This window comes from Panicum virgatum, chromosome 3N, assembly GCF_016808335.1.
Source record: "Panicum virgatum strain AP13 chromosome 3N, P.virgatum_v5, whole genome shotgun sequence".
Taxonomy (NCBI): domain Eukaryota; kingdom Viridiplantae; phylum Streptophyta; class Magnoliopsida; order Poales; family Poaceae; genus Panicum; species Panicum virgatum.
This window is the reverse complement of record NC_053147.1, coordinates 12,552,530-12,623,371: the sequence shown is the minus strand read 5'-3', so window position 1 is coordinate 12,623,371 and position 70,842 is coordinate 12,552,530. Positions and strand designations below refer to the sequence as shown.

The 70,842-nt window shown below is 49.5% G+C and overlaps 2 protein-coding genes and 1 long non-coding RNA gene across 6 annotated transcripts in view; all 3 read left to right on the top strand.

Moving 5' to 3' along the window:
* The first annotated feature begins 26,784 nt into the window (after positions 1 to 26,784).
* Positions 26,785 to 27,564, top strand: LOC120667361. The gene is made up of 2 exons (XR_005672167.1): positions 26,785 to 27,090; positions 27,289 to 27,564. It is a non-coding gene; the product is annotated as an uncharacterized LOC120667361 (long non-coding RNA).
* Positions 27,565 to 31,060: 3,496 nt separating this feature from the next.
* LOC120664352 (myosin-11-like) lies at positions 31,061 to 36,816 on the top strand. 4 transcript variants are annotated; one of them, XM_039943532.1, is made up of 6 exons: positions 31,061 to 31,377; positions 31,988 to 32,377; positions 32,867 to 33,450; positions 33,534 to 34,789; positions 35,061 to 35,267; positions 36,213 to 36,805. In XM_039943532.1, the coding sequence occupies exons 2-6, from the start codon at positions 32,034 to 32,036 to the stop codon at positions 36,525 to 36,527; spliced, it is 2,706 nt and encodes a 901-aa protein (XP_039799466.1). In that variant the 5' UTR covers positions 31,061 to 31,377; positions 31,988 to 32,033; the 3' UTR covers positions 36,528 to 36,805. The 4 variants fall into 4 exon arrangements, with proteins under 4 accessions (XP_039799466.1, XP_039799464.1, XP_039799463.1 ...); XM_039943530.1 differs by having other exon boundaries at positions 31,125 to 31,316; positions 36,213 to 36,797; XM_039943533.1 differs by lacking the exon at positions 31,061 to 31,377 and adding an exon at positions 31,384 to 31,721 and having other exon boundaries at positions 36,213 to 36,816.
* A 30,376-nt stretch (positions 36,817 to 67,192) lies between these two features.
* Positions 67,193 to 70,842, top strand: part of LOC120664351 (cingulin-like) — a 6,013-nt gene continuing 2,363 nt past the window's right edge. The window contains exons 1-4 of the mRNA XM_039943528.1: positions 67,193 to 67,593; positions 68,472 to 68,585; positions 68,732 to 68,820; positions 69,112 to 69,189. Of these exons, the coding sequence (XP_039799462.1) occupies positions 67,566 to 67,593; positions 68,472 to 68,585; positions 68,732 to 68,820; positions 69,112 to 69,189 (309 nt within the window). The 5' untranslated portion in view covers positions 67,193 to 67,565. The remainder of the gene's footprint in view (positions 67,594 to 68,471; positions 68,586 to 68,731; positions 68,821 to 69,111; positions 69,190 to 70,842) is intronic.

Below are 70,842 nucleotides of genomic sequence, written 5' to 3'. Positions count from 1 at the left end.
GCTGTGCTAGGTAGGGTACAGCAAGTCGAAAGGCATCGAATAATCATATTCAGGATGAATTGATGGGATGGCAATTTGGATCCTAGTTGCTCTCAAGCAAAGATGTGATTCTCGTATGGCATGGAGGGTTTTTGGTCCAATTGATCATATTTCCCTGTACTTTATCATAGTTGGGATCGATAGCATTATGTACATATTTTCCTGTATAAGTTGGATCCCACAAGACCTCTCACCCCCAAGATCCCCCCCCCCCCCCGGTTTTGTGTGCATGGACGTCTGATAGCCTGGCATGGTACAATTAAGACTTAACGGAGCTCTAGACACATCGACAATGTGCTGATAGTACGTTGATAAAGGAGTCCTAGATTCTCAGTTATTTGTATTTTTCATTTGATAATTAAGGAGCTTCCGCTGTGTTCGCTTGGATGTGGCTGATGGCTGCTGCTGATTTGTTAGGAGAGAACAGTACTGCTGACTGGCTGGTAGGTAGTGCTGATTTAATATGAGAGAATAGTACTGGTGGCTGGTTGACTGACAAGCCAAACGAACACAGCAGATGCATGCTGTGCAGAGAACTCTTACACAAAGTGGGCCGAACAAGTCATGAAGTCTCAAGACTCATCATCCCCTATATAAAGCCATGTTTTGTTGGGGTCGCTCTAGCTCCGAGGCAAAAAACTAGTAAAGAAGATAATACTATAATCCCCACAATTTGTGCTTCCCTAGAATTACCATGGCTAGTACCATGTTCATGGGCTTGTTAAAACAGACGTCTGATTTGGACAGGAGCAGTGCCTTGGAGTCGCGGTCGAGACTAGCACCGATTTGAATTATGTTGTGCAGCAATTTTACAATTTAAACCCCGTCTCTAAATAATTAACCAAGCGACGTTCTGTTTACCCACCAGTCATTTCGTATCATTCTCTGCAGCAATGTTCCACCTCCCAGCAATGCCGACGAGTAGGGTTGAAAATGGGACGGGAAAATCCCGTCCCGACCGGCTCCGTTTACCGTTTAAACCGACCGTAAACCGTTTCCGTGGAAAAAAATAGAAAAATGGGAAAACAAAACAGGAAAACGGGCGGGAACGGGAACGGGAACGGTTGGGGTGTTTTCCCGACCGTTTTCACGGTTCCCGTTTTCAGCCGGGAAAATTCCCGCGGGAATTCCCGTATTTGTCGTAGTCGGCTGTGTTACCTGTGTTGGAAACGTGAATTGTTGTTTGCATATGTTACAACGTGAATTGTGAATTCGTGATTCACTTTACCTGTGTTTCTTAGTTATACGAGTCTTGTTTCCATGTTATTTATGCATAGTTGTAATTATTTTATCGAGTTAAATGTTTGAAGTGGTTGTATGTATTTTTCCGTTTTGAGTTATCGATTCCCGATCGTAATCGGCATGCTCCCGACCGATTGATTTCGTTCTCGATATCCCGTAATACCGATTTCGTTTTCCCGTCCGATTTTTCCGTTCCCATTTTCATTCCGACAGTTCCCGACCGTTTTGACCAAGAGCAACGGCGATGGAGAAGAAAGACGGACGCGGGACCCGAGGTGGGGTCCAGACCACCACCACCACGACGCGTCGACGCCCCGTCGTCGTCCTGTGGGCTGTGGGCAGCGGCGGTAGCCGGCGACGTCACCGCGCTCCTGGCCGGCACGGCGGGCCCTCCGGAACGTGGCGGGTGACCCGTGCGGCAAGGGGACTGGGCGCTCGTGGGCGGGGCCCGCCGGCTGGGGAGGGGGGCCCGGTGCGGGCCACGTGGCGCGCGGGGCCTCCGTTGTCGTCGCTGTTCCGGGGCGCCCGGGCGCGCGCGTCACTCCCCACGGCGCGGCTGGATGCCGCGCGGCGCCGGCCAGGCGAGCGGCTCGGATCCCCTCCGCTGGCCGGTGCGCGTCGCCGGGGCATTTTTGGCTCCTAGTGTCGACGAGTCATCTGCCATAGTACTCGATCGTACCTGCCGCGCTCACGTACGCCGCCCGCGCTTTTTCCGAATTATGCTGCCCGGCCGGTGTCGTGCGCGTGTAGTATGCGAGTACACCATTATACATGTCGTCAACCAATTCTCAAAAAAAAATATCGTCAACCAAACTGCACGTCTGTTCCAGCGTATCCGTTGATAATTGCTTATTAGGCAGCAACTATCTATTTGCGAATGAACAAAAATATTTGGGTCTGTAAAGTTTCCAAAGAAATTGGCAACATATCAATTTGCGAATGAACAAAAAATATTTGGTGTGTATAGCACGCTAGAAGTTTCCAAAGAAATTGGCAAGATTGGGGAGGGTGTTTGGATTTCAGTGCTATTTTTTAGCCAGCTATGGATTAGCATCAGCTGATCCAAACATATGCTGCTAAAAGGTATGCTAAATTTTAGCAAATTCCCTTAGATTAGTCTCATAGAAATGTTATGATCATTAAATTTGCTGATATGAGAGTATTATTATGAAGAGAGAGCAGGAAGAGGAGGAATTTTATGGGTGGCTCGGCTAGTTTACAGTCTTGGTAACTATGTGATGACACTCCTCACTGAAATGGTCTTAGTAATTGTTAGCCTATTAGTTGATTGAGAGTGATTAGTTGTGCTAGTGATACATATGTTTGTAATTTGGAGTAAATTCTTTTTTTACTTTTCTATATTATTGAAAGTTGCGTCGTCATCCATAAAGCATGGGAATCTATCCCAGCTTCTATGATTGTTGATACCTCCAATTCTGATCCTTTATTCTAGCACAAATGTTCAACAAGTACTATGAAAATATTTGGCATTATTGCCGATTTGGGACCAATAATCTCAAGTTGTTCACAAACTCCACGCAACAAAACCTAAGCAAGCGCTCCAAAGTAACAACAGCATGGTACATGTTGCACTAGACACTAATGACTGATAATAATTTTTTTCCGTGCATGCTCCAAATAGTTTCTGCTTTTCTGCAGGCGTTGAGCCTTTTTCGACACTGCTAGCAAGATTTTGAATTGTTTCATCTCTATAAAACAACAACATAATTTATGCGGAGTTCCTTGCTTTCATACATGCAGCAGCAATCTGATGATGAGCCTAAATATCCCTGAACGAATTGAAGGTCCTTTTCGCCACGTCATCCATGCACGGCCCACACGACGTGAGTGATCGCTTTATTCCACCGGGAAAAAAAAGTGCTTGACACGGCGTGACACCTCAGCAACAGTACTATGCACAGCTCACTCAACTGAAACCTGCCCCATTCACTACTAGAAAACAGCCCAAAAATCCAGACCAAAGGAACCACTTGTTACTTGAACCGGTACTAATGTGAGACATCAGCACCGGCTGCATCAATAACCGGTACTCTTGGCCTGCGCCAAACGCTGGCAAGACGCGCCACGGCACAAACCGGTGCCAATGCACTGACAAAGACGCCGATTAAATCCATCAGCCGGTACCAAATTGGCCATGCATCAACGGCACCGGGTGGTGGCATGAACCGGTGCCTATGGAGCAGACATTAGCACCGGTGGAAAAAACCACCCGGTACCAATGCCTCTCGCGTCTCTAGATATTTGTAAGTGCTGGGCGCGCGTCCTCTCTCTCGTTCCGTCTCATTTCTCTAGATCTCATCTACTCTACCCCTCTCTCTCTCTCGCTCCGTCTCTCCCTCACCCCGGGCGAGCGCCGTGCGTGCGCTGCGCCGCCGTCTCGGCTCTCCCCATGCGCCGCGCCGCCCCGTGCGGGCGGGCGAGTGCCGCCGCCTCGGCTCTCCCCATGCGCCGCGCCGCCGCCTCGGCTCTACGGCCCGAGGTCCTCCCCTGCTTGAGTGATGGGCGGCCCGGCTTCTCCCTCGCGGGGCGCGGTGGCCCGGCTCGAGCTCTGTCGCGGCGGTGGATCTCCGGCCGGCCTCCTCCGCGCGGGGCCACAACGGCGGCCGCCGAATCTGCGCAGGAACTGCGGCGGCGGCGGTGGGCACGCGCGGCGAGAGGGGCCTCCAACGCCAGCCAGCGGAGCTCGTACGGGCGGCCTCGAGCTCCGCGGCGGAGTCCACGGCGGCAGCCCCTCCCTCCTCCCTCCCTTCTCCCTCCGGCCGGGTGCTCGCCCTCCTCCTCCATGGCAGACCTCAAGCTCGGCGGTGGCCCTGCTCGGCGGTGGTCCTGCCCGGCGGCGGCCTTTAGCTCCCTCGGCACGGCGATGTTGGGCGGCGAGGCGAGCAGGGGCTGCCGGCAGGTCGGATCCCGGCGGCCGCGCCGCCCCTTCCCCTGCTCCCTCCCTTGCCGGCCTCCTCCGTCTGCGCAGCGGCATCTGCACCGGAAATTTGCAGGCGAGCAACTCCTGGCCGGCGAGGGTCTCCGCGGCGGCGAGCGGCTCCACCCAGCCGTTGGTGATTTTTTCCTTTTTTTCTTATTTTTATGAAATAGAGATGGGTGTTGATTGTATTATCCTGTGATCGATTCTTTGAATGATAAATCTATATATGGGTTTTGTATATGTCGATCCAATATTTTGTGGTAGATCGATTCTTGAATGATTGGTGGAAGGTGAGAAGAGAACGGAAGAGGATACGAGGGAACGGGAGAGGATGCGATGGAACGGGGTGACCGTCTTTGGTACCGGTTGTTATTTTCAACCGGTGCCAAAGAATACTTTAGGCACCGGTTGATTTACCCGGTGACGAAGAGGGAGGCCATTGGTCGCGGTTTCGGGGTACTGGTTCAAAAACCGGTACCTATGCCTCTTTTCAACCGGTGCCTATGGCTGTTTTTCTAGTAGTGGTTGTTACTTACCTTAACAACGCAACCAAGGCGCCTAGAAAAAGCAGAAAAGCCAAAGCAAGCAAGACGCTTTGGTGTGTTGGAGATGATGACGGCAGCGTCCACTATACATACCACCCCGCTCTCTATCAAACCCTAATCAAGCCCGGACACCAATCGGAAGCAAAGCAACTTGCCACGACGTTCTAATTAGTTTGTTAAGCTTGATTTGACGCCAAAGCGGCACAGTTCACGGCGGCCCGTATCACTCTGGCTCTCTCTTTCTCCTCCCCTTAATCTCATACCGCTAGTAAACATAGACTGCATCTCTTAGTTTATTCGCCAAAAAATCAATGATGACTAACTAGTGTGCGTGGTGCATGATGCAGTTAGGAAAAGATCAACCAATTGGCGAGGCACACGACAGCAGCATATATGTTTCAGGTTTATGAAAAGTTGAAATATCTTCAAATCAAATTGTCCCTTTTTTTACAAAATTTATTCAGAAGGAGGCAAAAGGCGGTAGGATTCGAACTTATAGTAGTATCCGGGGACAACTCAAGACTTCCCTAGCTCACAGTCACAGCATATACTTGATCTATAGTCTTGTGCTTCCATGTCTTATATAGTTATATAGTATGCCTCAACTCTTGAAAGAGCTCGTTTTATGCTTCCGGTTCATGGAAGCATAATTTGAGCTCTTGCTTGTTCCTCTAGTATCTTCTAAAGGCTTTATTAATTACGCATTATATGGAACGAAGTGATGAGCAGGTGCTGTTTCCTTGGAGGAAATTAAACTAGCTAGTTGCCCTAAAGTTGTACATCTCTTTTTGATAGGTTGCAATAAAAGTTGAGTGAGTGTGGCTGCCTCCAACCATAGTGGGAGAGGGACAAAAACTGGTTGAAATCTTTTGCAACGTCCAATGGGCGGCTTGGTTGGCCCTCAAAACTAATGGCCGTAGTTTTCTTATCCGGGGGCGACGTCTGGTGGAAAGGAGCCACTTTTGCACTTAGTTGCCTCCATGGTGCCATGCTTTAATTCCGCATACGTGTCGTGTTGTTTAATCATGCCATCTGCCGGTGCTTTTTGTTGCTGTTGTCGTTGATGACAAGATCGGCGACATATATAAGCATCAGATTTATGGTGCCTTGTTTTAGACAGATTTTGTCCATATAATTTTGATTTACTAATTATGACATATATAAACATCATAACCATATGAAGCTTAAAAATTTGAATCTTTGTAACCCTTCATGACGGTATGAAGTTTTCAGTGATGTACTCTGTAATCCGCTGGTTACTGTTTCGTACGGAAAATAAAAAGAGAGGTAATATCATTGCACACGTAATAAAAAAGGGATAAAAATCATCAGATGACTCAAAGCTAGGAGTTGTGAGTAATTAAAGGGCTGTGAGTATTTTCTTACTGAAAATCCAAAGTTATCCATGCATGGACATAAATTATATGATTTTAATTTCTTTTTAGACATATACAAGACGATGCATGTATATATATACACACGTAGTTAGACAAGCCAGCTGCCTACTTTGTCTTGGATGTTTTTACTCAGCAGTTGGGTGCCTCCATCATCCCATCTCCTGTTGCCACCTTGCCGCCACGACAACACACGCCCATGACACAAGCTCACTTGTCACTCCCCACCACCATCCTCTCGATGCGTCGTTTCTTCTTGTGCTCGTGCCCAGCTCTTTCCGACCTCCAAATGAACCTATGGTTGGTGACAAGAGTGATGCCCCGTCGCACCGCCATCACCACAGTCAAAGGCCATCTCCAAACCTAAATCAAGTCTCCAAATCGAGATCTCATAGAAGCTTGCTAGCTATATATATGTAGTAAAAAACGGCTTAGCAAATAATAATAAATCACTCGGAGTAAGTCACAAGTAGCAGTAAAACCTGAACTTTCTTACTATTAAGAAAGCTCAATTGCTGCATGTGTCAACGTCGTTTCTTCTTCGAGCTAGAGTTGAAAGGAATACTGGAGCTTCCGTGACGAATACTATTATTTGAGCATATTCGAACCTTGTGCACGAAGCATGGTGCGTGCTCCTCTAAGCGATAAATGGCCGCTTTGTGTGATGTGGATGCATGGATACTTGTCATCTCCAACTCTAGATAGATGTCGAAAGCACATCACGGCCGGCTGGTAATCGAGTGTTATTGGATAAAACGATATCTATCTAGTTAACCCATCTTGTCATAATCACTAATAACTTAACTTGCTACTACTACTCTCTCTCTAGTTTGCCAACTTGCGATTAGTATAAAACAATTAAAACCTAGTTTACACGAACTGACTGAGGTCCAAGATCGAGGAAATCAGCACTACTATATATTACACACTTTATTATTTTACTTTGCACGGTGATCATTTCAGCACATACACCATTGCGTGTCTCTTTATTAAGTTGCTGGTGCCTCTCAACTCATCTCATCATAACCACTGATCTCTGGTCTTTATATATATCCATCCATCAATCATGCATATATGTCGTCATATTCCAAAGCCAAGCTATCTTGTGACTTGGTTTCCAGATGGGGTTGGGTCAGGAAGCACCATGCATGCACCACCACCACCACCATCGCCGTCACCATATCACGCCACCATTCGTCACCCTCTCTTTTTTTTTCCCCATCTTTCTTTTGCTTCCTTTCTTTCTGTGATGGGTGCATGAAATGCCGGGCCTAGCTACCTTAGCTTCTTGGATGTCGATGCAAGCATGATTATCAAGCCACTAACACGAACTAGAAGTTACACAATTGCGTCGGCGAAATGGCATATACTGTCGTACTAGGAAAATGGGATCTTGGAACAAAGTTGCAACAATAGTGGGATTTGGAAGTGTGAATAATCCAAGTGTTTTGTGAAGAATGGGCTTGCAGACCGGCCTGGCACACCAAATTGGAGTAAACGATTCTGTGTAGTAGGTCGCTAGCATCAGAATAAAGCTGCTAGTTAATAAAGCCACCACGCCAATCGACCTTGCTTGTCCGGATTCTGTGGAAAATCTATACCGTTTCAGATGCCGTTAACGTTATCGTCACAAGAAAGATAATTATTAGCTGCCAAGACGGAAGAAAAGAGTCTCCCTAATTCCTTGCACATGCATATTGTGACTCCAAGTAATAATTTTTTATTATTGCCATGTGTTGTTGAAATCCGATAGTGAAACTATTTTTGGTTTTTGGCACGCAGGGGCAGTGGCACAATCGTATTACTGCATGAAGCGTGCAGCAGTGACGGTAAGCCATTTCGAGTAGTACAGTGGTACTATGAGGGTTTTGTATCTATAAAACCTATATAGTTGGTCCCCACTAGAGATTTCTCTCAACATGCAAATTGTCCACCTCAGCAATGCACTATCACATGCAATTAAAACCCACTATGTTTTTTGTCGATTTTCTGTGAATGTTGCCATGCAATCACCTTAATGTTTCTACTTTCAAATTTCACCTTAAAATTTTGTTTAAGAAATCCCGCATCAACGAGCGGGGTATCACCTATTGGTATCATTTGTTTAATCATGAAGTATGTCTTGATAATAGTGTACTTATTTGGTACTACAAATGTTATAATATTTTCCTAGAAACTTGATCAAAGCTACAACAATTTGACTTTGGATAAAGTTATGAATTATGATTTATAACGGAGGGAGTAGCTTTGTGATTCACAACTCAACACATTGACAAGTGACAAGGAGCACCATGCTGTCAAATTCCTGATACCTTAAAATACATGGATGATCTCGAGATTTACTATTATATTTTTTTTATAAACCGGCAAGAGAGCTCTCACTTATCCATAGCGTTTTATTTAATGAATTATTATATTTTTATCATAATTTATCAAAAAGCTCTCTCAAATCCCGCAGCAACGCGCGGGGAGTCACCTAATTTTTAAGATGATTAAGAAGTCTTTCTAGTCATCAGCTACTCAATCCCTCCATCTCAAAACGAATGCAACTCTCGCTTCCTAAAGAGTCAAACAATTTTGAGTTTGACTAAATTTATACAAAATAGTATTAATATTTATGTTACAAAATAAATATTATTGGATACATATAATATATTTTCATGTATGCTAAACCTATTTGGAGATATAAATTTATATTAGTAATATATATATATGTATATATATAAAGTTAATGACCCTGCGGATCGGCAACTAATAATAGGAGTAGTAACACAAATATATGTGTGCCTGCCGTGCCGACATCCAAATTACAAGAAGAGGAACATGTGCATGCGGCAGCATATGTGGATATGCAAGCAAGTTAAGGTCGTGACAAAATGCAATACAAGGGACCTGGAAGAATCTCCATCCAGGCATCCACCACGTATAAACGTGAAACCACAAAATATGTTACTTAAAGTGGTAAAGCTAATAGCTTAGCCAGCTGCCCAGCTCGATCGATCGTCGATCCAGCTGAATGATGGGTCTCCCCTGCCGGTTGTTCAATCATTATATACAGTCTCTTATATATAGGCACGATACGCTCCGTCTCCTCCTATCCTTGTCGCTTCTATTTCATCTAGCTAGGACTAGATATCACTTTATTCGTTTGGCTTGTCATCCAACCAGTTAACAGTGTTTTTCTCTCTTATACTAAATCAGGACCAGCCACCAGTCAGCCAGCAGTATTTTTCTCTCATAACAAATCAACACCAGCCACCAGCAACAGCCAAACGAATAGAGCGCACATAATTAATTAAGGGCGTGCAGGAAGCTAATAAGGGTCGTTTGTACCTTCTCCGGCCGTATTGCATACGGACAGAATAGTACAAGCGACAATTAACTTGTCCAATAAATTTATTACAACTAACTAACGTAACTGTTTGTTTAACCCAACTGCTTTACATTATATTGAGCACTTCTGCTCAGCATACACCACACCCTCTCCAACTCCCAACTCCGACTTGAAAGGTATAGTATGCTACCACATTCCCTCTCTTCCGCTCGATATTATTAGCTATAGCCCTGGATGCTGCTACATACATGTAACTGATTTTATGACCCAAAAGTTAGAGTGCGCATGCATCATTGCATATCCTCATCTTGTAGCTGGTCGTGGATGTTGAGATAGGTAGATCCGGTAAGATTCTGAATTATATCACTCTCCTCTCTCCTGGTATGGTGGTCAGCACTATCATTGTGTGGCAAGCATAGGGATGGGAATTATGGTTTTGCCGGTTGTCCCCATGATAAGTTCTGTGAGCTAGCTTTGGGCACACTCACTAGCTCCATCGATGTAGGCATACTTTTGTTAACAAAAAACTTAAAGAAAGTATATAATGAATTCGAAATTTTCTTGCAGTATATTTTTGCTATAAAATCTGTTCATCTTAAAAATACTTCGAAAAAGAGTCCATTGATGCAACTTTTGTACATTTCACACATATAATTTGATTAATTGCTGGGTGAAATAAATTTACAAATTTTGATTTTCCAAATTAAACAAACATCTTACATTTGATGGAGGAAAGGAGTAAATGTTTTGTTTTTGTCCCATGTGCTCTGATAGGATATATAAAAACACAGAGTAAAACTAACTAATTAAGACCCTAGTAAAATAAATTGCGAAGATAAAAGAACCAATTCAAGAAATTCCGTAGCTAACATAGCTAGCTGTCACTAGTGGACTGGGCACATGATGCAGCTAGCTTTCTTCCTCGGCATTTTTTCCTCGAGTCTTCTGCTGCAAGAGGAGAGCTGAACAAGCAATCAGTCTCCCCATGCGCGCGTTCGTAAATGCCGCACTGTGGCCGTACTCAGGATTCCGTCGTGGCACGAGTAAACCGGCCGCGATGCACGGCCGCCTCACGTGCCTAGCTCCTGGATGCTACGTACGTGCACATGCGTCGTGCCGTGCGTGGGCAATAATAATGATCGAGCTGAGTAGGACGCGACGCGTACAGACAAACTGACGTAGAGTGCGGTTCATGGCAGAACCCACAGGGCCGGCCTTGCCAGCGAGCGACGGTGCACCTGCCCTCGATCGGCGCGGCAACGCCGCCGCCGCCGCCGCCGCCGCCGCCGCTAACGGTTTCGCGTCGGTGGCGCTTCCTTCCGGTCACCGGTCAAGGTTGTTATCAAAAGAATCTTACCAATTTGAAGTACTAAATGAAGTCTATTTATAAAATTTTTTACACAGATGAGTTGTAAATCGCGAGACGAATCTAATGATGCTAATTAATCTATAATTAATTAATAATTAGTGGATGGTTACTGTAGCATCAATGTTGCAAATCATAGTTTAAGTAGGCTCATTAGATTAGTCTCGCGATTTACAGCCCATCCATGCAAAAAGTTTTGTAAATAGACTTCATTTAGTATTTTAAATTAGCAAGATTCTTTTGCAAAATTTTGCGTTTTTGTATTTTTATGTTTACGGGTGGGAACTAAACAGGGCCTAATAACCTCAACGGCCAGCGATTTCATCAACCTTTCTTTTTCGAACGGAGGCGTTACCAGATTTAACAACCCTTTAAGGAGAATTCCCTGGCGCACGCATATAGGCTGCACGCATAGCCAAATTAAAGAAACAAGCTCAGAGAGGAATCGAGGCTAGCTGGAGGGCATGGTTTACAACTTTATATATCCTAACCTATCAACCACCTATCAACCATACCTGTGCTCTCGCACGCACTAGTTAAAATTAATATAAAAATAATATTTACAACCAATAATTATAATTATCTATTTCACATCATCTTTCATTTGTTAAATATAAATATTCTATAATATACTCTAAAATACATATTTATTACTCCCTCCATCCCAAAAAACAGGGCGTATAGAGTTTTGGATCCTATCCCAAAAAACAAGGCGTATTAGTTTTTCTCTCCTAATCTGGACGCATGTACCCTTCTCCTTGGTTTGGTATCCTATTAATGACCTGTATCCTGTTAATGACCGCATGCATGTTTCCTTCTTGATGCAATATTCAAACGGTCACTCCAGAATTTCCGACGAGGCAGATGGCATGACGATTCCTTCTATACATGCATGCTGTTTCCTTGTATGGCTGTTTGGAGACGTTCTTATAGCCTGTTCCACTATACGTCCACGGACACTCCACACCGTCCGGCATTCAGATCGTGCCAATGGAAGCTCCACGGCTGATGACTGAAGGTACGAAGACGGCGGCAGACCTCCAAATCGAAGTGGTAGCCGGTCTGCGCACGGCAGCAGACGGGCTCAATGCGGCAGCTGCAGAAGTTCTTCAAGCTGCGGTGGCCGATGGATTGCTCGCGGCGGCGGAATCCCTGGTTGAGATGGGGAACCGTCTGAAGGGTGAAGTGGCATCTGGGCTTCGCGTCGCAGGATATGGGCTGCGTCATGCAGCAAAATTCCTACGCGCGGCGATTTGTTCGCGTTGTGGACTGGTTCATAGTGACTACGACTCGATTGCTTGGGATGAGGGCCTCGACAAGTTTGATTGTCGTGTGCTTTTTCATGACGCGCAATCTCGTAACATGTGGCTTGAGAAGAATAATGTCGTGGTGGACTCGGAGGTTGATGATGACCTCCTTAGCTTTGTGCCAGACTCCCTCGCAGAGGATCCAAATTTCAGCACCGACGAGTCGGCAAAGTGATGTTAGTATCATGACCTCATCTAGTAGCGTTCTGTCTGCTACTCCTACCTTTGATGTCCTCATCTGCTCGATTTCTAGCTTCCTTGAAATAAGAGAAAACATGAGAAACATTGGGGTTTATTTATCGCCTTTATGTTTGCATTACTTGTTCGTATGGCAGGTTCATGGACATACATGTGCATTCCATCCCAAAATTAAAAGTACGTTCATGTGTATTTGATATATATTTGTCGGGTACCATGATTAGGGGCACCATAACCAGGAGACTAAATCACCCTTAAAACACAAAACACATGCCGGGCAATCGGGCCCGCAATGGCCTACAGCCTCCCTCCGATCCGAAGGAAAGAAAAGGACTCAAAGAAGCCCAATCCGCGGCCCAAGAATACAGTGCGGCCCAAGAATCGGGCACCACCCTCGAGCGCGGTCCGAGCCTTGACCAGATCAAGACCCCGACCTGCAGGACCCTCGGAATGCTGCCACGCCTGGGGGACGTACCCTCTACAGGAGCCACTATGCCGCCCGTTGGAGCTGCCAGAACGCCGGCGCGATCTCTGCAAGGCCAAGGACGACACCCAGGACGACTGCACGCCCGACGCCTCTCTCTCAAGTGCAACACAGTGTACTTTCCATAGTAGCCCGCCAGCGCACGCCCCCGATTCGGAGAAGAATGCCGACTTCTCCCTCCCTCCTGTACATGTACACCGCCCCTCCTTGTGTCTATAAAAGGGGGAGGCGGTCACTGTCTTCCCTATCTGGGTTGTTCTCCACACTTAGCACAACTCACAAGAGCACTCACGCTCTCCTGAGCCCCAATGTTGACACTCGCCTTAATCAACTTCTCCTCTAGTAGGGACTTGGGAGCTTCCCTCCCTCTCTCGCCTCGCTTGTATCCCCTACTACAGGCACCCTCGATGCAAGATAATACAGAGCCCTCGCACACCCCCTTGCTGGACGTACGGCCCCGCGGCCGAAACCAGGATAAAACCGTGCGTTCCTGTGTTGCCTCTTGCATCAACTATCCAGGAAGAGAGATCACGCAGCACTTTCCTAGTTGGTGCCGGACCGCCGGGTCAGGACACCGACAGTTGGCGCACCAGGTAGGGGACTACGCTGCGTGACTATTGTCTTCGTTCTCTTTTTGTTTCCTGGATGGCAGACGAGCCACGCCCACTCCTGGCGAGCACGGTGCTTCGGTTCGGGAGCCTTTACTTCGTCGCAACCGGAAACGGTTACGACATGGAGCTGCTCCCGGCCGGGGCCAACACCGACACTCCGGCTCCGCCGACCCGGCGCAACAGGCGCTCAGGCCAGCACGCGCGACTAGCGCGCATGGAGCGGTGCAGGACGGCACGCCTCAGCTCCCCCACCTGGGTCGAGGTTGGCATGTCACAGCTCAGCGTTGCGTCCGATGGAGTCGCTGCTTCATCACCACCTGCTCCGGCGCCATCTGCACCGGCACCACCACCGAATGCGGCCCCAGAGCCTCCCAAGGAGGGCGCAGTTGCGCCGTCGCTGTTTCCCTTCGGGATGCGCTCCAATGCCGCGACCTACGCTTCATCGGTCAGCACCAACATGAGCGTGTATGAGGAGCTGTCGGGTCACCACCTCTTCGCGATCCGCAACCTCATCGCGTCATCTCCTGACGACTCCTACCCCGAGATGGCGGGCTCGATCGCCGACGACATCAACTTCTTCATGGACAACTTCACGGCCGAGGAGGCCATGGACTACTCCGGGGTCCGTGACCCCGACGCCTTCCGGTCGTTTCAGCTCGCGGCGGCTTACTGCCTCACCTGCTCGGAAGACTCCAGCGAGGGGGATTACGATCCAACACGGGAATGCTTCATGGTCGAGCTGGCGGACGGAGCCGTCGAGGAAGCGTCAAGCGACAACGGGGACCGCAGGGAGCCCCCACCTGCGAACCAGGTGGTAGTACCCCCACCAGCGAACCAGGGGGCAGTGACCCTCCGAACCCCGCTGCTTCGTCAAGCTCAGTGTCGGTGTCCCGACCCGGGGGCCTGGATCCCAACTAGTAAATGCTGCGTGTTTCCTCGTCCCAGATAATGATGTAAGAGGCAACACAGTAACGCACGGTTTATCCTGGTTCCGGCCGCGGGGCCGTACGTCTAGCAAAGGCGGTGTGCGAGGGCACTGTATTATCTTGCACCCGAAGTGCTTGTAGTAGGGGGTACAAGCGAGGCGAGAGAGGGAGGAAGGCTCCCAGGTCTCTACTAGAAGAGGGGTTGAAGGTGGTGAGCAGGGATGGTGGGGCATAAGTGATGATGGACCTCGTCTGGGAGTGTCTGAGCGTCCTCCGAGAGAGAGAGAGAGTGTGTGTGTCTGAGCCTCTGAGCGTGAGAGCGAGAGTCCAAGAGCCCGTCTACCGGTAGCCCGCCTCCTCCTTTTATAGCCACAAGGAGGGGCGGCGCACATGAGTGGGCGTGGAAGCCGTCGTTTTCCCCCGAATCGCGGGGTATAGTGGACGGATACTGTAGAAAGTACACTATGGGGAATGGCGTTGGGCGTGCGTATCGTCCTTGGTCTTGCGGAGATCGCGCCGGCGTCCTGCCCGTCCTTGCGGGCGGCGTGGTCGTCGCTGGTGTATGGTCTTCTATATACGGCGCGGTGGCGTTCGGTGGGCCCTGCGAACTTGGGTCCTGCACGCACCAGCAGTTGCGATAGCGGGGTGCACGGTCCCGGACCCCCTGGTCGGAGCGCGGTCATGCGCACTAGAAGGTCCGGGGGACACGTGGAGGTCCCGGGCCCCTTGAGGGGGGAGGTCCGGGACTCCGCGCGTGTGTACTGAGCGCCCCTCTCTGAAGGGCACGTGACGTCGCCGGACCCCTTCCTCAGCGGGAGGCGGGTCCGGTTGGTCGGTGTAGGCAGAATAGTAATCGGGAGCAGTGCAGAGCCTGTCTTATCTCGCATCGCAGGTCCAACAGTGCTGCTACAGCATCCGGTATGGCGGGGCTGTGACTGAAGTCGGTGGATGAGACCCCGGTCACATCCACTGTGGGAATGGCGGCCCGACGCCGCCCGTCCTGGGAGCCGTGGAGGAGTGGCTGGCTTTTAATGCCTCCGTACGGCGAGTGGTTGAGCGGCGGGGCCGTTTGTCCCTTATGCCGAGATGTGGCCTCGAGCGAGGCGGAGATGAGTCACTTCCTCGAGGGTAGGTTCGCTACCCTCGAGCGAGGCAGAGATGTTTGCCCGCTCGAGGGTAGGTGCGCTACCCTCGAGTGAGTCGGAGATGCGGGGCGCAGTCGAGGGGTCTCGACGGGGACCCTCGAGCGAGGCGGAGATCATCCCGCAGGTTCGAGGGGGATGCGAATGGGCCACACGCTGGGCTTCTTTGAGTCCTTTCCTTCAGATTGGAAGGAGGCCGTGGGCCTTCGTGGGCCCAGTTGCCTCAGCATGTGTTTGCGTTTTAAGGCGATCTTAGTACCCCGATTAGGGTGTCCCTAATCGTGGTACCCGACAGTAGCCCCCGAGGCTTTGGTCGAGTCAGGGTATTAGGCCAAAGGGTGATTCGGTGACTTCCCCCTTGACGTGATCAGTCAAGGTCGTGCACCCGCCAGACGCGCCTGAGCGCCAGCCCGACGGATGTGACAACACGCCGGTCGGGGTAGTGCGCCCGTGGGAGGAGTACATCGAGGCGTGCGCCTCTTTGTTTGTTTGTTTCAAGGACAAGACGTGTCCGCGTGCTGAGGGGGGCCAGGGTGACGATGGCGTCCGCTGCTTGGCAGCTGGCGTTTCCATCGCACTGTCCTGCACTCAGGGCCTTGGCCCTGCCTTCCCTGGTTGCCTGGCGGCGCGCCGTTCGAGGGCGGTCGGCCTAGGCCGATGCTGCCCCGCTCAGCGTCCAGGGACTCAGCTCCGCTTTATTTCGTTTGGTCGCGTCTTGGCATGGTGACAGAAGGCATCTTTCTTTCGTGGAGTGCCGCGCCGTCACGGGCGATCCAAGCCTCCACCCTTCGATAGGTTTGAAGCTTGGTGCCCGGCGCAGCTATAAATAGGGGTCGTGGGGTTCCCTTTCCTCTCCAACTTCCCAGCTCTGTCTTCTAGCATTACCCAAGTCTTAATGTTTTCCTTTGCCTTTTGTGGCCGGCCCCCAGATGGGGTGGCCTGGCTTTTTTAGGCCTTGGCGCCAGAAGAATGCTTGCGAGCGGTAGGGGAAGACCGGAGAGGGCGTGCGCACCATCCCTCAGCTTCAGTGGGATCAGCAGAAGAGCATTGGGCCCGTGGGGTCCTGCTCCTGCGATGCCCCCTAGCCCGAAGGAGGATGGAAACGCCTGACCGTGGTGCCGGCGCCAGGTCCGGTGGCTGTTCTTCGCATCGTCCCCCCCGGCAACAAGGTTGCTCTCGGGGAGACGGCGCGGAGGGCGCTGTCGGCCAGCTCGACCCCCCGTGGAGTCTTCGGTGGAGGAGACGCTAGAAGAAAGCTTGCGAGGAAAGTATCCTGCTGGACCTGTGCGGCCTGGGGGCTGCTCCTCGCATCCCTAGCAGCCTGGCCGTTGCGTCAGCTAGGGGCTCGGTGCCATTCTTCGTCACTTGTTCCTCCCCAAGACAGGGAAAATTGCCACATAGGTGGCGATGTGTTTGTATCTTTTGATGGCTTCGCGCCGGTAACCCTTTGTAATCTTTATTTGCATTTGAGCAATAAAGTCCCCTTTCTCCTCTACGGGGAGGATGACCGAGGATATAGGGGAGTACAGAGAGTTACGACCCTCGAATATGTGTGAAGTCTCCTTCGCGGGGGTGCGTCAGCGCACCCGCGGGTGTAGCCCCCGAGGCCTTGGAGGAGAGTTTGTGCTCGTCCAAGGGCTATAAACGTTGTCCCACTGGGTTGCCTCACCGGGGTGGCTGTCCAGCGTCTTTTTCAGCCGGCATCGATACTCTTTCAGCCGGCCTCGGCATTCTTAGTGCTGGTGCAGCGGCCCAGCATTCAGCTTAACCATCAGGAGAGCGCACGTTAACAGCGGAGGGTTTGGTTAGACACGTGGAGCTCCACAATTGACGGTTGTCGACTTATTCGAGGGTGCGGTTTGAACCGTGGTACGCGAGGAGCCCCTGAGCCTAGGCCCGTGTGAAGGCGTTCAGGGGGACCCTCGACTTTGATTACGACCCTCGTCGCCCTTCCGTAGAGAAGAGGGGTGAAGTGCACCATGCTACCCATGCCCGGGCCGCGAGCTATGGCTGCTTCGGTGAGCTGTTAGCGGGTTGTTCAAGCAGACGTCCGTGCCCCGTTCGATAGGGGTCGGCTCGTGGTCCATAGACACATCACATAAAGCGCTTGCGAAGGTTCACTAGGTGGCGCTCGGACCCATTCGATAGGGTCCGAGGGCTCGATGCTCTCCCTCGATGGGATCCCCCTTCTAGGCACCCTCGACTGGCCTTGAACACTGCGCAGGATTTCTCGAACTCCGCGTTCGAGGGTGGCTTGTACGGCACATCCCGGCAGTCCCTGACTCTGGTGATCTGGGGTGCCTGTCGAACCCCCCGAGGGGCCAGGCTTCGAACCCCTGATCAGTAAGGCCTCGAAATGTGATTCCTTCGAGGGTAAAGGGACCCTGGAAGGAATATTCCGTCTCAACTCGAAAATGACACAGAGTCACGAGTCACGCGCGCGGGTCTTCCGCTGGTAGTGGGCGACGTGGCCCGATTCGTGCGGTGCGGGCGTGCCTTTTCAGGCGGCAGCGTCGGGCAGACGAAGCGGCGTGGGCGGCGGCTGACGGATGGGATAGCGCAACAGTCGCTCCGCGCCCGCCGGTTACCGTGCCGCAGTTATTGCTGCGTGCGCGTGTGGGAGACTCTGCGGTCGTGGTGCCCAGCCGTCAGTGATAGCGAAATCTACCACATTCAATGCGGTAGCTTCGGGCTGTGGCTGCGCCCGTCACGATGAATAAAAACGAAGAGAAAGGGGGTGTTTGGGCTCACCTGGCTGTTTGCCTTTGTCTCCCTTTGCCTCCTCTGCCTCCCCTGCATCCTGAGCCCACAGCCCAGAGCGAAAGGAGGAAGAAGGAGAGAGAGAGAGAGAGAGAGAGAGAGAGAGAGAGATAGAGAGAGAGCACACCTTAGCCACCCCGAAAACTTCACTCCCGCACCCCGCTCCCCCTCGACTCGCAGAGATGTCGGACATCCAGGAGCCATTGCCGTGGGGGAAGTCCTCCGCCACCGTGGCTGTTCTGGAGCAGCTGGTCGCCGACCGGTTGCTGCCGCGGATCCCCGACTCGGGGGCGCCGGCGTGGATTTCCCCGCACCCTAACGAGACCGAGCCGAAGCCCCCGCAAGGCTACGTCGTGAGCTTCGTGCGCCTCCACGAGCGAGGCTTCGGCGTCCACGTCAGCAGGTTTATGCGGGCGTTGTGCGACTATTACGGAGCGGAGCTGCACAACTTCAGCCCCAACGCCATCTCGCAGGCGGCGGTCTTCGTCGCCGTCTGTGGGGGTACCTTGGGATAGAGGTGCACTGGGATCTCTGGATCCACCTGTTCCGCGGCGAACTCTTCGTCGAGAGCGGGCGGGGCCAACCGAGGTGGTTCGCGCGCGCCGGCGGCCTGACGTTCCACGTGCGTCACTCCCAAAGGAACCTCTACATCCACAGCAAGATGACGACAAACAACGCCGGGTGGAGCCGAGGGTGGTTCTATCTTCGGAACTACAGCGGCGCACTCCCGGCGTTCACCAACAGGGTGCTCCGGGAGCGACCACCGAAGTGGGACTGGGGGGTGTCACCCCCGGCACAACAAGACAAGCTCGAAGTCCTCACCGACGCGCTGGCGCATCTGGCGAGGAAGGGGTTGACGGCAGCGGCCGTTATCGCAAATTTCCACCGGCAGAGGGTGATCCCTCTCGTGGAAAGGGTCCTGCCGATCTTCCAGCTCACCCCCGGGAGCCAGGTGGAGGGCTCGAGGACATCGTTCAAGCTATTCTCCCACACCGCCGCCACCCGAAGGGCAAAGTACGTGGTGGCGGAGTTCCCCCAAAATCCCGAGGATCTTTGGAGGATCAAGATGCGCCCCGAGCCGGGGCACATTTCTCTTGAAAGTTTTGACTTCGAATCCGGTGTGTGTTGTATGGCCCCCCTTTTCCTGACTCCATCTCGGACGTGCTATGCAGGGATTGAGGTGCGGTACCTCGAAGCCCTCGGTCCCAGAACAACGCCTGATCAACCGCCTCCATGCGGAGAAGATGAAAAGGCGGAAGGATGCGGCGGAGGCAAAGGTCGAGAGGAAGAGGAAAAGGAAAGCGAAGCACGACAAGGCATGCAAGCTTGCTCGCGCGGAGGGGAAGCCGCGGCCCGCCAACCCCGAGTCCTCGGAGGAAGACGAGGAGGAGGCCTCGGATGCCGAGGACCACGCTCTGGGGGGTGCGAGGCCCTCACCGACCTACCAGTGGGACGATGACGAGGGGGCGCCCGCTGCGCCAGAAGAGACAAGGGCCGTGGCGGAGTCATCGGCGAATCCCTCCCTCGAGGGTGCAGAGCGGGAGTCATCCCGGCCGGTAGCCGGTGAGCAGACGCCCGTGCCCCAGGTGCTGATCCGTGGCGACGAGGCTGCGGCGGGCGAGGAGTCGTCCGTGCTGGCAGCCTTGAGTCACCAGGCCGACATGAGGGGGGCGCCCTCGGGGCAGTCTTCGAGGGGCGGCACGGTGCCGCGGGCCCGAAGAAGCGCCACGAGGAAGCGGAGCATGAGTGCTTGATCTGGGTGAGTAAACTTGGGTTTCTTTTTTGTTGCGTATTCGGTCGATTTCTCGATCTTGTTGTCCTCAACTCGAGTTCCTCGATTTTCAGCCCCGGGGCCGTCGCCAAGGATGTGGTGCAGCTTGCCCCGGCTAAGGCCCTTAAGACCGGGGCACGCTGCACGCCGCATACGACGCCGCAACACCTGCCTGCCGTGGACCTCGAGGCGGCGGCCGCGAAGCTATGGGAGGCCATGGCTCGAGGGGGCCAGGCGGCACAGCAAGCCTGAGCGCAGGAGGAGGGCGACGCTGGCCAGAGCAGTGCCGAGGCAGCCGCTCAGGCTGCCGGCGGCGTGGATGGCGCCGTCCTGGCAGTCCGTGAAGTCGAGGCCGGTCAGGGCGACGCGGTTAGCGCCACCCTACCGGACACAGGAGGAGAGACTGGCGGGGGCGCGCAGGAGCGTCCCGCAGATCAAGCAGAGGAGGAGACCCTCGTCCTCGAGCCCCCGAGGGCCGAGGGCGAGGGCGTTGCAGAGGAGGAGACGGTGTTGAGGGCGCCGGGGGCAGAGGGAGCCCCCGTTTCGGAGCCCACCGAGGCCCGGGATGAGGGCAACGTCGCGGTGGTGCCCGCGCCAACGGCGCAAGGGAGCGCGGCGGTGGTGGTGGAGCTGCCCGACAGTAGCGAGGAGTACGGGGACTCGATGGACATCGACCCCGCTGCTGCGGCAAGCGCCGCCGTGCACATCGCCGAGTTCGCATCGGCCAGCGGTGGTGTGCTCGAGGCGGGGACGTCCGAGGGTCCCCATCACGGGGCGATCGTCCCGTCTGGGCCCCCCTCGGAGTTTCTCCGCAAGGAGCAAGAGGAGGAGGAGGCTTGGAATGCGCAGATGAGCGTTGGTCGCGAGATCTTGCAAGCCCTCGACCGCGCCTTCCAGCTCCATCAGAATGCAGATTACCAGGTCAGCCAGGTAAACATTCCCACGAAAATTGCTCGGATTCGGTTTATCTTTAATGTGTCTTCACCCACGTGTTTCGTCTTTCAGCGGATGAGGGAATTCTCGCGCGAGAAGAGCACTGAGATGACCCGGATGTACTCCCAGATGAGCCAGCTTGGGCAGCACAATGCCGAGCTAGTGCTCAAGAACATCGAAGCCAACACAAAAATGGCGGATCTGGGAGCGCGTCAGCAGGCGCTGGAGGAGGATCTGGCGCGGGTTGCCGATGAGTGGGACGTCCAGAGGGCGGCAGCGGAGCAGAAGGCCCGGGAGGCCGAGGCGCAAGCTGCCTAGCTGCAACGCCTCCGGACGGTGCTCGAGGAGAAGACTCGGGAAGCCGAGGCGTAGAGCGCCGAGCTACAGCGCCTCGGGGCATCGCTCGAGCAGCAAAAGATTAGGCCTCGGGGCATCGCTCGAGCGGAAGGGCGACGAGGGTCATAACAAAATCGAGGGTCCCCTGAACACCTTCACGCAGGCCAGGGCTCGAGGGCTCCTCGCGTACCACGGCTTAGGCCGCACCCTCGAATGAATCAGCAACCGTCAATTATGGAATTCCACGTGTTTCATCAACCTCCTGCGCTTAACTCGCGCCTGCCGAATTGCTCAGTCGAGTCACGGGCCGCTGCACCAGCATGAAAAATGCCGAGGCCGGCTGAAAGGAACGCTGTAGCCGGCTGAAAAAGATGCTGGGCAGTCAACCCAATCAAGCAACCATGCAGGGCGACGTTTATAGCCCTTGGACGAATGCAAGCACTCCTCACCGGCCTCGGGGGCTACACCCGCGGGTGCGCTGACGCGCCCCCACGGAGGAATCTCACACATTCGAGGAGCAAAACCCTCCGCAGACCAGCTCGAACGCCCTCATCAGCACAACGGCGACATCTCCAGCTGCTACGCCATGGTGCTCGAAGCGACTATGATCTGCATAGATAACTCGAAGTGGCCTCCTCATTGCTTCTCCAACGAGAAAACCCTACCTTGGATCAGTCTCCTCCGACAACGCTCTCCAGAGCACCGTCGCACCCCCGACGGGCAAACTAAGATCCCCACAGTCAGCACCCGGGTCACGCTCTCGAGGGGTCAAGCCTCTGCAGGGCTGATGCTCATCCCCATAAAGGCTCGGGGGCTACTGTCGGGTACCATGATTAGGGGCACCCTAACCAGGGGACTAAATCACCCTTAAAACACAAAACACATGCCGGGCAATCGGGCCCACAAAGGCCTACAGCCTCCCTCCGATCCGAAGAAAAGGAAAGGACTCAAAGAAGCCCAATCCGCGGCCCAAGAACACAGTGCGGCCCATCCGAACCCCCTCGAACCCGCGGGGCAAACTCCGCCTCACTCGAGGACTCCCCGTCGGGACCCTCGACAGCACCCCGCGTCTCCGCCTCGCTCGAGGATAGCGAGCCTACCCTCGAGCAAGCGGATCGACTCCGCCTCGCTCAAGGCCACCCCTCGACGGAAAAGACAAATGGCCACCCGTTCACCCGCCCGCCGTACGGAGGCATTAAATGCTCATGACTCCGCCGCGGCGCCCGGGTCAGACGGTGTCAGGCTCCCACTCCGCACAGTGGCTGTGACCGGGGTCTTATCCGTCAACTCCTGTCACTGCACCGCCATCCCCGGCGCTGTGGCACCACAGTGGGAACCTGCGATACACAGTGCGAACGTGCGCGGCGCTCCTCCCTCCACTATGCTGCCAACTCCTTGTACTTCCCTCAAACACTCATCGCTGCAGGCCTCTCGAGCGGTATGGGCACGACCCTCGGGCGCGGCCCGAGCCTTGACCAGATCAAGACCCCGACCCTCTACAGGAGCCACCATGAAGCCCGCTGGAGCTGCCAGGACGCCGGCGCGATCTCCGCAAGGCTAAGGACGACACCTAGGACGACTGCACGCCCGGCGCCTCACTCTCCAGTGCAACACAGTGTACTTTCCATAGTACCCCGCCACTGCACGCCCCCGATTCGGGGAAGAATGACGACTTCTCCCTCCCTCCTGTACATGTACACCGCCCCTCCTTCTGTCTATAAAAGGGGGAGGCGGTCACTATCTTCCCTATCTGGGCTGTTCTCCACACTTAGCACAACTCACAAGAGCACTCACGCTCTCCTGAGCTCCGATATTGGCACTCGCCTCAATCAACTTCTCCTCTCGCAGGGACTTGAGAGATTCCCTCCCTCTCTCGCCTCGCTTGTATCCCCTACTACAGGCACCCTCGGTGCAAGATAATATAGTGCCCTCGCACACCCCCTTGCTGGACGTACGGCCCCGCGGCCGGAACCAGAATAAACTGTGTGTTCCTGTGTTGCCTCTTGCATCAACCATCCAGAAAGAGAGATGACACAACACTTTACTAGTTGGTGCCGGACCGCCGGGTCAGGACACCGACAATATTCAATCGGATCATTTATTTGTGACACATATAGAGTATTTTTATATAAATATACCATAAATAATATACTACTAATAATAAAAATAGTAATTCAGAATTTTATATTAGTATATATTTAATAGTTTATTATAATTATATAATCTAGATTCAGATTAGCGGTTAATGTAATTTTAATAATGATATAATTGGATAATTTATATACAAATTTTTATTATAGCAGGTAGTTTACATGAAGATTAGGGGTTTGTTTTTGATTTTTTATAGTGGCAGAGGATGTAATTTAAATATATATTTAGGAGGGTTACTTTAGTCTATTTTCATAATGGTAGAGGTGTATAATTTATTAGAAAAGATAATAGATCCAATAATTATTACGATTAGAGCTGTCAGATTGGTCATCTGATGTTTCTGTTTTTTATGAAATTTTCTATAATTTTTCTATTTTTAGAGTGTTTATATAGTATCTTAGGTAATTTCATGTGGAGACTTAAAAAAAACCTCCAATTAGTAATAGTAAGCATGCAAGAGGATCAGGTTGTCCTTAGTGGAGGAAGGGTGCCTCGATCCTAAACTATTCTCGCATCGGATCGACGGACGGTTGTCAACAATTTGCTAGTGCCAATCAACTTGGCTGGTGATTGTTAGTTAAATAATCACCTCCAAGAACGCTGCTGCAATGATTCACCGTCAAAGCTAGAGCTGGGTATGTACTGGACTAATGTGGACGATGGTGCCCCAATTATTACTTCAAGGGGGGCCCCACCAGGTTCACTGCTTGCATTCTGGTGACATCATGCACCGCATAGGCATCTGTACTGTATCTTGGTTGGCTGATTTGCTTGCACATTTTTCAACTTTAGGCGCTGGCAAGTAACTTTAGACTAGGACTTCGCCACCTTTGATCATCGATGCCATCTTTTCTGTAAAGCTTCGAGTAAGAACGTCTGGTCTGAATGTTAGGGTCGGGGATGATTCTGCGGCTTGCTTTTGGCAGGTCGATCACTAGTGGAGGTGTGTGCTTGCTTGCTTCAGTTGGGTCCTCTTTAATTTTGTTGGTGTCAATGTGCGATAGTAGCAAGTATACATGGCAAAAATAGCAAGTACCTATAGCTATGACATGATATTGTATAATTTATACATTAGCGCATATTAGTTAAAATACTATATAAGGTCATTGCACTACTACAGATAGGGCCATTTGTCCCGGTTTTAGAACCGGGATTCGGCTGCCGGGACAAAAGGTAGAACCGGGACAAAATATCCCTCGCGCTAAAAAATCTTTGCGCCCTGCGGGATTCGAAACCAAGACCTATTGTCTAGGTCATGGCTTCCTTGTCAACTCACCTAAGTAGTACATGTGACTCAATAAAAAAAAACTCCATTTTGAACTATCACGTGGAGGGGCCTTTTGTCCGGGTTGGTGCCACCAACCAAGATAAAAGGGTCACCTTTTTATCCGGGTTGGTGTTACCAACGGGGATAAAAGGGTTGGGCCTTTTGTCCCGGGTGGAGCCACCAACCGGGACAAAAGGCCCCTGTCCCCCGCTGGCCCGGCTAGCCTTTGGACCCGGGACAAAAGCCACCTATTGTCCCGGGCCCAAATGCAACCGGGACAAATGGCCTGGAACAAAAGTCTATTCTATTTTGTAGTATGTATTAGTGTTGTTTTTCCCCCACCCCGCGTCTAAAAGGTGATGTGTAGTGCAGTTGAGTGTGTCACACATGAATCATGATATTCCAGTAACTAAGAAAATGGACATGTTCCAAGGCCGCTTTATTTGACTGCAGGATTATTGTGGAATTAAATGAGACTAGCTATTGCTAGCTAGTGATGGGTGACGACACAGTCGGTTGCGTTTGCAACTAATGTTTCTTTCTTTCTTTCAACAAGAAGACAAGCCTAGGAGGAGCTAACTGTTTATAGATTACCAGCAGAGTCCAACTCGATCATTTGCCATGTCCACGGTAAGGTATTGCTGCTAGTACTAGCTACTTCTTCTGTTTCAAATTATTAGTCGCTTTGATTTTTCAAATATATAGTTTTTACTATACATCCAGATATATTATATCTAACCATATAGCTAAAACAATTAATAATTGAGGACGGAAGGAGTAGCTATAAGGTTCTTCGTACCTTAGATGCTCTCTCTCTGCACCTATGACCTATCCCTGTCCACGTCTAGCTCTTGTTTAGATGCATAAAATTTTGGGTGTAAAATACTGTAGTATTTTTGTTTGTATTTGGTAATTATTATCCGATCATAGATTAACTAGACTTAAAAGATTCGTCTCGCGAATTATAGATAAACTGTGTAATTAGATATTCTGTTTAGCTATATTTAATATTTTATGCATATGTTTTAAAAATTCGATGTGACGAAGAATCTTGCAAAGTTTTGGAATTTTGAAGCCAACTAAACGAGGCCACAATTTTGATTTCGTTGCACCGCTCGTCAGTGTGCCGGCCTGAGCCAACCGAGGCGGTTAGCTATGATTAGGGTTCGCGCTGCTGCCTCACATGCCATCGATGATTGATGAACAGCATATATATGTCGTCGTCCGCCGGCCTGTTTAATTTCCTTCCGGTTTAAATATGCATATACAAATTAGTGACGGACAGGTACGTTACGTACGTCGGTCTTGTTTCGTTAGGGTAAGACAAGACGAAGGAACAGGGGGCTATAGCTTCCACATGGCTTACAAGGGATGATCTAGCTAGCCATGCCCATGCATGTCGACTGTCGTCATAGAGCAACAACCGGCCTACTGAAGAGTAATTAATTTTCCGCAGGCTTCCGACGAGTTCCGGACAATTTTAACAATTAATTAATTTAGGAGTTACTCTCTTCATTTTAACGTATTAGTTATTTTAGCTTTTCTAAGTGTATATTTTTTGCTATATATATAGTTTAGGTGCATAGTAAAATCAATGTTGCTAAACATGAATTTCAGTCGACATCCTAAAAGTCCCTATAGACCATCTATGGAGATCGGAAGGCAAGCTTCCTTTCCTCTCCACCGATCATCTTCAATCTTGCTTCTCTAACTCGCCATGGTTTTGTTGCTCTCTCTGATCTGTCTTTCTTTAGACTTCAGCAGTGCTATTATCATCTCGATCGTCTTGGCGCTTTCGGATTGACGGTCGCCGCCTACCATCATGCTTAATCTATCCATGATAATTTTTTTGGTCTCACTTCCATGACAGCCAGCAGCGTCGACCGGCTCATTAGGGGGAGGAAAATGTGCGTCGGGGCCTTTTTTTTTAGAACAGATCTGGGCCCAATTGCATGCACAGTTCCTCTGATGGGCTTCGTTCGGCCCATATGCTAGTCTCCAGCAGTTGGGTACTCGTTATTTTTTATCCGTCAGACGACTCTCGATCCTTCCGTCCTTATCCTCTAGCTACAGCACATCGAGGCGGAGAGGAGGCGATTGGCTTCTCGGCGTCGATTCCGTCGGCGCCTCCTCGCCTCCGGCAGCCGTTCCGGCGCCGGAGATGGGGAGGGGTTGCGGGGTCAGCGACCGATGTATATTACCTATCCTATTACCTTAGGGCTTGCTAGGTTAGGATTAGTATCCTTTGTTTTGGTGCTGCCGATGCGAAGTCTAGTTTTCCCTCCATGGTGATGTGGATGAAGACGACGGAGGTGGCGGCTTCTTCTGCATCACAGGTTGGAGGTGTGTTGTCCACTTATCCGAGAAATCGGGTTAGTGTTTGCTTTCCCGCTGCAGCAGTTTTTCCCCTTTTGGGTTGCTTTATCGGCCGACGACTCGGAGTCGCCTGCTTTGCTTGAGGCGGCTGTTCCTAGAGCTTTCGGCGATGCAACGGCCAATGGCCGTCAAATACTGCTTGTGCGTTCAACGTTCCAAGTGCAGATCGAAGCTTTCGATGTGCCAATCGTTGCGGCATCAAAAAACTTTAAAGCTTCTTCGTCGAGATGGGGACCGGTTTCAAACTGCAAGCTCGTCGTGTTCATCTGTTAGCAGAGGTGGCCCGATGAGTGGTGGCTTCGATGTCGTTGATGAAGATGACCAGATGGAGCTTACAAGGACCTACATGTACTTTTAGTTTTACTCGGGGACGTCTTTGTAAGCAATGGAATGTAGCTTGTTATATAAATAAATGAAATACAACCTGGTTTCTCAAAAAAACATTATTTTTTTTATTTTTTTGAAGCCTCTCATTAATGACCTGGCTCGACTCGGCTAGTTATACAAACGAGCCAACAAACTAGCTCGGCTTGGCTCACTAAAAAGCTCGAGCCAGCTGTTCCACAAAAACACAATACAGGAGAGGAAGCTCGGGCCACGGCCACTGCGATTTCCTATCAGACGGCGTCTTCTTGCGCTTGCTCCTCGATTCAAGACTTGGTGCCACCGGAGGAAGCACCTTGGACTTCTTCCTCATCCTCCATGACCGGCGCACGCAGGGCGGTGTTCGGCGTGTGCGCAGCGCAGGGCGCAGGGCGGCAGGGTGGAGGGGCCGCGGGTGAACAGGGGCAGTGCGTGCGTCGGTGGCTCGGTGTGCTGGTGCTGCTGCATGCGCCGTGCGATGCGCAGGCACAGGGGCGGAGCCGCGGAGGGGCCGCAGGGCGGCGGGCAGCAACAGGAAGGGCGGCGGGTGGCGGCTGCGTCTCGAGAGCAAGCGGAAAGGGCGAAGACCTAGCGAAGAGACACCGTCCGTGACTTGCTCCGACTGGTGGTGGACCGGTGGGGGGCTTCTTATCTATCTTGTGGAAGATAGATAAGCAATCTATCTTTAAAGCTCATTTGACCCAATTATTCTGTATAAATTTCTGCAATTATGTTCAATATTTTGGTACGATTAATTCAACATTTTTATTAAATAGATTCAACATTTGACGATTAAATGTTGAAATTGTCTAGACGAAATGTTGAAATTGGGAGAACAAAATGTTGGAATGTTGAACTGGAAATGTTGAACAGTGACCAAATGGCTTCTTCTCCGGCGAGGCGGCAGCGCGGGTGGCGGCGTGGGCACGCCGTGGCGAAGCAGGCGGCACCCCGCACAAGCCGAAGCAGCTGGGGGCGTGCGGCCCAGGCAGCAGCGCATTGGAGCAACCAGCACGCATAGGAGCAGGTAGCGGCGGCGGGCCGTGCTGGGAGCTGAGGACGGGACGGGCAGCCGTAGGGAGGGGCATCCACCGCGACAGGCAGCCGCGGGGGCGGCGGCGGGCCACGCTGGGAGCTGGGGGCGGCAGCCGCAATGTAAGTCCCGCCTCCCCGAGGCCGGGCCCGCTCACATCTGGCTGCTTTCTAGGACATAGACTGTCAGTCTTTTCTGCACACTTTGTCCTCACTCGTGCGCACCCGGGAAGAACTTCCCAGTCGGTCACCCATCCCCAAATTTCGCCGGGCCAAGCACGCTTAACCTCGGAGTTCTTTGGAGACCGGCTTCCGGAAAAGAAGTTGCAACTTGTTGGTATGAGTATCCTATTAATCCTATTAAGCCCTGGGCCGGGGTGTCACATGCTCACCCCCTTAACAGACCGACGTCCTTGTCGGTCAATCCCAAGCCAGGAACGTCCTCTCTTGCCCACGTCCCGTACGTCCAGTGCCAGCAGACCATGTGCCACGTCCGTGTGTCCAGTGCCAACGGTCCCTGTGCCACGTCCGTGCGTCCAGTGCTAACGGCGCATCCCAGATGCCCGCGCACTGACCCGCCACGCACCCGTGCACATGCCGGTGGCATCTGCGCCCCCATGCGCCCATGCTCATGCCTCCGCACTTACGCTCGTACGTGCCCGTGAAACCGCGAGAGTCGGCTTTGATACCATTCTGTAACGTCCCGCCTCCCCGAGGCCGGGCCTGCTTACATCTGGCTGCTTTCTAGGACATAGACTGTCCTCACAGACCAACACCAGTCTTTTCTGCACACTTTGTCCTCACTCATGCGCACCCGGGAAGAACTTCCCGGTCGGTCACCCATCCCCAAATTTCTCCGGGCCAACACGCTTAACCTCGGAGTTTTTTGGAGACCGGCTTCTAGAAAAGAAGTTGCAACTTGTTGGTATGAGTATCCTATTAATCATATTAAGCCCTGGGCCGGGGTGTCACACGCAACGGGCAGTTGCGGGGGTGGCAGCGCATGGAGGTGAGGCGGCACACGGCGCCTAGACTGGCAGCCGCAGGGGGGCGGGCGGCGCAGGGAGTTGGGGCGGTGGGGGCCGCCGCGATAGGCAGCCGCGGAGGCGGCGGAGGCCGCGACCCATGGTGGAGGCGGCGGGCGCACGGTGGTGGAGGCGGCGGGCGCACGGTGGTGGAGGCGACGGGCGCACGGGGTGGAGACGGGTGACTACAACGCGGGATCGGACGGATAGAATTAATCTCCACGAATCTCAAACAGTGGAAGATGTGGAAGAAAATATCTTCCGGAAGATGTATAGGATCCACGCCGGTGGTGTGCTGTACTGATTGTTAGGATTTTACTATTTGGGCTGGGCCGGGCTGCAAATGAATTTTTAGCTAATGGGACTAGCTAATTTTAGTTGTTAGCTTGAAATTTAATTTGACTTGTAATGGCTCGCAAGCCGGCTCGAGCTGGCTCGCTATAAAACGAGTCGAGCTCGAGCCAAGCCATTAACGAGCAAGTCAAGCGAGCTAGCGAGTTACGAGTTTTTCGTCTAGCCCTATCACATCACACATATACAAGCAAACCTACAACTACACTCAAACCTAAATCGCGGGCACATCGTAATTCCATTGTGGCTCCACGCTTGAGAGGAGAAATTAAGGAGGCCAACCCCGGTGAGAAACGCGGAATCGATTCTGGGAATCGAACCCGCACTGGCAGCCCGCACACCCGTGGAGACCACCCGAGCTAGCAGCAACATGATTTGTTGCTCAGGCCTTCTTCTTTTTAATTCGCGCAGCACTATTATGGGCCAATTTCTGATAGCCAATTTAGTTACAAAAAATTTTCACCTAAATTTTTTTACCTCTTCTTTAATACATGTATGTAGCATTAAATATAGTTAAAAAAATAAAACTAATTGCACAGGTTGGATGTACACGACGAGACGAATCTTTTGAGCCTAATTAGTGTATGATTAGCCATAAGTGCTACAGTAACCCGCATGTGCTAATGATGCGGTCAAAGGTCTCAAAAGATTCGTCTCGCGGTTTCTATGTGAGTTCTGAAATTAATTTTTTAATTAATGTCCGAAAAACTCTCTCGACATCTAGTCAAACAGTCGATTTGACAACCATAAATTTTGAACTAAACTCCCCTCGAATGTTTCCACCCTGCATCCAAACGCCACCTCTCTGCCTTGTTCGGCTGGCTGGATGGTTGGCTGATTTGGCGTGAGAAGAAAATACTACTGGTTGGCTGGCTGGCTGATTTAGCGTGAGAGAAAAATACTATTGTGGCTGGCTGAATCTCCCAGCCGAACGAGGCAGAGCGACGCCGCCGCCGCCGCCGCCGCCGCCGCCCCCGAACTCCAGGTGCAGTCGCCCTCCCTCTCGTTCAGTCCAATCCCTCCTTCCAGAACCCATCGGCCATCGCCCTCGTCGCGAATCGTCCCGATCGGTGTGGTTCCAGGCATCCCGCATCTCGTTTTCTTTGGACAGGGGCTAGCAATTCGTTCAATCCCGCGCCCGCATTTCTCTCAGGCTCTCAGCCCACAAGGCAACAAGGCAACAACCCGCTCCTCCTTACGGGCCCACCAACCCGCTCGCCGCTCCAATTCAAAACCTCCGCCTCTTTTTGCCCCCGCTGCAAAAGGAAAGCAGCAAATGAGGCAGCCGCCGCCAGCTGTTAATCGCAATTAGTCCGCGCTAATCAAATGCCAGAGCCACCCGACCCGACCGTTGCGAGCCATCCCCATCCATATTCCACACCGCCCTCGCCGCGCCGCGCCGCGCCTGGGATTCTCGCGCAGGTTCGCCTCTTGCTTCTTCTCTGTTCCGCCGCGCGCCGCCGCTCCGGTCTCCAGGGTCGAGGTTTGCGAATTATCGTTCGGGTTTAGTTCCTGCTGGAGTTGATACGGGGGGCTTTGGATTCCGCTTCGGGTTTTTAGATGACTAGTGTGCCAGGATCGAGAATCGAAGGGGAGCCCTTGGGTCGTCGGTGGCTCTAGTATCAAAGATCGATGTGACATGGTCCGCGCGACGAATTTTTGTTCGAGACTGGTTTTGAGGGTTCACTTGTCGCTGCTGGTTCTGGAATGAGGGTTGGATTTGGTGGTTCGGTGTCCTAGGATCGAGGATCAAACGAATGCCATTGCCTTTTCTGGTGTGTTGGTGGTCGTGCGTGTAACGTGTTCGATTGATTTCTTTTACTGGAGGTACTGTGATTCGGGGATGGACCACGTGTGCGTTTCAGTTGGGAGGTCACAGCTAGTTCTATTCCTGGCCAAGGATACGTGGAATTACTGAAAATTTCTTCTTCATTCTCAGTTTCTTTTCTGTCTCCTGATTCTACCTGTTAATATTTTTTTTAGTTTCCGGCTACTTCGTGAAGGATTTGCTGTCTTGTTATTCTGATGCACAACCTTGCTACCTAATGTGTTTCATAGTTTATTCTTTGCTCACCACGATCCAATCTATGCAGGGACTCACTTTGTGGGGAATCTATGAATCTTTCACACGTCTGAAACATGAGAAGATTCTTTTTCTTTGGGTCCTCCGCTGCAAATGCGGGTGAGGAAAATGGGACACCAGGCAACGATAGCAGGACCAAGCATAAAAATACACTGGAGGCAGGAGATGAGGGCAAGGGAACTTCTGATTTCTGCAGCACAAGGTTGTCAAGATCCAGAAGCCGTCGTCAAAAGCAGAATAAGGAGGAACCAGGCAATCCGAAGCAGCTCAGGAGGTCCATGTCATTCTCATCCCCGGCCAGAAACAGTTGCTTGGACGAACGATGCTTTAGCTTCTCTGGTGATGTTCCATTCTCATTGTATGATGAATCCGATGCACCTCAGCATCCCAAAGATGCCGTGTAAGTGGTTTCCATTGCCTGACAATTACAATCAGTACTCCCTTATAATCTATGATGTATGCAATGTTTGAAATAATGGTACTGGCTATAAACAGGTGTTGCATATTTTCCATGTTTATACATGTTATTATTATAAAATGAAAAAAAAAGGAAACTGCATATAGAACAAGAAAGGAAATGGGAGACAAACCAGGATATGTTCGTTGTGTGAATCTGCAAACTCTACTCATTTGAATTATTAAATGATTATTTGCTTTTGGCAAAGAGGGCTCTATTTTGTTTAGTTTCAGTGCACATGCAGATTTTCCCTGTCATCTATCATCTGTACTAGACATGATTGCATACAAATTACGTTGTTCCATGCTCACCCGAATATATATTCTTGTGATCGAGTTCCACTTTAACACTAGCATCTTTGTGGCAAATCCAATTTTGATCTGAAGGCCATGTCATCTGCGAAATGATTTTAACAGTAATTTTAACTTGCAGTCCCAACATATGGTCACCAGAAAGAAATCCGGTATTGAGAGAATATACCATAAAGATCCCTAACGAACATTCTGCCATGGAAAATGATTCTCCTCGGTCAAGATGTTCATGCTCAGCAGGGCACTCTCCTGTTAGCTCTCCCGTTGCTCTTCGATGCAGGCCAACAAGAGTAAGCAATTTGTTAAACAAGAATGAAGTACTAGATCGATACATTGATAGAGTGCATGAAGATGCAACAGTAAATGAGAAACAGAAGCAGTACTCCTCGGCCACATCTATGGTTTCTAATTTGGGAAGGCCACCTCGACCCCAACCAACAGTACCATCTATACCAAAGTCAACGAAAGATACTACAGAGAGCTACCTAGATGTGGACTTAAAAGATGCCTGCCTTCGGCAAATTGCTCAAGAAGGTACGGGAGATACCTGCAAGATTACAGTTATGTGCAATGCAGGTAGAAACCACTTAAGCATGTCAGATGCTTTTGAGAGAGAAAGTGCTACTTCTGTTGAAGATATTTATGAAGATTTGCCAGATGTGAGACCTCCAAGTGTTATTTGTCCCTCCACTTCTACTACTTCAGGTATGATCTCAGACTCTTCCATTCAATGAAGACTCATGGTTTTGTGATGCTTCTCAATATGTTCATGATGAATTTTGCATTAGGGGAGGAAGAAACTGATGACTGGTTGCTTCAAAGAGCTAAAGAAGTTGAGTCAAAGTTTATTGTTCCTTGTGGAGAAGAATATGAACTCAGCATGCTTAGAGATAAGCGAATGAGGTCAAATGACATGCTTCAATTGATCCAGCAATTGACAGAAGATAGGAAACAATTAGCACATGAACTGTCTTCACAGATCAAGGCACGTGTTGCCGAAAGATTTTCTGCCAAAGAGCAATACAAGCAATCAAAGAAAGAGTTAGACACCAGAACTAGAAGGCTGGAGAAGGAGAAGAGTGAAATACAAACTACACTTGAGAGAGAAATGGACAGAAGGTCACATGATTGGTCCGTCAGACTTTCAAGATTTCAATCTGAAGAAGAGAGACTACATGAACGGGTGAGAGAGCTTGCAGAGCAAAATGTCTCATTTCAGAGAGAAGTTACTTTTCTAGAAGCAAACAAGGCTGAAGCTTCAACTAAAGCTGCAAGTTTGGAAATGCAAAACAGCAAACTAAATGATGATCTAGAAAAACTCAGAATGGAGCATGAGAAGCTCCAGAATTCCTCAGTAGATTTGCATGCTCGTTTTGCTGAGGTCGTGGAGGAAAGGGACCACATCCGGGAATACTTGAAGGACAAGGAGGGAGAGAACAAAGCATTGCACAAAGTGATTGCAAGACTACAAACAACATGTAATGAGTTGGAAAGGACAATTACAGGCCTGAGACAAGGATGTACAGCAGAATTAGATAAGAAATTTGTTGAGTGCGCCGGTGATAAAAGTAGGAAATTGCAAATGGAACTTATTAGACTGACAGGGGTGGAGCAAAAGTTGAGAGGCGAAATTCGATCTTATCATCTTGAAGTAGAGTCCCTCAGACAAGAGAATATTACACTCTTAAATCGTATGCAAGGTGCTGGAAATGGAGCAATCTTCTGCTCAATTCGCCTTGACCAAGAGCTTCAGGCTAGAGTGACCAGTTTACAGATGCAGGGCTTGTCATTGCTGGATAAGATGAGCCAACTTTGCACCAAATTGTTGGATTTGATCAAACACAAGAAACATGAAAATAAATCTTTCAGTGGCAATGATGTGTTAACAGTCAGTGATTACACTTTTGAGTACCAGAGCATCAAAGGAGGAATTGAAAGTCTGAAGCGAAGTTTGAAGACAATCAATTATGTACTAAGTGAAAAGCTAAATGTACAACAAAAATCTGGTGAGATTGCTGGATGTGGTCCTTCCAGGGAGCAAATGGTGAGCTATTTCTGGTATCAAAGGAGTTTTGCTGTTTGAAGTAAATTAAAAAAGCTGTGACAGTAAAGTTTCTCCATTAGTATGTTTCTGGATAGTTAACTATAGAACGTGCTTTCCTGAAACTTCTACAGTAAGAATTTAAATAGGATGCCTATAGTCCAGTTAGTAGTGATTTAACTTTTATGAAAAGTTGAAATGGTTTAATGGTTTTAGTAATTTAGTTTCTTAAGCATATTTCTGTCACCACTGAGTAACTTCCACTCTTATGCAGGATGATTTTGAACTGAAGCTGAAAGAAGAGGCTATGCTGAGCAGAGTACTAAAAGAGGCAGTCTTGTCAAAGGAACTTGACATTGAACAACTGGAAGCGGATCTAGCATCTTCACTTCGTCTCCAAGATGTTATGAAAAATGAGATCCAGAGAGTTCAGGATGAACTTTCTTGCATCACCCACAAGGCTAAACAGTTAGAGCTTCAGGTAACATCACATACTTACTCCCCAATAAACCAACAGTTCAATATCTTTTCTCTGATCAAAATAGGATTTTGAGAATGATTTCCCGTTCATCATGTATTACTGTGAAGTTGTCTGGTGTTAGCCTTGTAATATTCAGGTTTCAGTATATTTCAAAATAATTATAAGCAGGCTTTTGCTGAACGACTTGGTTAGAGGACGGGACTTTTTACTTCCATCTCATTGATTTAAAAAATTTCTGTTAACCGTACAAATCCATTGTGCTACTCATTGCTTTTAAAATTTTGACATCTTGCTAAGAATCTAGGATAAAATGTGCCCAAGTCGAGATTTAGTCTACTGTTGATGTTCTTCCAATAAGTTTTCTTGTTTAGGATCTTGATCGTCAATCAGATGTTGTGTTGAATGTTTCCAGAACCACTTCTAAACTTAGGATGATGCGAGGTAGCATATAAAACAATATATTTTGGTTTTAGAGGCGTCTGGTCAGCAAGTATTCTTTCCAGGGATCATCACTGCTAGTCATAAAAGAAAGGAATTCCTGAGAAGAAACCAACATAAAGTAGATATTTGTGTACTACACTAAGTGGATTGTGCAGATCAATTTGCCGAGATAGGCAGCAATTGACAACCAATCATGAATCATATTGTTGTGATTATTCTGGTACCATCCGAAAAGGCATGATTCTTGAAACAGGTAGTCTAATACTCTAGGATGTTGTTCCATGTTAGATGCTATATATGTATCTTAGATTTCAGCTTCATGTTCATATGATAGTCTTTCTCGTGATTTGTATCTTAGATGCTATATATGTATCTTAGATTTCAGCTTCATGTTCATATGATAGTCTTTCTCGTGATCCTTTACCTGAAGTGCTTTTTTGATCACTGACAGTCTATATGCTCCATTGTTAGTTTGTTACAAATTTAGTGCACTCTACTTTACAGGTATCCAAGAAGGATGAAGCAATGAATGAGATACAGCAAGATTTCCATGAATCTGCAAAGGAGCTTGCCGCTCTCCGCGGGACACTAAAAACAGTGACCGAGGAGAGGGACCTGTCGTGGCAGGAAGCAAAGCAGCTGAGAAGAAACATCAGCATCATGCAGAATGAGGTGGTGTCACTGAAGAAGAAGATCGAAGCCCTGGACGAAGACATACTTCTCAAGGAGGGGCAGATCACAATACTGCAGGACAGCATCGAGAAGCCGTTTGACATCATCTGCAGCCCCAGGTCGATGAGGGAGTTTGACATGGAATGAAGAGTGCGACGCCAAGAACATTTTGTTTTTACAGCGTGCATCATCCTTTGAGATATTATGTTTATTTCCTGAAAGACAGATGCTTGTGAATAGGTCGTTCATACGCTTCTACAGTGTCTTCGTGCAGTACACCATAGTGGCTTGTTTTGCTACTCCCGGTTTACACCATTTGTAAAGCGTGCATAACTTGGGATATGTTCAAAAGTAGTCCTTGTCCTGTTACCGTCACTTGTCAATAGCTATTTAATATTACTGTCAGGACTTCATTTACTGATGCATGTTTAATGAACACGCTATGGGCCCGGCACACATCATGACCCTGATCTTAATTTCAAAGAGTGAAGCAAGATGGGTTAAATGTCTTGTGGAAATTATGGTAGCGTGATTGTAAGAAAAATATACCCCAAGGCCCAAGTCATGGGTTTATGGGCGCTGTAGTTTTCAAGCTGAGGATAGAGGTTTCTGCAACGCGGCTTCTGTGCATGTTGTCAAATTGCATTCTTCATCAATGCTGGGCCAGTGGCTGCCCTTATACAAAGTGTTGCAAATATTGTTCGTTAGTTGTTTTCTAGCAATATGCAGCCTGTCAAATTCATATTTCAGTTACTAAACGTCCAGTCTTGCCTTTTGTTTTAAGAGAAACAATGAGCACAGCGTCTTTAGCAAAAAGGATGAATAACAGAGAACGAAACTAGCTGCCATCATCAGCTGCCCATTAGAGATAAAATTGAAGAAATTCTTCATTCCATAACTATACAATGCCACTGCTTCCTGATGGTCTCTCGAAATTTTCATCCTGGGGTTCCTTCCTGACACCTGAAACGTTGGTCCAACGACCAGCATCACCATAGGTGTTTGACAATTGCTACTTTGGATGCACCATGTGTTTGGTCGAGCTTTGCCAATTCTTACTACTGCTTTCTCTCCTAAGGCCAGTCTTAGTGGAAGTGTCATCGACATAGTTACCAAGACCACAAACTAGGTAATCGAGCCGGAGGAGTGTCATGGTGATGACACTTCTCTCATATTTCATAACACTCCACATTCTCTCTCTTCATAAAAAATTTGCGACATCAGCAAATTTAATGCTCATGACACTACTATGACACTCCCATTGTGCCCTACATTACCTTGTGCCCTTGCTGCCGATAGGATGCTGCCCCAAAGTACCTTATCTGCTTTAATGGGCATCATTGTGACAAGCTGTTCTACCTCCTCCAAGTACCATGCTCGACCAAGATCAACCATGCAACCATAGTGTTTAATTGTTGGTTGGATTCCAAATTCTCTCATCATGGACTCGAATGTTGTTTTCCTTCAGCTATCATTCCTGTATGACAGCATGCATTTAGAACGCCAATGAATGTAATTGAGTTCGATTTAATGCCGTTCCTCTGTAATTGCGAAAACAGGTCAAGCGACATGTGTGCATAACCATGGACAGCTAAACTGCAGATCATAGCATTCCAGGGAGCAATTGAAGCGAACTTATCACTGGCATGATTGAATAACTGCACTGCATCAGCAATGCTTCCACACTTGGCATACATATCGAACAGACCAGCATTCAGGTTATCAGTAAGGGAGTAAGCCTGATTGACCTGTTGATTATATAGTCATGGATTCATCTACTTTGATCCAATGTGCCAGATTCTGAGGAATGTTGAGTACTCTATCCTGTTTGTGATGAGTGAATTGTCAACCGTGTGGTGTGATCGTGCGTTTGGTCTTTCGATTGCAGGTACACGGGCGTTGAGTGTCGACGGGGAACTGCCGTGGAGGTGCTGTGGCCGATGGACCGTGCGGTGGACGGCGGTGAAGGGCAGCCGGGACGGGAGCTCGGACCGGGCGGCAGCTGTGGCGTCCACTCCTGGATCGAGGGCGCAAGCGGCGACGGAAGGTGGGTTTCTTGGTTTGCGCCACAAAACCAAGGAGGCGGACGGCGGTTGAAGACGCCAAGTCGTGGAGGCACGGGCGTCGGTCTCGGGACTGACGGAGGCGACGGGCGTCGACGGCGTCTAGGGCCTCGCTGCGGGCGAGGAGGTGACGGGCGTCGGGCAGCGTCTAGGGCCGTCAGAAGGCCGAGGCGGGAACGGCGTCTAGGGCCACGGCGTGGAGGCAGGAATCTTCCCGCGCGTGAGGTTTTGGCGGTTTTCTCAAAACCGGCCACCTACCCGGGTTTCGCGGACCCTTCAAAACCGCGAACCTGATCTTCATCAAGATGGCGGCATCGTGGAGAAGACTTCGTTTCGAAGAAAGAACCTCGGCCGTCGGATGAGATCGTGTACAGGGGGTGCTGCAGGCCAACCGGTCTGACCGGTCCCTGGCACCGGTCTGACCGGTCTAACCAACTGGTCTGACCGGTCCAGCGTACTGGTCTGACCGGTCCCGCGAGTATAAATACCCCTTCACTTGTGTTAGGTTAATTGCGGCTTTTGTAATCTGTTCGTGGACTCCTCTGTTCTCCAGGCCGCCGCCCCTGTGTCTCCCTCCCCCTGTTCTTCTCTTTAGAGTAGGATTTGTTATGGATTTGTGAGACTTTGTATCGGATTTGATTGGGAAAGGAGGCCCCATCCTCCTTGTGCCCTCTGAGCTTTTGAATCAATTCAATCCCGTCACTCTTGTGCTTTTTGTGATTGATTTTCGTTTCGATTTTGGTGCACTAGATTGCGACGGTTCGTAGAGCTCTTTGGAGTGATTCCCGTGCTTCTAGCATTGTGCCAAACCCTCTGGAATCACCAGTGCTTCAGAATTGAAGTTCTTGAGCCTTTGAGAAAACCCCAATCCTTCTTGATCTCCCCTCGAATTCTCGAGTTTCTTTGATTTTTAGGTCAAGATCTCTTGGGGATATGTTCACGGGGTAGGGCGAAGCTATCCCCCAAGTTTCATCGATTGTCGTGGTCGTTTGATCGAGATTCACAGTTTGAATCTAAGTTTTCGGGGGTTTTCTGGGTGCCACCGGTCAGACCGGTAGGCAAGACCGGTCAGACCGGTCTGCTAGCTTTTGCACAGCCGCGACCGGTCAGACCGGTCCAGTGCACCGGTCAGACCGGTCCTGGCAGATCAGTTCTGCAATTTTTTGATTCGCTTCCGATTTGCTTCTGAGTCTTTGCTCGCTCATTCTGGGCCTTTTGTGTTGGTTTAGCTTTTCAATAGCTATTCCAAACCTTGGTCAGAACGCTTGAGGGTTTGGGTGATTTTGGGATATAGGCCGACGGGTTGAATTTCGAAAGAAATTTTGATCGGCTCCCATTCACCCCCCTCTGGTCGCCAGTTTTGGTCCCTCAATTGGTATCAAAGCCTGGTTGAGGTTTTCAGTACCTTAACCGGTTCGAAAAGCACTTGGCGACCATGGCGAGTCTTGGGAAGATCCCGGTATTTTCCGGCGAGGACTATGCCTACTGGAAGGTTCGCATGAGAGCCTTCTTGCAGAGCATGGGAGCCGAGGTCTGGGATATTACCAACAACCAGGCTTATGTGGTGCTTGCCGCTCGGGTCACTCCTCTTCAAGTGACCGAGCACGAGGCTAACGTCAGGGCAGTCAATGCCCTGTTCGCTGGCGTTTCTCGTGCGGAGTTCTAACGCGTCCAGGGTTTTCATGAAGCCCACAAGATTTGGACGTGCCTTGAGAACTACCACGAGGGCACACCTCAGGTGAAGGCCAGACTGTTCGAGACTCACCGGCTTGAGTACGAGAACTTCACACAGGAGCCGGGTGAGATTATTGACTTGATGTTCAGTCGTTTTCAGTTGAAAGGATCGATGGACCAAGAGGGGGGGGGGTGAATTGGGCCTTTTTCAATTTCTAAAACACAATAAAGCAACCTTAACCTATGCAATACTAGTAAGGCACCAATTCACCAACCGGATAACTAAGCTACCTACACAAGCTATGAGAGATATAACGAGAAGAAAAGCCTAGCAAGGTAGAGCTAAGTTATGATCTCTAAGTCAAGCACATGAATAAATTGCATGAAAGAAAATGCTTGAATAAAGAGAGTGGACAAGAGACGACCGGATTTTTTTCCCGTGGTATCGATGTGTTGGCACACACCCCTAATCCACATTGTGACACTCACAAAGAGTTTTGTCACCTCCCATGTCACCGAGACGTGGGTGCTCACTAAGAGTCTCCGTTCACCATCCCGGCGTGGTGGAGATCAAGCCACGTACAATCTTTTTCTCCGGGCTCCCACAATCCTTGGCAAGCTCCGCGAGAAACACCTCGATCACCAAGATCGCCTAGGTGATGCCAATCACCAAGAGTAACAAGCTAGGGCCTTCACTTGAGCAAGAACCGATCACCAAGAACGGATGCACACAAGCTTCTCTCTACTCAAGTCCTTAGTCTTGCTTCTTGATTGATTGAATGAACAAATATGTGGAAGATGAAGCTCAAGGTGGCTCTCAACAATGTATAAGTGTATGAATGTGTCCAGGTGTTAAGAGTGTGCAAAATGGCCCATTGAAGGGGTATATATAGACAGCTCACACGAATAGAGCCGTTGGAGAAAAGCTGCCAGAAAACTGCGTAGCGCCGATTAATCTGACGATCCTCCAATAGCCAGCGTCGGTTTAACCGATGAATGTAAACTGCCCCTACTGAAAACTAGCCGTTACAACTTGGGCAGATTAACCGACGTATCATCGGTTTAACCGGTGAGTGTAGTTGTCCACTGATCAATTGAAAAACCAAGTCTCTGGACAACTGCACTGACGTTAACTCAAAACCATCGTTGGTTTAACCGGTGAGTACAACTTCAGAAATCCCTGGAAAAACCATCTCACTGGTCAATTGCACCGACGTCTCAATTCAAACAGCGTCGGTTTAACCGGTGTATAGAACCTTGAAACACCCTGGAAAAACCAACTCTGGACTAATGCACCGATGTTAAATTCAAACACGTCGGTTTAACCGGTGTATTGACTTGTCCAGACTCTGCTGACTTCGTTTAACCGACATATAGAAAAATGAAAGCGTCGGTTAAATCGGTGTTAAAGACTTTTTCTGATTTTGCCTTTTCTGATTTGAGTCTTGAATGAAATCCAAATATTCTTGAGATATAAATTGAAAACCACTTATTTGAACTTCTAGGAACCTGAGTGACCATAGTGTGCATCCATTTTTGATTGACCATGTCCATGCTCAAGTTACTTGGCCTTAACCCCTCTTAATAGTGCGATCACTACAAAACTATAAAACCTATACTAACCTAAGTGTCCTTCTCAACCTTATGACACTTAGGACTAGAAGGATCCTTAGTCTTGACATAATCTTGAGTTGAATACCGAGATCGCCTTTTTGAATAACGAAATTGAGGGGCCTCTTTTGACATATGACTAAATGAGCGATAATGATCCATTAAACTGCACAAACTCATTAGTCACAATAATGGTTGTCATTAATCACCGAAACATACCTTGAGGGCCTAGATGCTTACAATCTCCCCCTTTTTGGTGATTGATGACAACACAAACATAAATAACGAGAGAGGGAGAAAGATAAAACAGGATAAACACAAGCAAACTCGAGAAAGGACCAAAGAGCTCAACGGCTCAAACGAAATCCATAGATATGTCTCAAACCACAGCATACTCAAGCGTCAAATGTACATATCCATGAACTAACACCAAATGTGATACAAAGCATCAAAGTCCTGATAACTACGAGCTCTCTCTAACTCTATCCTCCCCCTGACTCCAACTCCCCCTGACTCTCTCCCCCTTTGGCGTCAAAGCACCAAAAAGGCGAGCTACTGATCCGGCTGTCGCGGCACGGCGAGGAAGCGGTCCGGGTCATCATCGTCGTTGTCGTGGACGGTGTACCCTCGGTAACAGACGGGAGCTGCTGGTCAGAACTGCCTGCTGGATCTGAACTGACTGGGGGTGTAGCTGTCGTCGAGGCTCTCGTGCTAGCACTGCCTGGAAGAGGGTCCGTAGATGTGGTAACCGGCTCAGCAGAAGATGTGTCAACACCTGAAGTAGTAAGTGCTGAAGCTGCCGGCTGTGACGACTGCTGAAGTAAGGAACCCTCTCCTCCTCCCCCTGAAGGTAGTGTCTGTGGTACGACGGGGAGGGCGACTGACTGGACTACCGAAGGAGACTCCTGGAAGAGTGAAGTCGCTGGCAGTGGTGAGAAGAGTGGACGACCGGCAGACCCAAGTAGTGCGGACATCGAGAACGTGGTCTCCGGTGTCGCTGAGGTAGCTGGAGCTGCAGTAGGGGCTGGAGCTGGAGTGACTGCAAGCTGAGGTGCTCCAACACCCTGAAGGCCTGGCTGTCCTGGCTGCTGCGGGGCGAGTCCGGTGTGAGTGTACAGCTGAGTAATCATCCCGAACATCGCCATCATGCCCTGCTGCATCTGCTGAAACTGAGCGTCTGTCCTCTGTGATACTCGATCAATAAGGCCGACAAACCGCTCCTCCACTGCAGCACGCTCTCGGGCGGCCTCCCTCTGTATCGCTGCAAGCTGAGCCTCATGGGCTCTCCTGGCCTCCTCCTGAGCGATCCGATCCTCTCTTTGCTGAGTAACAAGCTGCTGAAGAAGAGAGGTGAGCTCGGACGGCTGAGTCACCTGGGACTCTGTGACAGTGGCAGGTGCTGGTGACTCTGGAGCTGGCTCTCTAGACCCCCCTGCCTCGTGGTCGTGACTAGCTGGGGGTGCTGCAGGAAAGTACTCGACGTCCTCGGAGGAGTCTGACTCAAGCCCAGACCAGTGTATCTCATCATCTCCTCCGGGAAGCTGGGCCTCGGCAGCTAGCAGTGCCTCATCCTCCTGTGCCACACGGGCCTGTGCCTCTAGTGACAGCTGTGCCATGGCAGCTCTCTCTGCCTGTTTGCCTCTCCTCCGGTCCTGTGGTGCTGTCGGACGGTAAACTGGGAACCATGGAGCCTCGTCCTGATGGTAGACTGCACTGACGGATGACTCAGCTGGCACGATCATAGAACAGATATAGCTGATCCAGTGAGCATACGAAAACTGCCTCACGACCCCCATCCCGTCAGTGATAACATCCTCAATCTCAGCCAAAATAAAGTCAACAATATCGAACGGCTCGTGAGTGAGGATGTGAAGTAGTAACAGCTGCTGCAACCCTGTAAACCCCTCTGGGTAGCCACTCATTGGCAACAACATCCTCCGGAGGGCCATGTGAACTGCGTACGCCTCCGGGGTCAGCAAGCTGGGCACTCTGGCATACTACGCTGGAAATGGCTGGCGGAAGCACTGAGAGATCGCCTCGTGAGAAGGTGCAATCCCGCCAATCATAGCTCTACGCGGTGGATCTGCGTCTCCGTATACCATCTCGTGCAGGGAGACGTCAACCAAGTCAACTCCAAGTATCCCTGCTATCGTCGCTCTCGACAGCCCAAAGACCTGGCCTCCAAAAACAAAGTGTACGGCTCTACGCTCGGGAGCTATCCAGGCTGTGGCATAGAAAACTCTGACCCAGTCCTCGATATATCTGTTCTGCTCTATCTGGAGTAACCTGGGCAGGCCTCTGAAGTGAGCGAAATGCTCTCTGACGTCTGCTCCCCCTGCAACTGTCCTCAGTGATACCCAGTCAAGCACTCTGTGTGAGAAGATCCTGTGGCCCCGCCTCTAGTAGGTCTCGTAGAAACTGGCCTGAAGAAGCGTCCAGAACCTACGGTCGACCCTGCTATCATGGGTCACGGGGAACCAGTCCTCCTCCCCAACACTCCACCTGAGCCTCTTGACCTTTGCCGCATTGGCCTTGGTCAAGTTCTGGAGCAGCACACCTGGCTCCAGATGCACAACAGTGTCCATACGGAACACTGCGCGCTCGGCCTCTAGGGCCTCGGCTCTACGAGCTGCTGCTGCTGCTGCGGACCTGCGAGGCTCCTGTGGCTGGTGACCTCCTCGCGTCCTCGGTCCAGTGCGACGCTCGGTCGCCGGAGAAGACTCTCCTGCTGGGGACGTCTGCCGAGTGCGGCCAGAATGTCGTAGAGTCGGTGACTCCTGTGTGCCCTGCCCCTGAGACTGCTCAGACTGCTCTGCCTCTGAATCTGCATCTGACTCCGCAGCTGAATCTGAGTGATCTGTCTCTGCTGCTGCCTCGGTCGTGGCTCTGGTGGCCCTGGCACCTCTGACACGGCCCATACCTCGGCCTCTGCCCCTGCCCCTGGATGGCGGATCCCTGATCGCGAACGGGCGAGCACAGCCTGATGCCTGCTCCTCGGCAACCTTGGCCACCATCTCAGCCCTCTCGGCCTCCCTCTCTGTGCGAGTCCGCTTGCGGACAGGCTTCTCAACAACCACCTCCTTTCCCTTCCTTTTCTCGTGACCCATCTCGATCAGGCAATTTGTCGAACACTTAGCGAGCACTTGACGAGAAGGCGCTGTGGCAGCGGCTGCGGCGTGGGGGTGCTCGGTGGCGGTGGCGCACGGGCTGCGTGGTCGGCGCTGGCAGCAATGGTGCGCGGGCGGCGCTGGCGTGGAGCGGCGCAGGTGGGTGGCGCGCGGGCGGAGTGCAAGCGGTGGTGGCGCTGTTTGCGCGCGGCGGCGGCTGCGGATGAGCGAGGGCGCGGCGGCGCGTGGAGCGCTGGTGATGGCGTGCACAGGCAGCGGCGAGGTATAGTGGCGGCGCAGGGACGAGTGCGGCGGCGACTTGAATCAGGTGCGGAGCGGCGGCGGCGTGAAGGGGAAAACAGAGAGGAGAGAGGGAACGGCGGCATGAGCAAGACACATATATGACAAGTGGGCCCGCGATTTTCCTTAACGCCGGTTAAACCGATGACTAGGTTTAGAATGCCAGTCGATTGAATCGGTGCAGTTCACCCGAGACTCAGCACAAAATCCATCTGAACGCCGGTTGATCCGATGATATGCAAATTTAACTCGCCGGTTGAACGCAGCTAACACCGATTGATTGATAGGTCAGTTCTGTGTTACGTTCACCGGTTGATCCGATGCTGTCATTTTTGTATATGCCGGTTGAACGCCTGGTTTTGCTGAGCTAAGCCAGAAACTTACTAACGGCGGTTAAACCAATGAGTTGAATCCTTTTAAGCGTCGGTTTAACCGGTGAACCCAAAAACCCTTACTCAGCTCACACTTCTATGCTAAGTCCAATAAACTTATAAGATCCAACTAAACTCAAGTTAATGGACTTGCATATGCGACTTTACCCCTCAAAATAGTTAGGATAGCACACTAGCTTAAATAGTTTTCTTTTTGAATACAAGGAAAAGCCGCAAAGCGAGACAAAGCGCCAAATAAAATGTATGAGCCATGTCATAGGAATATTGAAGATAGAAAGCTTCAAACTCATCATGACATTGCTCAGTAGGCAATAACGCAACTAACACTTTGCTCTTTTCACTCTTCATGAATTAAGATCTTGTATATGAAACAAGTCTCATTTTCATCAAGTGATCTCCTTTGTGACCCTTACGCATGCAATGATGGTGCAAGCTACAACCACATGCGAAAGAAAGAATAAACATGAAGTGCACATCTATATGACAAGTAATACATAACAAGAATTTAAGATCTACTTGTCAAGTTTGAACCCACGGGAAGCTTCTTCATGATGAGCCTTTCTACAAGCCTAGAGGAAAACAAGTGGACCACCACCTCTAGCTAAACCCTTGCTCATCACTATCTTACCATGGTTAGACAAGTGTCCTATATGTATGTATTTTTCTATATGACATGGCAACTTACATGACGTTTGCCGCATCTAGCACATTAAGCTCATTTCTTAGCCTTACAAAAGTACTCTCGTCTAAAGGTTTTGTGAAAATATCCGCCAATTGCTCCTCGGATCTCACACTTTGAAGAGATATGTCTCCTTTGGCTTCGTAATCACGCAAGAAGTGATGGCGAATATCAATGTGCTTTGTGCGAGAGTGTTGAACCGGATTTTTGGCAATTTTTACGGCACTTTCATTGTCACAAAGGAGTGGGATCCTATCTAGTTTCACACCAAAGTCCAAAAGGGTTTGCTTCATATATAGGATTTGGGCACAACATGCACCGGCCGCTATATATTCCGCTTCCGCGGTGGACAAAGCCACGGAATTTTGCTTCTTACTCGACCAAGAAACTAGAGAACGCCCAAGCAAGTGGCAACCCCTAGAGGTACTCTTGCGATCCACATGGCTTCCGGCAAAATCCTAATCCGAGTATCCCATGAGATCTAAGCTAGCACCTTTGGGGTACCACAAGCCTATGCTAGGGGTGTGCTTGAGATACCGAAGGATTCTATTCACAGCCGAAAGGTGTGATTCCTTTGGGTTAGCTTGAAAGCGGGCACACAAGCACACACTAAACATTATATCGGGCCTAGATGCGGTAAGGTAAAGCAAAGACACTATCATAGAATGATAGAGGGATTGATCAACCGATTTACCGTCCACATCCAAGTCGAGATGCCCATTAGTTGCCATGGGTGTCTTGATTGACTTGCACTCATCCATCTTGAACTTCTTCAAGATATCTTTAGTATACTTTTCTTGATGGATGAATGTCCCTTCCTTCAATTGTTTGACTTGAAAACCAAGGAAGAAGGTCAATTCGCCAATCATGGACATCTCGAATTCCCTAGACATCATGATAGCAAACTCATGGCTTAGTGAATCGTTAGTTGAGCCAAAGATAATATCGTCAACATAAATTTGACAAATGAAAAGATCCCCGTTGACGTCTTTTGTGAACAAAGTGGTGTCCACCCTCCCGATCTTGAAGCCTTGCATGATTAGGAAGTCACGAAGCCTCTCATACCAAGCCCTTGGAGCTTGTTTGAGCCCATAGAGTGCCTTGTGCAACCTATATACATAATTAGGATTCCTCGGATCTTCAAACCCGGGAGGTTGCTCAACATAAACAAGTTCGTTAATTACGCCATTTAAGAAAGCACTTTTCACATCCATTTGATATAACTTAATATTGTGATGTGAAGAGTAAGCAAGAAGGATGCGAATAGCTTCAAGTCTTGTGACCGGAGCAAAAGTTTCACCAAAATCCAAACCTTCGACTTGAGAAAACCATTTTGCCACAAGTCTTACTTTGTTGCATATCACCACCCCATGTTCATCTTGCTTGTTTCGAAAGACCCACTTGGTGCTGATGATGTTCTTGTCTTTCGGAGGAGCTTCGAGGACCCAAACTTCATTGCGGGTGAAGTTGTTTAATTCTTCTTGCATGGCTATCACCCAATCCGAGTCCTCAAGTGCTTCCTCTATGCTAGTGGGTTCAATACAAGAAACAAACGAGTAATATTCGCAAAATGAAGCATGCTTAGAGCGAGTTCTTACTCCCTTGGAAGGACTACCAATGATTTGACCAATTGGATGATCCTTGGAGATGCGACCATGCTTCACTAGCGGTACATGCGTGGATGCTTGTTGGGGTGGATCATGGGTGACTTGTGCTTGTGGTGGAACATTTTGCTCTTCTTGTTCTTGGACTTGGGGTGTTGGCGTTGGCACATCTTCTTGAGGTTGTGGATCATCTTTTTCTTGATCTTCATCCACTTGGGGTGCCGTGGAGGTGCTTGGTGTAGATGAGGAAGGTCCTCCCCCTTGATCATTGCCTTCATGCACCTCTTCCGGCTTTATATCCCCAATGGACATCTTCTTTAAAGCTTCTTCAATTTCCTCATCACCTACATTGTCATAGCCAACAACCTCCTCTTGGGAGCCATTAGATTCATCAAACTCCACATCACATGTTTCTTCAACTAACCCGGAGGTTTGATTGAATACTCTATATGCTTTGGAGTTTGATGCATAACCAAGAAACCTTCATCACATCTACTCTCAAACTTACCGAGCCTTTTCTTCTTATAGATGAAGCATTTGCAACCAAAGACTCGAAAGTATGATATATTTGGTTTCTTCCCGGTGATGAGCTCATATGGAGTTTTCTTGAGGAGTCGGTGGGGATACACTCGGTTGGATGCATGACACGCCATATTGATTGCTTCCGCCCAAAACTTCTCGGATGTACCATAATCATCCAACATTGCTCTTGCTAGGGTGATGAGTGTCTTGTTCTTTCTTTCCACCACTCCATTTTGTTGAGGCGTGTAGGTGGCGGAGAACTCATGCTTGATGCCCTCTTCATCGCACCATTCTTCAATCTTCATATTCTTGAACTCGGTGCCGTTGTCACTCCGGATCTTCACAATTGGGGAGTTGTACTCCCTTTGAGCTCTTCTTGCAAATGTCTTGAAGATTTCCGGAGTTTCACCCTTATCGCCTAGAAACATAACCCAAGTGTAACGTGAAAAATCATCAACAATTACTAGGCAATAGAGGTTACCACCAATGCTCTTGTATGTAGTTGGACCAAAGAGATCTATGTGAAGTAGCTCGAGCGGCTTGGAGGTGGAAAACATCGTCTTGATGGGATGATGTGTTGCAACTTGCTTTCCGGCTTGACATGCACTACATAGCTTGTTCTTTTCAAAGGTGACATCCTTCAAGCCGGTGATCATCCCTCTCTTGTGGGCTTTCTTGAGGTTGCTCATACCGATATGAGCAATTCTTCTATGCCAAAGCCACCCAAGAGAAGACTTGGTGAAGAGGCATGTCATGGAGGTTGTTTGCTTTGAAGAGAAATCCACCAAGTAAATGTTGCCATGCCTAAACCCCGTGAATACCATTGACTTGTCTTCATCACATGTAACTACAACACCATTCTTGTCAAAGGTACACGTTAGTCCAAGATCACACAATTGAGCAATAGAAATAAGATAAAAACTAAGAGATTCTACAAACAAGACATTTGAAATAGATAAATCTTTGGAGATTGCTATTCTACCCAAACCTAAAACTTTTCCCCTTGAGTTATCACCATAGGTGACATGTTCATGATCGCCGGGGTCTTCAAGAGAGGTGAACATGCTATCATTGCCGGTCATGTGTTGAGAGCAACCGCTATCAAGTACCCAATGTTTTCCACCGATTTTGTAGTTCACCTACACACATGAGAATCATTGTTGAGTTTTTGGAACCCAAGCAAGCTTTGGGCCTTGCACATGTGTGACAAGACTTTTGGGAACCCAAAGTTGCTTGGGGAGCTTCTTCTTTGACTCCTTAGTGAGTTTGCCAATGAATTTGGCCTTCACCTTGCCCTTCACTTTACTCAAGAGAAAATGGTTATTTTGAAACATTGATGAGTAATTCTTTGGTAAATTAGGAAGAGGATGTGATGGTAAAGTGCACTCCCTAGTATGGTGTCCGGTGACTTGGCAATGTTGGCAATATGAACCAACTTCCTTGATGAAGCTAGTCTTGATCTCCGGAGAAGGAGTAGTAGCTATGTTTGGCTCCTGAAATGAACCAAGACCTCTCTTGCCATAGTCACGGGCATTGTTGAAGAGAATCTCCTTGTGGATGTATTCTCCTCTTGAGAGCTTCTCCACACTACTCTTGAGGCTTGCTACTTGATCCATCAATTCCTTTTACCTAGAAGGAGCAAGCTCGGGCACAATATTAGTGGCATTTGCATTAATGAGTAGGTCATCACATGAAATAGAAGCATTGACCTTTTCAATAGTTTCATGAGCAAAGTTCTCAAGACATAGGTCAATTGCTTCATAGGCAAATTCAAGTTCTTGATATTTGTGAGCCAACTCCCTATGCTCTTGTTTAAGCTTTTTGTGGCTCTCTTCAACTTGCTTAGCAAGTACAAGTGACTCATTGTGCTTTTTGAGCAAGTCATTGTACTTGCCAAGCAAATCGGAGTGGGCAAGCTCTAACTTGGCATGAGTGCTCTCAAGAACCTTGACTTTTCCCTTTTCCCTCTTGATAACGGATGTATACTCATTAATGAGGTTAGCAAACTCATTAGGGTCAAGCTCATCATCACTATCATCTTCACTCTCACATACCTTAGAGTTACCTTTGGCCATGAGGCACATTGGAGGTGGAGGTAGCGATGGTTCTTCATTTGTGAGGGCGATGGTGACGATATCTTCTTCCTCATCGCTTGACTCTTCGCTTGATGAGACATCGGTCACCCATTCTTGTTTTTCTACCAAGAAGCTTCTCTTGGTGTTGCCCTTTTTCTTTGGGAAGAGCTTGGTCTTCTTGTCATGACTCTTTTTCTTCCCAAGTTTCTTGTTTTTGTTCTTCCTTTCTTCTTCTTCATCATCGCTTGAATCATGGCGATGCTTGCTCTTGTTATCCTTGTCTCTTTTATCCGGCTTGGGGCAATTTGGACGGATGTGACCTTTTTCTCCACAATTATAGCAAATTTTGTCCTTGACATCCATTGGCCGGAACATTCTTCTTTTAGAGTCAAAGTTGAAACCCTTCTTATTGATCTTGTCATTCAAGCGTGTGAACTTTCTCATCATGAGAGCAAGTTCTCCATCATCTTCAACATCGGATGAGCTTTCATGATGATCATCTTCTTCATTGCTTGAGCTTGATTCTTGCTTGATCATCTTGAGCTTGCGGGATTTGTTTGCCTTGTTCTTTAGAGCAATTGATTTGCTTGAAGTTGGCTCTTCGGACATACCAAGGATACCCATTTCATGAGCGCGAATTTCGCCCACAAGTTCTCCCACTTCCATTGTGTTAAGATTCTCCTTTTGAAGCATAGCATTAATGATGTTGTACTTGGGCTTCGGGAGGAGCATGAGAATCTTGCGATTGATGGAGCCACTGTCAATTTTGGATATTTCAAGTGCATTAATATCCTTGACAATGACATTCAAGCAAGAATACATATCATTGCAATTTTCATGAGCTAGCATTTTAAAGGAATCATACTTAGCTCTAAACAAGTGATATTTTTGCTCTCGAACTTTAGTGGAGCCTTCATGAATTTCAATGAGATCCTTCCAAATATCACTTGCTAAGTCCATGCTATTAACTCTAGCAAAGACTTCCTCACTAATGGCTTCAAAAATTGCATTTCTAGACTTGGCATTCCATTTTAATTGTTCCGAGGTGGGAGTTCCTGTGAACCCGGTCTTTGTTGCCAACCACACTTCGGGGGCAATCGCATCAAGGTATGCGGCCATGCGAACTTTCCAATAAGCAAAGTTCTTGCCCTCGAAGTGAGGAGGCGAACCACCCATCTTGGCCATAGCTCTAGGCGGTGAAGCCTAATGATCCAAATGAGCAACGAGGCTCTAATACCAATTGAAAGGATCGATGGACCAAGAGGGGGGTGAATTGGGCCTTTTTCAATTTCTAAAACACAATAAAGCAATCTTAACCTATGCAATGCTAGTAAGGCACCAATTCACCAACCGGATAACTAAGCTACCTACACAAGCTATGAGAGATATAACGAGAAGAAAAGCCTAGCAAGGTAGAGCTAAGTTATGATCTCTAAGTCAAGCACATGAATAAATTGCATGAAAGAAAATGCTTGAATAAAGAGAGTGGACAAGAGACGACCGGATTTTTTCTCGTGGTATCGATGTGTTGGCACACACCCCTAATCCACGTTGTGACACTCACAAAGAGTTTTGTCACCTCCCATGTCACCGAGACGTGGGTGCTCACTAAGAGTCTCCGTTCACCATCCCGGCGTGGTGGAAATCAAGCCACGTACAATCTTCTTCTCCGGGCTCCCACAATCCTTGGCAAGCTCTGCGAGAAAGACCTCGATCACCAAGATCGCCTAGGTGATGCCAATCACCAAGAGTAACAAGCTAGGGCCTTCACTTGAGCAAGAACCGATCACTAAGAACGGATGCACACAAGCTTCTCTCTACTCAAGTCCTTAGTCTTGCTTCTTGATTGATTGAATGAACAAATATGTGGAAGATGAAGCTCAAGGTGGCTCTCAACAATGTATGAGTGTATGAATGTGTCCAGGTGTTAAGAGTGTGCAAAATGGCCCATTGGAGGGGTATATATAGGCAGCTCACACGAATAGAGCCGTTGGAGAAAAGCTGCCAGAAAACTGCGTAGCACCGGTTAATCCGACGATCCTCCAATAGCCAGCGTCGGTTTAACCGATGAATGTAAACTGCCCCTTCTGAAAACTCGCCGTTACAACTTGGGCAAATTAACCGACGTATCATCGGTTTAACCGGTGAGTGTAGTTGTCGACTGATCAACTGAAAAACCAAGTCTCTGGACAACTGCACCGACGTTAACTCAAAACCATCATCGGTTTAACCGGTGAGTACAACTTCAGAAATCCCTGGAAAAACCATCTCACTGGTCAATTGCACCGACATCTCAATTCAAACAGCGTCGGTTTAACCGGTGTATAGAACCTTGAAACACCCTGGAAAAACCAACTCTGGACTAATGCACCGACATTAAATTCAAACACGTCAGTTTAATCGGTGTATTGACTTGTCCAGACTCTGCTGACTTCGTTTAACCGACGTATAGAAAAATGAAAGCGTCGGTTAAACCGGTGTTAAAGACTTTTTCTGAGTTTGCCTTTTCTGATTTGAGTCTTGAATGAAATCCAAATATTCTTGAGATATAAATTGAAAACCACTTATTTGAACTTCTAGGAACCTGAGTGACCATAGTGTGCATCCATTTTTGATTGACCATGTCCATGCTCAAGTTACTTGGCCTTAACCCCTCTTAATAGTGCGATCACTACAAAACTATAAAACATATACTAACCTAAGTGTCCTTCTCAACCTTATGACACTTAGGACTAGAAGGATCCTTAGTCTTGACATAATCTTGAGTTGAATACCGAGATCGCCTTTTTGAATAACGAAATTGAGGGGCCTCTTTTGACATATGACCAAATGAGCGATAATGATCCATTAAACTGCACAAACTCATTAGTCACAATAATTCAGTTCGGCGTCTGCCTCTGCGCACGGTATCAGGCTTCACCGCGCACCTCCCACAACAGGTGGTGAAACGCATCTTCAGGTATCTGAAATTCACCCCTGAATTTGGTCTTTGGTACTCTGCGGATTCTTCTGTGGTTTTGGTGGGCTTTTCTGATGCCGATTTCGGTGGGTATCAGTTGGATCGCAAGTCGACATCCGGCACTTGTACATCTTTGGTGTCTTGGTCCTCTCGCAAGCAGGCTAGCGTAGCGCTTTCTTCCACAGAAGCTGAGTACGTTGCTGCTGCTAGCTGCTGCTCCCAGATCCTTTGGATGAAACAAATCTTGCATGATTATGGATTGAGTTTTGGTAGGGTTCCCATCTTTGTAGACAACATGTCAGCCATTAGCATTGCAAAGAACCCTGTCCTACACTCCAGAACCAAACACATAGATATCCGGTTTCATTTCCTGCGAGATAACCATGAGAGAGGCCACATAGACTTGAACCATGCCCCTTCAGAGAGGCAAACCGTAGATATCCTAACCAAACCGCTAGAGCAGGACACCTTTGCTCGCTTGCGAGGGGAGCTTGGGGTTTGTTACCCCTTTTGATCGCTGACTTTTCTTTGGTTAGCTTTGTAGGTTTTATTTGCTTCTCTTTATTTTCTAGGTTTGGTAGTTGCATTGTGCATATGCATTGTACATGTTTGCATTTTGCATTGTCTCACTTGTACTAGCATTCTTGTATACATTGCTATGATCTTCTAGTGCCTGCTAGTGTGAGTTGATAAACTTGATCATGTATAGCTTGCTCCACTGTGTATATGACATCATCTGAGTTAAGCTATTTTGATTTGAAAAATCTGAAAACATGATCACCCTGTCTTGGCTACTAGCATGTTAGGGCGTGTTGATGTGCTTTGCTATCTTATTCATGCTAGTGTAGCCTTTCGTTCAGCAATTCATACTTGAAATGATCTAAATCTGATAAAATTGCTTGAACTGTTCTTGAAATGGATTGAAAAGATCCAGGTGGGATTGCTTGTCGCACTGATCGAGCTTTCGGGACGGCTCACTTTGCACTTGTGAGAACCCAGGCAAGACTGTGCATGACTGAAACGAGTGCCTTAAACTTTTGATTGTCTTTGATATAGGCTTGGCCTCGTTGCTAAGTAAAGCATGACAAGCTTTTAACCCCTGGCATTAAGAATTGATTGCCATAAATTTGGTTGAAAAATGAATGTGTACAACATGCTTTGGCTGGTTTGGCTCATCTGTATGAGTATGAGTAGCACTGCTTTCCATTCCCTACTTGTTAGTGCTAGATCATGGGTGATGCTTTTATTTCTCCTAAACTGATCTTGCCTAGCTCTAGACTGATTTGATATACCCCGTTGAGCTAGATGCAAGTCTTGTTTATGGATGCGCACGTGCTTGTGACTAGATGTTGTTCATATCATTGTATCCCTGAATGCTTTCACTTACACCTGCTGCATTGCATTCATTGCATAGCATCTGTTCAGGGGGAGTTTCAGCTTCAGGGGGAGCTTTAGGTATTTTTAGGCTTGATGTGTGCATGTGCCAACAAGGGGGAGAATTTTGGGAGAAGTGATCGAACAAGGGGGAGACCTGGTTGATTTTTGAAAAACTTGTTGTGCACAGGGCTTTGATAGTGCATCATTTTGGGAGAGTTGCACTTGTGAGAGGGAAAAACTTTTCTTGGGGAGTTTCTGCTTTGGTTTTGGCTCCTGGTTTCCTCGTTTTCCATCTGCTTCTTGCATGACTGCGTTGAGCGTTACCTCTGTCTTTGAGGATTCATGTTTTGGCTTTTGATCGATTGCGTCGAGCCGTTGCCCTTGTCTTAGGGAATCGATCTGTGCTTGAGTAAGTGACTATTCTTGACTGTAACACCCGGTTTATAAAAGAGCATAAACCGAGCAATCATATACGTGCCAGGATCAAGTCACACGTATATACAACAGAATGAACAGTATATCACAGCACATATCACGAATAAGACATAATAAATCGTAATACGAATGTTATTGTAATAAATAACATTCGTATTACGATTTATATGTCTTATTCGTGATATGTGCTGTGATATACTGTTCATTCTGTTGTATATATGTGTGACTTGATCCTGGCACGTATATGATTGCTCGGTTTATGCTCTTTTATAAACCGGGTGTTACAGAGTGGTATCAGAGCCGTATCGACTGTAGGACGAAGCCTAGATAGTACTGGTCGAGTTTTAGGACTTCTTATCTTCAATCCTTGACTGCTGAAACTATTTTACTATTATACCCCTTGAATTCTATGACTTTCTACCCGTCTTGCCTTGATTTCTTTCTCTGAAGAAAAGTTTTCGTAGATTTGGCCTGAATCAGTCATCTGACCACCATGAGTATTAGCTAGTGACCCTTTTATAATAACACGATAGCACGATCTGCGACGCGTTGTGTTAGTCGAGTCTATTGCTAAACTCGGCTAAGTCGTGAAAATTGTCTGCTTGTTATTATGCTACATGTTTGATTTGGATTTTTTGAATGACTGCATAGCTTAGTAGTTTAAATTTGTTTAAAGAAAATCACTCAGATGTAAGGTTAACTAATTAATAAAATGAGTTAGATCGTTGGGGGTAAAACAGTCAACTCTATCCTGTCTACTTTATCATGGCTGAGTCTTTTTCCGCAAAGAGTTATCATATCCATCTGAGTTTATTCTTGCAATATCCTTACTCGTGAAATCTTTTGTTCAAATCAGATGGTGAACACCAGGAGCACCGGTTCCGGTTCTGGCCAGCAGCAGGGTCAGAACAACCAGGGTACTGGGATCCCGATGTCGCCGCCTTTGACTCCGGAGCAGTACTTCCAGCTCCAGATGCAGATGATGGCTACCCTGAACAACACTGTTCAGGCTCTTCAGCAGGCTCACACTCAGCCTCCGCCTCCTCCACCGCCGCAGCCTCGTGACAGGCGTGCTGAGTTCCTGAGGGGTCACCCGCCGACGTTCTCTCACACGTCCGACCCTCTTCAGGCCGACGACTGGCTCCGTGCAGTGGAGCGTCAGCTGGACATCGCCCAGTGCGATGACCGTGAGCGCGTCTTGTACGCAGCAGGACAGCTGCGAGGGGCAGCTTTGGACTGGTGGGAGTCTCACCCAGTCCATGACCGCGAGTCTCTCACTTGGCTCCAGTTCAGGGAGCGCTTTCGCAGCCACAACGTCCCCGCGGGCGTTATGAAGATGAAACAGAAGGAGTTCCTTGCACTGAAGTAGGTAATCTTAAGTATAATCATTCAGCGTTTTCTTTTGAGCTAATGCCCCCTTGTTCTATCCTTATGAAATCTTGGGTTAATCTTCCGATATCTATCTGTCTTTGTGAATTCAGGGGACTATGTCGGTCACGGAGTATCGTGATCGCTTTCTTCAGCTGGCATGCTACGCCCCTGCCGAGGTTGCGGATGACCGCAAGAAGCAGGAGCACTTCATGGAGGGTCTTGAGGACTACCTCCAGTACGCGCTGCTCAACCTCCACTTCGACGACTTCAACCATCTGGTTGACAGCGTGCTCAACACTGAGCGTAAGCACCTGGAGATGGAGGACAAGAAGAGGAAGATTGTCCCCGTTGCTTCTGGCAGCAACACTCGTCCTCGACTCCAGCAGCCCCAGCAGTACCAGCCTCAGTACCGGCCTCCTCAGCAGTACCAGCAGAGGCCACCGCAGCAGTACCCGCCTCGACAGCAGCAGGCAGGTCAGGGCCCGAGGTTACCAGCACCTCCGGCTCGTGCTCCACCGGCTCCACCGGCACCACAGGCTCCACGTCCGGCAGCTCCTACCGGACAGCAGGCTCAGGGACCTCCTCGCACCTGCTTTCACTGCGGCCAGCCGGGGCACTACACCAACGCTTGCCCCCGGAAGGCGCAGGCGGGACAGCAGGGACGCCCAGCTCAGCCCAGGGCGCCAGCACAGGGCAGGGTGAACCACGTGACGGCCGAGTCAGCGGCCGAGGCTCCCAACGTGGTTATTGGTACGTTCATGGTTAATTCATATCCAGCTACAGTGCTTTTTGATACTGGTGCTACGCATTCCTTCATTACTCAGTCTTTTGTCGAGCATCATGGTATTCATACTAGCACATTAAAGAGGTGCCTGTTAGTATCTTCACCGGGAGGACAGTTGAGGTCTCACACTTACTGCCCGAGAGTCAGTGTTTCTTTGAGGGGAGTAGAGTTCTGTACTGATCTGATGGTGCTAGACACCAAGGGCATTGATGTCATTCTGGGAATGGAGACTCTGGCCAAATGGGGAGTTCGGATAGATTGTGCTCAGAGGACAGTCTTGCTATCAGCTTCCAGTGGCCAAGAGGTTGTTATCAGTGCAGTAGAGCCTTCTGGATTTCTTCATCAGATGGAGGCTAGACCCACGGACGGTATTCGCGTGGTGTCTGAATTCCCGGATGTCTTTCCGGATGATCTGCCAGGTATGCCGCCTGAACGCGCCATTGAGTTTTGTATTGATCTCTTGCCTGGCACAGCTCCTATTGCAAAGCGGCCCTACCGTATGGCACCTATAGAGCATGAAGAAGTTAAGAAGACTATTGATGAGTTGCTAGCCAAGGGCTATATCCGTCGCAGCTTCTCTCCTTGGGCTTTTCCATCATTGCTGGTAGATAAGAAGGATGGCTCGAAGAGGATGTGTGTGGATTATCGGGAGCTGAATGCAGTCACTATCAAGAACAAGCATCCACTGCCCCGCATTGAGGATCTCTTTGATTTGCTTCGAGGTGCTCGTATATTCTCGAAGATTGATCTTCGTTCGGGTTATTTTCAGCTGAGGATCCGTCCTGGGGATATTCCGAAGACGGCATTCACCTGCAAGTACGGGCTATATGAGTATACAGTCATGTCCTTCGGCTTGACTAATGCCCCGGCTTTCTTCATGCACCTGATGAACATGGTCTTCATGGACTATCTGGATGTCTTCGTGGTGATCTTCATTGATGATATTCTGATCTTCTCCAAGATAGAAGAAGAGCATGAGGAGCATTTGAGACTCATGTTGCAGAGGCTGAGAGAGCATCAGTTGTATGCCAAGTTCAGCAAGTGCGAGTTCTGGATTGACGAGGTTCCATTCCTCGGTCATGTTATCTCTCAGGGAGGCATTGCTGTTGATCCGAGCAAGGTGAAGGATGTGCTAGAGTGGGAGACCCCGCAGACAGTAAAGGAAGTCAGGTCTTTCTTGGGCTTAGCAGGATATTATCGGAGGTTCATCGAGAATTTCTCCAAGATCGCGAAGCCTTTGACTTCTTTGCTAGAGAAGAATGTGGCATTCATATGGACTGATGAGCGTCAGATGGCCTTTGATGAGCTGAAGAAAAGGTTGACTACGGCGCCAGTCCTGACTCTGCCAGACCAGACGAAGAGGTTCACGGTATATTGTGATGCTTCGAAGGATGGTCTTGGGTGTGTTCTGATGCAGGAGGGCAGAGTGATTGCTTATGCTTCACGGCAGTTACGTCGGCATGAGCTGAACTATCCTACTCATGATCTTGAGTTAGCCGCAGTTGTGCACGCTCTGAAGATTTGGAGGCATTACTTGTATGGGCAGCAGTGTGATATCTACACTGATCACAAGAGCCTCAAGTATATTTTCACGCAGAATGAGCTGAACATGCGGCAGAGAAGATGGCTAGAGTTGGTCAAGGATTATGATCTGGAGATTCACTATCATCCGGGCAAGGCCAATGTTGTAGCAGATGCTCTGAGCAGAAGAAGTTATGTCAACATGGCCGTGGCTTTCCAGATGCCTCCAGAGTTATGCGAGGAGTTCGAGCAGTTGAGTCTGGGCTTCTTGCATCATACTTCCAGTGCAGCATTCGAGGCAGTACCGACTCTAGAGTCAGAGATCAGGCAGCATCAGAAAGATGATGAGAAGCTGCAGGAGATTCGTGAGTTGCTCAGAAAGGGCAAGGCTCCTCATTTCAGAGAGGATGATCAGGGTACCTTGTGGTACAAGAACCGGATCTGTGTGCCAGATGTGAAGGATCTTCGGAAGTTGATTCTGAGTGAGGCCCATGATACAGCTTACTCTATTCATCCGGGCAGCACGAAGATGTACTATGATCTGAAGGAACGTTTCTGGTGGTATGGGATGAAGCGTTCAGTAGCAGAGTACGTGGCTATATGTGACACCTGTCAGCATGTCAAGGCTGAGCATCAGAGGCCAGCAGGTTTATTACAGCCTTTGAAGATTCCAGAGTGGAAATGGGAGGAAATCACTATGGACTTCATTGTTGGATTGCCTCGTACTCAGAAAGGGTACAACTCCATTTGGGTAGTAGTGGATCAATTGACGAAGGTTGCTCACTTCATTCCAGTGAACACTACTTACTCCGGTGCTAGACTTGCAGAGTTGTACATCTCTCGGATTGTCTGCTTGCATGGTGTGCCCAAGAAGATTATATCCGACAGAGGGTCTCAGTTCACTTCTCAGTTCTGGGAGCAGCTTCATGATTCGTTGGATACGAAGCTGCGCTTCAGTACGGCTTACCACCCTCAGACAGATGGGCAGACAGAGAGAACCAACCAAGTGTTGGAGGATATGCTGAGAGCTTGTGCTATTCAGTATGGTACTAGTTGGGATAAGTGCCTGTCATTTGCTGAGTTCTCATATAACAACAGCTATCAGGCCAGTCTAAAGAAGTCCCCATTCGAGGCATTGTATGGCAGAAAGTGCAGGACTCCTCTCTATTGGGATCAGATTGGTGAAAAAGCAGCTCTTCGGTCCTGAGATCATAGATGATGCAGAGCAGATGGTTCAGGCTGTGCGAGAAAATCTGAGGATTGCACAGAGCAGACAGAAGAGCTATGCTGATGGCAAACGGAGAGATCTGACTTTCAGTGTTGGTGATTATGTGTATCTGAAGGTGTCACCGATGAGAGGAATCCGCAGATTTAATGTCAAAGGGAAGTTAGCACCTCGTTATGTGGGGCCATTCAAGGTGCTAGAGCGGAAAGGCGAAGTTGCTTATCGCCTGGAGTTACCTCTCAGCCTCTCAGGAGTTCATGATGTCTTCCATATATCTCAGCTGAAGAGGTGTCTGCGAGTACCCGAGGAGCAGGCACCCCTGGACGGAGTGGACGTCCAGGAGGATCTGACTTATACCGAGCATCCGGTGAAGATTCTGGAAACATCAGAGAGGGTTACTCGGAACAAGCGCATCAAGATGTGCAGAGTTCAGTGGAGTCATCACAGTGAAGCTGAGGCTACATGGGAGCGAGAAGATGAGTTGAAGAAGACATATCCAGATCTCTTTGCTAGCCAGCCCAGCTAAATCTCGGGGACGAGATTTCTTTAAGGGGGTAGGGTCTGTAACACCCTAATTTAAATTTCAGCATTTTTTTTAATAAATTAAATTGGCTTTATGTAATTTCTAAGGTTTAATGTGTTTAGCCTTGCATTTAATTTATTTTTTTTGTCTCGCAAAGTAATTAAAATTTATCATAGGGTTAAATTTTTGTGTTGCATTCATGCTGGTGCATGGCTTTATTTTGTTTGAATGCATAGGAGTTGAATTCAAATTTTGTTTGAATTCAAATAGCTTTGTTTGAATTAGAATTAGAAAGAGAGAAATAGAAAGAAAAACCAGTTAAATAGAAAACCAGCCCGGCCCAAGCTGCCAAACCCCAGCCCAATCCACTCCGGCCCAGCGCCTCAGCCAGCCCAGCACCCCCCCGCTCGGCCTGCCAACGCTGCCCGCGCAGGCGCCCGCTTGGCCCAGCTCTGCACGGCCCAGCCGCAGGCCTGTCTCTCCCCCCCCGCTCGCGCAGCAGCCCGCTCAGCCCGCGTCGCCCCACGCCGCTGACAGCACGACCCCACGGGTCAGCTCCTTCCTCTCCGGCGCGACGGCCGCGCGGAACGGACTCGCCGTGATCCCCGCGCTGCGCCCGCGTCCCTAGCACGCACCCCTAGGTTCGCCGCCCTATAAAAGGAATCCTCACCCCTGCGCCCCTCCCATCCACCCGCAGCCGATCCAAACCCTAGCGCCGCCTTCCCCCCCCCCTCGCTCCACACCGCTCCACCGCGCAAGTCCTCTGCGCCGTCACGGACCGGCCATACCGCGCCCTTCCAGCCCTCGCCTACCACCGCAATAGTCCCGCCGCGCGCCCAGGATCCTCTCCAGACCCTTCTCCTCCGACTTCGGCCTGTGCAGCGCCGAGATTGCTCCAGACATCGCCGCCGTGGGTGAGTCGGCCTCCGCTCGATTCCTCGCCGCCGTGGCTCGCCTAATCCCGCTAACACCTCTGCCTGCTTCACAGTGACGCCCCGCATCGGCCCGTGCCACCCAGAAGCTCGGATCTCCCCGCCACAGCGACTTCCCCCGAGCGCCGCCGCGACTCGCCGCCGGCCCGCGACGCCAAGCATCCTGCGCCACGCTTTTCCCCGATTCGAACATCGGTGAGCATCACAACAACCCACCCGTTCCTTTGCGCTAGTCGTTCTGGCCCTTAGCCCGCTTCCGAGGTCCGCACAGCGCACTCCGGCGAGACCTCGCCGCACCGAGCCGCCGCCACCCTTGACCTCCCCGCTCTAGGCCTCTTAGGACCCCAACAACCCCATAGGAAGTTTACGCGTGCCGCTAGCTACCTCCCCGGCCAAACCATGGCCCAAACCAAGCCCCAGGGCGCCGCCTAGACCTTCTCCAGCGAGACCCCGACGAGCGCCGCCGCGGGATTCGTCGCCGTCGGCAACCCACGCCACCGCCGTCGCCCCCTTTCAATCTGGTCCATCCGATCCGCAATCAACGGATCAGATTAGATCCTGCATACCTCTTCGTTTTGGCGCACACGATCGCGATCCAACGGCCCAGGGCCATTGACCACGCTAGATACCGATCAGCGGTGGTAGTTTTTCTAAAGACACCCCCATGTTTCCTGTTATCAACCCGCAGTCCACTCCTTTTGAAAAATAATTACGGTTTGGCCCTGTTTTATTCATTTAAGCCCCTGAGCTTTCCCAAATTAGTACCCGCAGTCCAGGCCTTGTGTTTTTGCACGTCAGCCCTTAGATTTAATGTTTATTTACGTTTTAGCCCTCGGTTTTAGCAGAAAAGCCCCTGAAACTTCAGTTTTCTTACAAATAAGCCCCTGAACCTTGTTTTAGGCCTAGTTTATGCGTTTTAGCTCCGTTTTTAGCGTTCTTTATATCCACGCGATCGTTGTAACGCGTAGAATAGTTCTAGAGTAGTTTTGTGTGCTGTTTTTATGTATTGATGTACTGTTCTTTAGCTTTTGTTAGAGTTTGCTTGTCTGCTTATTATCATGCATTGTTTTGGCCATGTGTTCGTGAGTAGACGCTGAGCTACCTGAGGAGCCCCAGTACCAGTACCCGGAGCAGCCGTCTTCCGAGCACTTTGAGCAGCAGCCAGAGCAGTACGAGGAAGGCAAGTATAACATGAACAACCCATCACTTTTAAATACATTTTCATACTGCATTTTAATAATGTATGCCTATAAGGATTTCCTAGCCACTTTATATCCTTTGTATATACCTTTGGGTTGCATTATGGTTAGTTGTGCTAGGTTGCTGCGCTATAACACACTCTGGTCCTTTTTAATTAATTTGATTAATGGTTTACTTGAATTTAATTCTGAGAGTGGCACTCTGTGTGGCTTGAGTGGCTCACTTCTCGTTAAAAGATATTTTTTTAGAAACATGGTTTAGGGGGCCAGCACGGTGCTTAGTGCTTGGTTGGCCACTCTCCATAAGGACCGGTTCATAGAGCGACAACCTGGGACAACAGCGCTACCACAAGGCTAGAATGGGATAGACTTGGCTTACTAATTAGGTCTTTTTGGTTTGGAGTAACTTACCTGCGGGGCAAGAGTAGTAAGCTTCAATGGTCCCTGCTCCTCCGGCTGGTCTGTGCTTGGTTTGCGTACCTGTGCTTGTACCCCCGGAGGTGGGCCCCATCGTCGCCGACCTAACTCTCGCGGTTACGCCTTACCAACGAGATTCTTTTTAAAGGCCTCGTAGTGAGTCGCTAGTCATCTCACCTAAGGAAGTGTGATGAACCTCTAGCGTAGCTCACGACTTGTGGGTAAAGATGTGCAACCTCTGCAGAGTGTAAAACTGGTATACTAGCCGAGCTCACGGTTATGAGCGGCCCAGATCCTCCTTTTGATTAGTGAAGTTATCTCCTTCCGACGAGGGAGGTGCTTCTCGGGGTTACCTTGGTGGCTTGGTTTCGGTTTGGTTCTCAGTAGTTTCTTAATTAATTCTGATTAATTACTATGTAACTGGGTTAATGGTAATTCATCAACTCGTAGTAAATAGCTTTAATAAAATCTTGCCAACACTTAAAAGCTAATGCAGTTGAGTCAGCCAACCTTAGAGCCTCATAGTTTGTGTTATACTTGTTGAGTACAAGTTGTGTACTCACTCTTGCCTCTTCTCTACTTTTTTCCCCCTGGCTACGCTACTGCTGCTCAGTTCCTGCCGACACGAGGGAGTTCGTCCAGCGCTACCAGGACTACGAGGACTTCTAGGTGTTCGTCTCCCAGTCGACGTCCCTGTGGCGCCCTGCTTCAGCTTCGGAGAGCTTTATCGTATTTTGTACTTCGCTTCCGCTGTATCAGACATTTTTGTCATTATTGTAATAAATAACATTCGTATTACGATTTATTATGTCTTATTCGTGATATGTGCTGTGATATACTGTTCATTCTGTTGTATATACGTGTGACTTGATCCTGGCACGTATATGATTGCTCGGTTTATGCTCTTTTATAAACCGGGTGTTACATTGACTTTCAGAGCTTTTCTGTCACTTGCTTGAGTTTTTCGTTTTCTTGTTTCTTTTTATCACTTTTCTGGTTTCAGGTGGTGTGTTGACAATGCACTCATCAAGGGGGAGATTGAGGAATGTTGAGTAATCTATCCTGCTTGTGATGAGTGAATTGTCAACCATGCGGTGTGATCGTGTGTTTGGTCTTTGGATTGCAGGTACACGGACGTCGAGTGTCCACGGGGAGCTGTCGTGGAGGTGCTGTGGCCGATGGACCGTGCGGTGGACGGCGGTGAAGGGCAGCCGGGACCGGAGCTCGGACCGGGCGGCAGCTGTGGCGTCCACTCCTAGATCGAGGGCGCAAGCGGCGACGGAAGGCGGGTTTCTTGGTTTGCACCACAAAACCAAGGAGGTGGACGGCGGTTGAAGACGCCAAGTCGTGGAGGCACGGGCGTCGGTCTCGGGACTGATGGAGGCGACGGGCGTCGACGGCGTCTAGGGCCTCGCTGCGGGCGAGGAGGTGACGGGCGTCGGGCGGCGTCTAGGGCCGTCAGAAGGCCGAGGCGGGAACGGCGTGGAGGCGGGAATCTTCTCGCGCGTGAGGTTTTGGCGGTTTTCTCAAAACCGGCCACCTACCCGGGTTTCGCAGACCCTTCAAAACCGCGGACCTGATCTTCATCAAGATGGCGGCATCGCGGAGAAGACTTCGTTTCGAAGAAAGAACCTCGGCCGTCAGATGAGATGTGTACAGGGGGTGCTGCAGGCCAACCGGTCTGACCGGTCCCTGGCACCGGTCTGACCGGTCTAACCAACCGGTCTGACCAGTCCCGCGGGTATAAATACCCCTTCACTTGTGTTAGGTTAATTGCGGCTTTTGTAATCTGTTCGTGGACTCCTCTGTTCTCCAGGCCGCCGCCCCTGCGTCTCCCTCCCCCTGTTCTTCTCTTTAGAGTAGGATTTGTTATGGTTTTGTGAGACTTTGTATCGGATTTGATTGGGAAAGGAGGCCTCATCCTCCTTGTGCCATCTGGACTTTTGAATCAATCCAATCCCGTCCCTCTCGTGCTTTTTGTGATTGATTTTTGTTTCGATTTTGGTGCACTAGATTGCGACGGTTCGTAGAGCTCTTTGGAGTGATTCCCGTGCTTCTAGCCTCGTGCCAAACCCTCTGGAATCACCAGTGCTTCAGGATTGAAGTTTTTGATCGCCTCCCTTTCACCCCCCTCTGGTCACCAGTTTCGCTCCCTCAGATTCTGAAACTACTAATAAAGCGCTCGCTAGTGTATGTTGAACGGCCCCGATGCAGCAGCACCCGCCGGATCTGCCTCTTAAAATCACAGTAGCTGCCGGGTCCTAACATACCAGCTCGGCAGCTCAGACTGACAAAAACACCAGACTTTGCTCGAGTCCTTTCTGCGGTCACGCTGATAATGACCTCCACTTTCATGATCTCCTTTGTCTGCACCAAAACCTTCCGGTGCTTGAGCAGAGCCAGCACTTTGTAGATCACTGCCAGCCGGGTCCTTCGCCACTTTTACCATCAAACACCAAGCTAGTCACATATCTCCATTTCCACGGCGGGCGCCCAACAAACTAATTCCGCTACTTTCAGTTTTTTTTTATCATCCAACGGATCTGTCATTGCATTTCCTTTTATGAAATAAAAATCAATTTGGCCTCTTGAAATAAAAAAATGTGATTTTTAACCTACAACTACAAAATCAGACACGGGGAGTCATCCAACTGCGCAAATTTGGCCTCTTGATGTTTCAAATGTGGTTTCTCATTTTGTGAAAATTTAGAATTAACTCTAGTACATTCTGTTTCAGCCAAGGCAACATGTGTACGATGAGGTAACATTTGCCTATAGTATATGCAATTATAAATGTCCACATTTTTAGCATTGGCAATTTAAAATTGTAATGGTTGAACATGCGTAGGTCATGAATGCATAAATTGGCTTATTAAAGACTCAAGATAACATGGTGATGAGGACCGATGGCACACTATACCTAGAGCATTCTCTCATCACCGCTAGGGCTCGAAAAAAAAGCTCGCGGCTCGCGAGCCTGGAACGAGCCGAGCCGAGCCCCTTTTTTCGGCTCGCTAAAATACCGAGCCGAGCCAAGCCGGCTCGCGAGCTGAGCCACATATGCACCACTTGTCAATTGTCATGTAATTTAAAATGTTTTCTCTTCATTTTATCTTGCTGTGGCTATGGTACTGTTAAAATATTGATATGATACTGTTAAAATCTTTATGTGGTACTGTTAAAATCTTGATGTGGTTGCACTCTTGTATGTGATCTGTGAACTGTGATGCAAATGTGCAATAACTAGCTGTGGCTCGCGAGCCGGCTCGAGCCGGCTCGCGAGCCGAGCCGAGCCTCTTTCAACGACTCGTGAAATTACCGAGCCGAGCCGAGCCGGGCTCGGCTCGTTTCCGGCCCTAATCACCGCGCATATTAAAAGTGGGGGGGGTGATGAAAAAGAGACAATAGAGGATCACTATCCAATCTATGAAAGGCACAAAATTAATCGTAGATGAAAGGGTGTCACTTGAACCATGACATGGTAAGTAGTACTCGTGCCTAATGTGATCATCATTGATAATTATTCAGGTGTTGCTTCCAATAAACATCGTATTGCCCGGAGGGGAAGGATTTTGTAACTGTTGCAGGGAGACTTTATTTCATGTTGCAGGTGTCTTTTTTTTGCCCAATCTTTCTACAGAAACATGTCGTGTAGTCATAAGTTTATTGATTTGTTTTGAATTACTCCCTCCGTCCAGATTTGTTGTGCGTTTAAGCATTTGAAAAATGTCCAAGTATGATATGCGTTCGCTTCGACTCCCACGCGCGCCGTTTCCCTCCGTATGCGTGGTTAAACGGAGAGAAGAGTGGCGGGCACATTTTTGACGGAGGGAGAGACGGACGTGGTAAACGGAGAGGAGGAGCGTGATCAAAGCGTATGCGCATTGGGGGGGGGGGGGGGGGGGGGGGGACCCTTTCGATGGATCTGCCTCCCGTGGTTGTGCCCCCGCTCAAAAACGTGCGTCACTGCTTCCCCCGTCCGGCCCCGCGCCTCTCGACGGTTTCCTCGCACGCCCCCCCCCCCCCCCCCCACCAAGCCACCGATCCCCGCGCCCCTCCCCCGCCGCCCCGCGCTCGGCGCCGCCGCTCTAGCGCCGGGGCCGCGCTCATCCGGCGCGCGCCGCCGCTCCACGCCCCGCGCACGGCGCCGTCGACCCACGCTCCCCTCCTTCCCATTGGACACCGCCTCGCCGCTGTCTCGTCGCCGCCCAGCGCGCTCCCCCAGCAGGTGGATCCGGGCCCGTGGCCACCGCATTGCTGCCGCCCAGGGCGCTCCCCCGCCACGCGTCTGCCAGCAGCCAGCAGTTCTGCCTCGGCCACCGCGGCAAGCCAGCAGCCTGGGCGTGGTGGCCCTTCACCGCGGCTCCAGGGGCGGCGTCATCCCGGCTCTCCCACACGGTGGCAGCGCGCGTCTCATGCTGTGCCCTGCCGCCCGCATCCAGAGTATGCACCGTTCTGTTGTTTTTTCTTTTATGTTGCTACACTAAAGCTGGTAGCACTTTTGGAATTCAGACAACCAAAAAAAGATTTTGTACATGCTGCCGTCATTGCAAGTTTGACTTCCGTCAAGTTTCTCCTTTAGTGCATTGAACATTGCAAGTATATAGAAATAGGATGCCAAAATCAATATATTTATATGTGAATAGGAAGAGGAATCTGGATATTATGTAGACAAGCTGATCAATCTGAACACACAACTTTGACACTGCAGCATCTAAAAGTGCCACTATTAATCTTTTCAACCAGTTGATCATATTGCAAATTGCACTCATCTAAAAGATTAGTTAGTGGAACAATATTTACTTGTTAGCACCATAAGAGTAATGTTCTCACCATGGCTGCTGGCTGCTAGGTATGTCTTGCCTTGCACACATTATAAACAATTGCAGATTCTATGTAGAGGCATATGTATCGAGCGTGTGGCATATCACCACAACTGGATGTCGTATATATGATTTGTAGGTAAAGCAGAATTTTAAGCCTGCACTGCTGGTTAAGTTTGTACAAATTTTGCTTGGATTGTTTATACTGAAAATAACAGTGCAAGCAATGGACAATAATTTTGTTGGAGGTGATGTCATTCCAAATTATTTATAATCTTTTTTTTTTTGCCAAAGATTCATATCTTAGTACTTTTTGATTGTCTTTTGGTGAATGAGTGCTTAGTTTTACGTTGCCTGCATTTTTTTCGTGTTTTATCTTCGGCAAGGCATCGATTGCTTGCATGTTTATATTCAGCTGCTTGCAATTCGCTGGTATGGGTCACTTTCTCTTATTGTGCTGAAAATTTTCACTCTCTTATTGCGCTGAAAATTTTTCAGCACCCGTGGGCACAAACCTAGTCTCTTCCGATTCCGATTCCTCGATCTTGGTTTGGTGCTCCCCCAAGAAGATGGATCCAGCAACGACAAAGGTTTCCTCACCTCGCAATGGCGGTTAGTCTGTGATCGAATCTTTGTTCTCTGTCGACCCTTTAGCTTTGACATCCCTACACTTCGTTTTTTTCGAAAAGAGATACATGTGCGTGTGTTGATGGGCCTCTCTTTTCGTTTCTTATTGTAATTTTCAAACGGAATGCCAGATGAAACGGAATTGGAGCAACTATCGTCTGATCTACAGGCGCTCAAGAGGCTGTACGGGCTGCTTCGCAAGGGTCCCGCAAATGAAGATGTAAGTAACTTTTTTATGACTTCACTGGTCACTTCTATTTCTTGTGAGAACAAGTCAAAGATAGACTTCGTTTTCCAGTAGAAAATCGTGTTCAGATACATTTGAAAGAGAGAAGGATTGAGGAATAGGCATGATAAACCAAAGCAATCATTCTGATTTCAAAATCTGGCTGCAGGGATGTGAGAAATCGAAGCATTTTTTATGTCAAAGTTACATTTTCTGCAGTAGCAAAATATGCTGGCAAATCTGACACATACGATCACAAGTTTAATTTGTTCTTACATTGTGCAGTTAGATGAGGCATCCAGGGCTCTACTGATGAAGATGCTAGATGATGCTACCCAGCAGACTCTCCTGAAGCAGGCAAAGGTAATTTATTTTCGTGCCAGTATGTAATTGTGAAAATGCATCATTTGCACTTCACTTTCTCATTCTTTGTGTTCTCGGCAAGTGCTAATCAGCAGTAAATCATCTGTTTTCAGATGATATCGGGTTCTCTTATGTCTCCTGCACTGGAGAGGAAGCTCTCCATCCGATCAGATCGCCAGACACGCGACGCCGAGCCACCCTTGAGCTTGAGGCCACCGGCGTCGCCCAGCCTCCCCAGCCTCCTAGCCGGCGAGCGACCCAACCGGCTTAACCCGAACCCACAGTATTCAACAGTGTCAAGCCGAGCCGGTGGCCACATCCATGGCGGTCCCCTTGCAGCGGAAGAGCCCGTCTTTACCCGCCTCGCCTCCTACCGCTCGTCGAGGACTACTACATCTGCATTGCCGCCACGACACCGTCCAAGTGGAAAGCAGCAGAATTCCGGCCTCAGCCTCTACCGCTTGCCCGTAGCTGCGACGTCGCAGCAGGGCATGGTGACGGGACGCGTTCAGAACACCGACCAATGGGACACAACGCGTCGCACCTCCAGGTGTGCTAACCAAACGTCGCTTGAGGCCAGCAGCAGTCGTGGCTCGGAGCGAGCTGGACGCGCCATAGCTGTGACGTCGCAGCATGGCACGGTGATTGGAAGCAATCCGCAAGCCGAACAACGGGACAAGACGCGTCACACCTCCGTTCGTGATGACCAGTCGTCGCCGGAGGGCAGCAACAGGCGCCGCTCCGTGTCGTCGGAGATGTCTCTGGGTCGGAAATGGCTGCAAGGCCACGGCACGGGTCGCCGCGTGGTAGCAGAGAGCTCCTCCTTGACGCGTCGTTTGGGAAGACTGGACTCCAGGCTGTCCCTGGGCACGGTGTCACCCCGAGGCTTGGAGCGAGCCGGGCGTGGCGTGGCTATGCCGGAACAATCTTCCTCGAGCAACACGATGGTCACCATACATAGTCGCATCAGGCCGAATCGGAACCCCAAGGAGCACCGCCTGCGCCGAGCTGAAGATGATGATGAAAAGAGTACTCCTTGGCGACGGTGCATGGACGCTTCCGCTTCCAGTGCGAGCTTGTCAAGGCGCAAACCACGGCGAACACCGAAACATGTCGACTCCGGCAGCATGTACATTAGCAGCCACAACAGCTTGTCAGTCGCCGCCATCTCGTACCATTCCACGAGCCCTACGGTGTTGCCGGAGTCGAGCGCTTCTGCTTCCTACTCACCACCGCTGGTGTCGCGGCCAGGTATTGCACCGCCTTTGTCGTGGCAGGGTATTGCCCCGCCGATGCCGTGGCGAGGGATCGCGCCGCCGATGTATGCGCCTCAGGTGAGGAGATCGATGAGGAGGCGCCGCCGCCAGGAAGTCCTGGCAAAGCGGGTGGAGCGGCTACGGATGCTTAAGAACAAGATCGCCACGGTGTTCCACCACCACTACCACTACAGGCACGACCAGGAGGGCCCGTCATCCCGTCGCATTCCTGGCGAACAACACCACATGTCGCCATGGAAGTATCTCGAGGGAATGCTCCACCGCACGAAAGGCCAGGATAAGAAGTCCATGAGCCGGGTGGTGGTGAACACGCCGGGAAAGCGGCCCGGCGGCGACGGGAACATGCACACGTTATTCGTCGCGATGAAGCGGCACT

What these genes read in the sequence shown, in the direction of transcription:
- LOC120664352 (XM_039943529.1), top strand. Translation starts at nt 32,034, where the DNA reads ATGAGAAGATTCTTTTTCTTTGGGTCCTCCGCTGCAAATGCGGGTGAG. An exon ending in CTCCACTTCTACTACTTCAG is followed by an intron (nt 33,451 to 33,533) that starts GTATGATCTCAG and finishes ATTTTGCATTAG; the next exon opens with GGGAGGAAGAAACTGATGAC. An exon ending in GTCCTTCCAGGGAGCAAATG is followed by an intron (nt 34,790 to 35,060) that starts GTGAGCTATTTC and finishes ACTCTTATGCAG; the next exon opens with GATGATTTTGAACTGAAGCT.